The 72089-nt window shown below is 34.6% G+C and overlaps 3 protein-coding genes across 4 annotated transcripts; 1 reads left to right on the top strand and 2 right to left on the bottom strand.

Annotated features, from left to right (window-relative positions):
- The first annotated feature begins 14083 nt into the window (after positions 1 to 14083).
- On the top strand, positions 14084 to 55291 carry Ctl2 (Choline transporter-like 2). Of its 2 annotated transcripts, none has more exons than XM_090174376.1 (22): positions 14084 to 14236; positions 16975 to 17023; positions 17881 to 17954; positions 18032 to 18110; positions 18601 to 18682; positions 21907 to 22020; positions 22224 to 22284; positions 30419 to 30530; positions 31238 to 31321; positions 33919 to 34031; positions 35303 to 35431; positions 36656 to 36755; positions 36814 to 36906; positions 38032 to 38110; positions 39702 to 39934; positions 40449 to 40577; positions 41489 to 41558; positions 42331 to 42404; positions 42538 to 42608; positions 43312 to 43406; positions 51638 to 51722; positions 54161 to 55291. In XM_090174376.1, exons 1-22 carry the CDS (start codon positions 14197 to 14199, stop codon positions 54265 to 54267), a joined length of 2073 nt encoding a protein of 690 aa, XP_090030502.1. In that variant the 5' UTR covers positions 14084 to 14196; the 3' UTR covers positions 54268 to 55291. The 2 variants fall into 2 exon arrangements, with proteins under 2 accessions (XP_090030502.1, XP_090030503.1); XM_090174377.1 differs by lacking the exon at positions 14084 to 14236 and adding an exon at positions 15639 to 15726.
- Positions 55292 to 60700: 5409 nt separating this feature from the next.
- On the bottom strand, positions 60701 to 69354 carry LOC149945544 (splicing factor C9orf78). The gene is made up of 10 exons (XM_090174499.1): positions 69132 to 69354; positions 63902 to 63961; positions 63243 to 63297; positions 63123 to 63187; positions 62982 to 63065; positions 62249 to 62320; positions 61526 to 61654; positions 61322 to 61455; positions 61131 to 61256; positions 60701 to 60908 (listed from the first exon to the last, which is right to left on the bottom strand). Exons 1-10 carry the CDS (start codon positions 69344 to 69346, stop codon positions 60805 to 60807), a joined length of 1044 nt encoding a protein of 347 aa, XP_090030625.1. The 5' UTR covers positions 69347 to 69354; the 3' UTR covers positions 60701 to 60804.
- Positions 66522 to 69271, bottom strand: ari-2 (E3 ubiquitin-protein ligase ari-2). The gene is made up of 2 exons (XM_090174498.1): positions 69132 to 69271; positions 66522 to 68373 (listed from the first exon to the last, which is right to left on the bottom strand). The coding sequence occupies exon 2, from the start codon at positions 68260 to 68262 to the stop codon at positions 66814 to 66816; it is 1449 nt and encodes a 482-aa protein (XP_090030624.1). The 5' UTR covers positions 68263 to 68373; positions 69132 to 69271; the 3' UTR covers positions 66522 to 66813.
- Positions 69355 to 72089: the final 2735 nt, after the last annotated feature.

Raw genomic sequence — 72089 nt, 5'->3', positions numbered from 1 at the left:
ATACCCATTACCTACAAACAGGCCGCGGCTATAACGTCTTTCGAGGAAGTCAATATCAAGCTGGTCGTAGATTTGGGTCAATTTTTAAAAGTTTAGCAAGATTCGTAACGCCTCTTTTTCGACCCGTAGCTAAATCACTCGGTATCCAAGGGTTGGTTATGGGCATAGATGGGCACTTTCAGCTCAATCACGGTCCATGACCAGTATTATTTCAGAAAATATAGGATAGCGAGATACAATTTCATAGGTTGAGGAAACTTCGCCCCTAAATATATTGCAATGAGTGAGTGAGATTTGAAAAATTACTAATATTATTGCGTTACCACTTCGTACCGTGATATTACAACGGAGCTCGACGAATGAACGAAAATTTACAAAACCGTGTTATCAAATCCAAACAATAATAAATAAACATATTATCTTGTTAAAAATTACTGATATTAATTTATTTGAAAGGAGTTATGAACGGCGTTCACGTCGTGAATATTTCAATTAATATTGAAGCCCTCAGATACCGTAGTTATCTACGATAATAGTATTTTTTGCAACGATTCAAACGTTGAAAATATTTTTTTTTAACGACGACTTTATTCTTTGAAAAATTCATACGAACCGAGTTTTGAGTTAGTTTTAAAAAATACCCACATTATTTGCTCAGAAATATCGTTTACAAATATTATCTGGACTTTATCATTTATCAGTTTATAAACGTTTTTTTCCTCCACAAAAAAATAAGACGGAAGAGAATGAACATTACACGTATGAACTTACAAATAGCGGTCACATTAGAGTAGATCTTAACAACGTCAGACGAAGATGACCGCACTGACGCCGATAGTTTAGGTTCAGGGAACAATTTAAAATCAGCAGACGTGCAAAATATCGATTTAGTTATGTGCCCTTCTTTTACGGAAAAATTTAACTCCGGGAATTTCGGCAAGCGTAAGCTAAATATGTTTTACGTCTACGATGGTTTAGTGCCAATTACTGGTACCAATGTCCCTGGTCCAAATAAAGTTCTTACTTGTAAGTGGGGTGGCGGAGTGGTTAGCACTTTCGCCTCGCAGCAAGAGGAGCCGGGTTCGATCCCAGCTTGTGGCACTGGCTGAAAACTCGGAACAACTCCTTCTGCGTTGAGTTTGCAAGTTCTCTCCCCACTGGTTTAAGGGGTTTTCCCCCGAGTTCTTCGGTTTCCCCTTCCATAAAAAACTTGTCTAGGTTAACGGTAATAGTTAGTGTAGGGAGCTGTTGGCTCGATCTCGTGGCATGCAGGGCTTGCCACCACCCTCCTACGCATTGTAACCCGGCCACCTAAATTAAGGGCTTCAAAAGTCACATGATGACTTAGGCCTAAGGTGGTGCCTTGGGTATTAGCCTAGCTGATTATTAAATTATAAAATTATGCAACGAAAGGAAAAGGAGACGGAGCGCCAAACCATTTTAACAAAGCAAGATATTGTAGAAAACGACTTATCAGCTTATTATTGATTAAAATGTAGCTTGGGTTTGATTATACTGTAGTCATTATTAAATGTAATAAATTGTTTTTCGAAATCAAGCTTTAATTTCAGTACAATCCCAAAATAAGTAACATAATATCTATAAGTATGACACCTAATGAACAAGTTCAGTCGCTGTGTTTCGAAATGAAATACCAGGTGCTGCGTGGTCCCTTGGAACAGTTCTCGTTTTTCACGCAATGCTCTTCTAGTAGTTCCTCCTAGTTTTTTGCTCGCCCTATTGTCAAAGGTCGATTCACACTATGAGGATTTCGCTTTTTCGAACGCTTTTCTCGCTTAGGCGCGTCTCGTTCATACTTGAAACATTTGCGCACTTCTCGTATATGAACGCAACGCGCGATAGACGGGAAAAGCGCAAGAAGGATAGAAGACGCAAAAGCCTCATAGTGTGGATCGACTTTTACACTACACGCGCGTTGCGGGAAAATATAGACTGGCTGGTCAAAGGGGTAGTGCAGCACACGGAATCCATCAACAAGCACTTTAAAAATACTGGTCGAATCTCGTTACGTTACGTGGCCAGAAACCGACAGCGGCGAAATAAAATATGTTGTGATTCCACATTTCCCCTTATTGGCGACGGAAATCACAGTGGCGCTCTTAGCGGTGGTGGAAGAAACTACTAGAGTTAGCAGACGCTTCACCCTTATAGGGGTAGGCGTCGCGAATAGACGCGTGCTCTTGATTATCTCAAAGATATCCCCAACAGGGCCCAATTCCGAAAGGCCCTTGCTGCGTACCTGAACCTGTACGACTAGCTCCTCCTTGTCTCGACGTGATGGGTTTATAACAATTTGTTGGGTGATTAGCTTATTTACCTTATTTTGGAACAACCAGTAGCTAAATTAAAAATTAAAGGCAATTAAAAGTGACTGACTGTCTGACCGCGACAGAAAAACCTAAATTGAAACTTTTTTTTTTGAGATACACAAACATCGGTGTCGACCCGAGGCCTTAGACACCAGCACACACACAATAACTGATTAATCAGGGTGAGATATGTGTAACGGCCACGGGGGGATATGTGGGGACAGGGGTGGGGACACCCGTGGCGGAAGTATCCCGACCACCCGTTGGGGGATTGGTAGTCGTCCTCACACGGCCTTCCACAAACTCTGCCTCCCGGACGCCTGGGATTACAGGAGTGAGCCACTACTCCCGGCCCTAAATTGAAACTAAACAACTTAACAGAGATATACTATTAGTTCTTCTGTTCATAGTTTACGCTACCGTGATTCACGCCAGATATCGATGGATGGAAAAAAGCGAAAAAGAGCTCGCCCTTTAGACTTGAACTTCGTTGTTCTTGACTATGGGTAGTTTATTTTGTTAAAACGTGACCACAATAAGCTCGATAGTTTTTGAACATTTGTAAATGACCCGTTCGTCATTCCATGAAAACATATTTCTGGATTTAGTTTTTATCAAGCAGGATCACATTCAGAAAAAAATATCTCTTGAAACTCAGATATCCTCGTTATCGAATAAACATTAAGCTTACACATTCCCTCTCGGTAAAATATTGAATTATTAAAAAAGAAACTACAAATTCACAATCGCCCCAAAAAGACCGAATATTATCTCGGAGCTCAGATCGTTATACTAATCAAAATGTTTAGCTCAACGTGACCTATTCACTCTAATAAAAAAATATTAAAATTTTATCGAGAAAAAACCTCAGTGAGCAATATGTACCTAGGTTTTTTAAGTGAACTAGAACACGAATGACGATTCACTCATTGTTTTTTGTGTCGAAACCAAAAAAGAACGACTCTTTCCGCGAGATTACCATGTTGGTCGATCATACTTTTGTTCACGCTGGTAGTGCTAAAACGACCCCACTCATAAATGAAATTGCAGGGATTACTGGATCGGGTTACGCCATGATATGAATGCGTGATCGCAGGCACTATTTGGTCAAGCTCTGTAGCGAAACTGGTATTAACAACTCTCGAAATGCCCATCTATGGTTATGGGGAAAAGAATAATGGACGATGTTGTTGCGGGTCAAAATTTTAAGGAGTCGTTAAAAAAAATAGTAAAATTGCTGGAACAAATATTTTAAATAGTCTCGGTGATACCATATTAAATACACAGAAAGGCTCTGGAGTTCGGAGAGGACACAAGCGCAAATCAAAATTACGCAATAAAACAAAAAAAAACGACCCAGAACCAAATCCGATTTTCTAGACTAAAGCATTATGCCTCAATTTGAATCAATGGTTTCGGAGTTGGAGCTTTTTAACGAACCCTTGGTTAATGGAAATATTGAGGGGAATAAATTTGTAGATTATTTTCCTATAGCTCCCTTGTCGAATGCTACACAGATTGATTTTTCTATCCCCGGGGGAGATTATTATATTGACATGTCGAACTTGATGCCTAAAATTCGAATTCGTGTTAAAAAGAAGAATTAGGAATAATAGTTATCTTTTTTATTAATGATTTGGATCGACAAGAAGTTAAAATAGTTACAACTTTAGAGTAAGGAATACTAATTTTAAAAAATAATTACAATAATTAAGATAAATATTTGTATTTAGTTGCAAATTATCTCCTCCAAATCCCAATTTAAACGATCGTCGGCGAATTTTACAACTACGACTCAAGGTATACAATATTTTTTTTTATTATTTTTTTTTTTAAAAATTAAATTTATTTTTTTAAAATAGGACTCAAATCTCATAAAGTTTTAATTTTGTGAATTAGTGCTTAGACATTTTTTATTTAAAAACTTTATTTGTGTTTTTTTATTTTTTTATTGTTTATTTTGTAAAGGTTAAACAATTTAAAAAAATGTTTTATATTTTTTATTTAAAATGTTTTCTTTTTAAAGAGTTTAAGTGTTGTTTAAACATGTTTTCAAAAATAACTAGCTTTATTAATTTAATTCAGGCGGTGGAGGTTCTTTTTAATACTTCATAATCTACTTTTTCTTTTTTAACTAGCTTTATTAATTTAATGTTTTGATTGGTGCAAAGACCTTTTTTTCTATATTAAACATCCTTTGTTTTCATCTTTTTTATACAATACATTTTCAAGAAATTGTATTATTCTTATCTTTTTGACATGCATCTAATTTTTTGGTTAAATTAATTGGTTGATATAAATATCTTTTTTGTTTTTATTAGTATTAGATTTTTTATATTTTCTTTTATTATTATTATTATTATTATTATTATTATTATTATTATTTAAAAAACGTCGTGAAAACTTATTGTTTAAAACTGATATAAACGAAGTTCCTCTGGCATACCATCTATTGCTCATTTCAAACTACCCATTGGTCATTTATTATTCTTATTTTTTTGATTTTCTTTCATATCTTCTATATACTTTTTTCTATACTAATATCGTGTTTAAACTATAGTGTTTTATTTTCTTATATATATTGATTTTAGTAATTGTTGAGTATATTAACTGAAATTTTATAAGTACATTTTGTACTAGATCGTTTAAAAATTGAATATAATTGTTTTTTATTAAATTAAAAAAAACTTGTTTAAGAAGGATAGGGATAATTAGTTAACCTTAGTTGTATTACAGAATTAATAATTATTCCCAAAGGCAATATTTTTAAATTTTAAAATATAGGTCAGGCTTAAACTATAAAATCTCAATGTAAAGGATTTTTACCAGGAGAAATCTAGAATCAAGCCTGTAGTTTCTTTGCCCCGATCGTTAAAATTTCTCTCTCTTCGAGTAGTGAGAAGGTACAATCTTTTTAAAAACCAACTATTTGTACAGAATTCGAAGAACGCTGTTTAAAAACTGTATTTCTAGAATCTAAAACAGTAATCGAACCATATGGTTCAATTGAGTTTAAATGCCCTTTTTTAAATATTCATTTAAGTTAAACCCCTTATATTTTGTCGCAGCCTACGAATTGCGAGTTGAACAATCCCAAAACTTTTGTTTTTTTTCTGTGCACGATAAAACTTTCAAATGTAATAGACTAGGAATTGTGTACGATAACTTATTATTCCATTGTAGGGTAATGTTATTCGGTTGGTTTAGCTACGAAATTCTTCAATTATCTAGCAAATATATGCAGATATTTTGTAATACTAGTCAAATTTCGTGGTGGAATCACAAGAATTTAAAACAGTTTGAGTCTGAACTTCACGTGTTAGATCAAATTCAACATGTTGGCACTGTACAACATAACGTTAGATCTGTTTTAATTAATTCAGACATTCTCGAACTGTATATTTCAGAGGCAATTAACAACAAAAATAGTGTTTTTGTTCGTGCAATGGTAGAGCAGGTGACTTTCTCCATTCTGTATCGGGTCTCCGTTTGGCCTTTCTCGAGGTGTACTACCGATTATTTCAGACGTATGTACTCTGCTCCGCGCCTTTGGCATTCGATAACTTTACCGAGTCCAATAGTTTTGTTTTTGGTTTGTTTATTTCTCTCCCCATCACTGTTTGTATATACTTTAAATTTGTTGTTTAATTCTGTATGATGCACATGGTGTGAAGGCCTCCGCTGCCATATACACCAATAAAGTCTTTCTTATTTTTGAAAAAAAAAAATAGCTTGAGCTGTGTTACTAGTGACGCCTCTAGCCGCGGGTCCAAATTTTAACCCAGCTTTTACAGTGCTACAAAGGTGTTAACAGGTTTTTCCTTGGAACACTCCTGTCTAGTAAGCGAAGCGTATATATAGTCTTTGGGTTAGGGGGAAGTAAAAAGATATGTAGCTCATTCGTCTCGTAGAGGTTCAGTTCAGTTTATACTTAACAAGTTGGCAAGCCAAAATATACTTCTCCTCGGAAGAATGGTCCCTAGTGGTATTAATTTCTCGACACGACCCCCAAAGACATCTCCGCAATTCAGAGTTATTTACGAAAAACGTATTCTCGGTTCAAACCCTGCCCGGTATAAAATTTTAATTTTAATTTAAATAATTGAGACGAAACAATCGAGTTTAATTTATTCAGAATATTATAAATTAAGTAGTTACAACAGCGAGTTAGACTTACTAAAACAATGCACAATCGAATTTAACCCTATTTACAGAACAAGTTTATCAGTTAAATATAATACGAAGCAAATTTTAATGAAATAAATATCTACAGAGGGTATTTGTATTTTTCTCGCGTACGAAATACTTGCCGCATCTTTAACGCTCATTTTATTTCAACACTCGCCGCTGATGAAGATACCGTAGAATAGCGATATTCGACATCTGGTAATGGACGATTCGTAGACTTCCAGTTGACGTTGTTTCACATAACGCATGAAAAGGACCAATTTCCATTATCATATAATGACTGCATTAGGAATCGTAGATATTGAAATATCCACACCAATAACAAATGTATTAACAAGAAGCTAAAAACTTACCATTCACAAAGCACAGAAAGTCACTTGACTAAACGACAGATCGTATATCAATAAATGACCGTAGACGGAATAGTTAGGGCTCTTTATAAATAAAACAAACGAACCCAATTGATGAACTGCATTAAACATCTTAATCAGCCGAGAAAACGTTTAAAATAAATTACGAAGTAATGACGACCCAGTTAAAAACCCAGACCACTATGTAAACAACTCGATATTTTCTTCATAAATGAACTATTACCCTTGAAAACTAATACGCTTAACCCACATTAGATAAAAAAAAGACTGAAAAAACGAAATAAATTACAAAAAACAAGATTTGACCTTTAAATTTTCATACGTAAACTATTTAGACTTTAACAAGTTCACAAAAATTAATAACTAATAGAAAAATATACTGAACCCCAAACAATAAGGTTTCAAAACCAAAATGACCAATAGAAAAATTTTGTGGCAACCTAATCGGTCAGGCTTCCAAGCCAAAATAACCAATTGTAAAAATATAATAACGCAATCAAACAACAAATAATTTCAGATTCAAATACTTGGAAATCAAGCACTTTTAAGTAAAAAAAAACAACTTTCCACTTATAACAAAATAATTCAAATATCAATGATTAAACAGTTAGGAAAAGTCATGGTATAAATATTTGAGGTTTTTTATACAGCGTAACAGGAATCAATGCCTTGGCGGCAGAATATCAAAGTCCCAAAACCGGGGTCCCGATTTATTTCCCGACAGATAAAACAAAAGATAATTAAAATAAAACAAGAAATAGGTTTTCCTCTGACGCTATCGCGCGATTCTTACAGAATTAGAGAAAATAAATTTGGTCGTCCGGTAACACTGCCCTTTTGCCTTTGAAACGAACGAAAAAATAGTTCTCTCGGTACCCCGGCCTTATCGAGAAACCCGTATGACGTCATCCTCTTCGCTTTTGCCGCTCGCCGTTCGCCGTTCGGATTTGCAACTTCGAAACGCGTCTGAGAATGGAGAATACATGGAATTTCGAAAGTTGCGTGTGACGAATTGCGAAGCCTTATACGAGGCGCCCATTGCTCTCCGTAACGTCTACGTCCTGCCTTCCACAGGCCTTATCTCCTTAAGTAGACTCGTGTATTTACCTCGCCTGATATTGAAAAAACCAAAAAATAATTAAAAAAAAACCCGCGTGCACCGGTCTCTATTAATAACCTAGGCATTGGTCTATGAACTTTTGTATTTTTACTAAAGTAACGGGGCAATCAATGGCTCAACGGTAAGATGTCCGTTAACTAACCGTAAGACCCGGGTTCGATTCCCGGGCACGGCAGAATATTACTTTAGTAATAAAATAAAATACATAATTTTACGTTTAACATGAAATCTCGTTCTATTTAAATATAAATCAATATTTATTACTCTATTAATTAGTAATATATACGCATCCGATAAAACTGAAGGTCTCATTTTCGATGAAGCGTAGTAAGTCTCGGTGGTTCCGTGGTAGAACATTCGCCTGTAATTCAGGAGAATTCATGTTCTAATCCCGCCCGATGCTATCGCAAATTGAAACTAAGACGATTACCGTAAACAATTGGTGGAAACCCAGCCATTGGAAGTTGAGAGGTGGTGTAACACTCAGCACTCAAAAGTCAATTAGAAGAAGTAGGAGCTAGGACCCACGTAGAAAACGCACACACACTCAACACCCATAACCGCAATAGCACAAACTCAACATTTCCCCACTACACATAAACCTTACAATAACGAAATTTACAATATAACTGAGTTGAAACTGTCGTGACGGTGAGCGTTAGTGAAAAAAACAAAACCAAACCCGACGCAACCGAAAATTTATCCGTTAACGCTCACCGTCACACGGTGGTTTTGCCAACCTTTAAATTCCGAGAAGCTGCGTGATTACACTTTGCTACACAAATTCCACCCACACACACACACCCACACACACACACAGACACGGGGATTGTATAACCCCTCCAGGGTACAAAGTACCCTCGGAGAGGTAAAAAGCGCGTATACCACTTGAAATTGTATTCATAAATGACCCTTAACGGTTCAAAAGTACCGATAGACAAAAAACTAACTAAGTGGACCACCCACGGGTTCTACCCTTTAACTCTCTTATCTCTGCATGTTGACTGCGCTAAAACTAGATTTGACCTTTAAAATTTCATACGTAAAAAATAAATTAATAAAAATTCAACAGTTATTGGATTCTATTATTATTATTATTATTATTATTATAAAAACAATTCCCGTGATCCATCTGCTCGCTGAATTGAATCGTTTCCTCTTAGGCCTAGTTCTGATTTCACCCGCTAGGACCAATGGCGTTTGAATCAAACTTATTTTCGAAGAGAACTATCCGGAACTATCCCTGTGAGTTATTGTTAATCCATGTTTACCGTAACGCTCAGCACTTGGTCCGTCCCAAACGTCGATGATTCTTCACGTACAATCACAATTCGCAAAAGAAAATTATAATACACCCAATGATAAAAAGATGGCGCTTTTGGAAAAACCTTTTCCCTAATAGTCTTAGTTGATAATTCAAAATAACGGTAAAAAACGCCGCCGTTCAGTTAAGATTTTCGTTGGCCATTTTCGGTATGGAGATACAGGGTGGAAGGCAGGCAAGGCTGCGTGAGTGTCAAAGTTGGCCATGGTTTGTCTGACGGAGCAACGCCACCAGTGGGTTACTGAGGTAACTATAAAACGCGTCTGTGGAGACTTGGACGATTTTGAAAGGAAATCAGCGCCGGATTCGATAACGTATCGAACTCGCTCTTTTAGGTGAAGACCATTTTCTTATTCCCAAACAACTTCAGTAAGTTAAGTTCTTGGTAGTTCTGAAATATATTTTCTGGTTGGTTATTGTCCGTTGTCAGTTTCCAAGGACTTGGAGAAAACCAGCAACGACACCGATTCTTAGGTGTTAAAAACCTCATTATCGTTATATTTATTAAATTAATGGAGAAAAATGTAAACCTGGGGATAATGAAACATTTACATACTTCATATTTCCATCCAGCATTCCAAATTAAACGTTTTTACCAGGGTTGGCTTAACTCATGGTTTAAACCAAGTGGTTGTTTAATAGTTTTTTCCATTTGATTGCTCGAGATTCGCTCCGAATCTGTCTCTGATGTCATAGATCTCACCCCAATCGACTAGAGTAAAAACGCAAATGGAACATAACATTAACATATTCTCGCGCTTTGTTGTTCTTCATCTGCTAGTATAATTTTCGTGTCTTGGTCTGCCATTTTGCCAACAAAACTAAAAGGAACACGCAAAAATTTGCTCCGATCTCGATCTCGATCCGTTGATCTGTCGAAATCGGCAAATCGGTTTTAGGCGATCTCGGAGCACCCGAGAGCGGGAAATGGAACACGCGAAACTTGATCGGAGCAGATCCGAGCACGCAAATGGAACATAAAACGTTGATCAGATCGATCTAGAGCGCTCGAGAGCAGTCAAATGGAAAACGCTATAATTAAGTTTTACCATCGCCACCTACCGTCTCTCGGAGAAAACAGCTAAGCACCGTACTGATGTAACCCATTGCTAGGCTTAAGTTACATTTCAATGGATATTAAAACACGTGATATTGATATGGTGCCTGTCTTTACACAATTTAAAAAAGCGCACTCACGATCTTTCACGTAATTCTTAGAGCGCTCGCTTAAATCCCAGAATTATATACAGCGTTTACATAGGGAGTATCCTAATATTGTACCCACCATTCTCTAGTGTAATTTATCGTTGGAGTAGATGGGGCTGTGCGTCAGCTTCGTTTTAACTAGATTTCCATAAGGAAAATGCCTCCCAATTTTCAGGTCAATTCCGGTAACTTCGGTTCATTTACTTCTGGTTTTGGGTGATCTCGGAGAATCCGAGAGCGGGAAATGGAACATAAAATGTTGAACAGAGCAGTCAAATGGAAAACGCTTTTAAAAATCTACGGTATTTTTAACTTTGGTACGATTATTCCCAATTATTTGTACATTTTCTTACCAAAACACTTCTAAAACTAAATCGCCTTCTTGGTCAAAATATTTGTACATAATCGAAACTGAAAAACTAAAACATCGTTTCTGGCGAAACTTTTGTAACATTCAAAATCGAAACTAAATCTTAAGTTGTTACAACTACACATTTTAAAACGATTCTGATGTTCTATAGTTGAATATTGGCTAATAATAATCGACTAGGCACAGAGAAAGCATCTGAACTTATGTTTTTGTTTAAAGTCTTAATTTTCTTAAACAAATATTTTAATGAGAGTCAAAGAAGTGTAATTATAGTCACAGAATATAAAAAGTTAATTTTTAGTCTGTGCAATTCGGCATATAATTTTGGTACTTTAAATTTTTAAATCAAATGAAATTTAAAAAAATAAAGAGCAGTATGGTATGTACAGTTAAAAAGAATTTACACAAGCGAAAAAATTGTTTAAAATTTGTAAAAACCGGGTTTAAACCAGAACAAGAATACACACAATCCTTCTAATGTGTAAAGTTTGTTTGAGCTATTCACAGCAACCTGCAACGCCGGTAGCACAACCAATATATATCCACGGTCACACATAACTGTATTTATACTTATTTGTTACGTCTAGTCATACTTTGAAAGCATCGAAGATTCCTTCGATCAGTGTCACTCTTATTTTTTACTTCTGCCGATCACACTTATTTGTTACTACTAGTCAGCCGTTGAGTGTCACACTTATTTTTTCTGGTTATACGACAAAGGCTAGTTTGATCAGTGTCACTCTTATTTGTTACTTCTGATAACAATCATCACAGTTATTTGTTGCGTTTGTGTCAGACTTATTACTTCTGGTCATACGCCGAAGACTAGGCCGATCAGTGTCATACTTAATTGTTACTTTTGGTCATACGTTGAAAGCGTGGCGCATTCTGAACGGCCTTGAAAAACGCTAGAGGGAAACTGGCGCGTAGACCTCTATAAACAAGATGATTTACAATGTTGGAAATTGCGGGGGTCCGTATACGCCGAGGGGTAAGACACTCTGCGAACTCGGTGTACACTGCCGTACCTTTGACAGTGCTAAATGCACGAACTCGGTGTATAGATTATCTGAGACTGTCTTACCCCTCGGTATACGCTGCCCAAAAAACCTTACTTAGAATTAAAATTAAGGAACGTATTTGCAACTCTAGGTTATATGTAAACCACGGCTATTCAAAAATATAACTTTCAGGAAAATCGGACTTAAATTAAGGAACTGTATGTAGATTTTTAGGCGAAAATATAAAACCACGAAAATTGGGGTCCCGTAAATTACCCTGAAAACTATACTTAAATTTAATATTTACTGATATTACCGAAGTTGTAGGTCCGCTGAATCCTAACCTATCCAATAATATATTTTTAACGTTATCGAACTTACTTTTAAATAAAATATCTAATACATAAAGCGATACCACCGAAAATAGTAAATTGGGCAAATGCCCACATTCTAGGTCTCTGTATGAAAACTTTATGAAAGGCTATCAATTTCGATGTATGTACATTCGAACGAGCTATCATTGACTCTTCTAGCCCTAACCGTTGAAGAGATATGCGCGACACATCGGCATCGGCTACACTGTACGTGAGACTAATACCCACAAATCCTCAGGATTGTGTGTTAAAACCAGTTATTTTGTTATTTAAAAAAAAAAGTTTTTTTCCAACCCTGGTTTTGGCTTTACAAAAAGTGAAAATATTACCGAGAATAAGCCTCAACCACTACCTACGTACGTAATCGAAATTAATTACATAGGTAGTGCCTCATCCGTCGAATGAAACGCCTGCTAGAGCTAGTTCCGATTTACTATATTGCTCGGAGCGTTGTACACTGTAGTTCGCTATCTGGGCGTAAAAACTATAAGAAGGTGAGAGAGAAAATTGCCGTCTCTCAAAAATGTCAGTAATGCCCACTCCTCCTATTTACTCCTGGTATGAACCTTTGATGGATAAAAGACTGCTGGGACCATAGATATAAGAAATAAATATAAAGGTCTAGATAAATTTCGGGGCGTCTAAGCCTAACATAAAATACGGAATTGACACCTAGCAGACACCGAGGAAGGCACTTGACCAAGAGCGCGAGCTCTCTTAGCATTTTAGTACTAAGTGCTTGACCTTTCCGCAGGCTGTAGTCTTTAGACACCATCTGTTGGTGACTTTTAGTATAATTTTTAAGCAGGAATGGCTCTCGCGACGATAGCACGAGCTTTCTTACCGATAGATAGCGCTTTATAAGGATAGCCTGCAGAAATTACGTATTTCTGCTAGCTGTCACCTCCGTATTCACTCCCTTTGAAATATTTTATCTAGACCTTTATATACGTTTCCTATATCTATGGCTGGGACGAAGACGGTAACCCCATCTGGGGAGATTCGATTCCAAAATTCGAAAACTTGTGAACATAAATAAAAAGCAGATGGACTTTCGATATAAAGTACTCCCCCTTGTGGAATTGATTTTAAATATCTGCCCTTCCAAAATTAATCGGTACCTAAATACATTCTTAGTACTTATCTGACATTAAAAGAAACTTGTTTCTTTTCCCGGGGTATATGAAATTTATGGCTATGACTAGTTAGATTTAGGCTAAGGTTAGATTAGGCTACTATATGAATACTGTTTTATTTTTGAAAGTTTAGGTTTACAAATTACTTTGGTTTACTCATAGAAATCTCATAGGTAACTAGAATGCTGCCGCCTACGGCCGAGCTTGACGCCAGTTCGCCTTGAACCTTCAGCCAATGAGAGGCCGTAGAGTGGTTCCGCTAAGGAGGATAATAATCCTCCTTGGTTCCGTTACTATAGCGGGAGATAGGAGACGTCATTCTCTCCGGTGACATTAAATTCTTGGCAGAACCGCTCTTTGAGCTCTGATTGGCTGAGATCTGGCTTCGTCTGCCACGGCATTTGGGTCATTTGCCAGTTACACGGCAGCATTCTAGTTACCTATGAGATTTCTATGGGTTTACTAGGCGATTTTTTACAAATGGAAAGTAGGAACTGTTGTTACATTAAAGGGCCGAACTGGCATTTGATGTTACCCGCTTATTTCCGAGCCTGGTTGAAACACCGTGTAAGCAGACGATTTTTAAATGTTCAAATTCCTTACTATCCTTAGTCTGATTTATTTGGTAGCGGGCTTCTCAAGGACTACAACTTATTGTTTAAGTTTGAATGAATTGCATAAATAATAACGTCTGAAGTTATAAATGCACATTTTCTTTTCCTAACCAAAGGGAAATGATTTAACGAAATACTTTTTTTCACATACAAATTGCTTAAATGACCAGTGTTGCAGACGAATTTGTTGATAACAAATATGGTAGGAAGAGACCCTTTAATGAATGATTTTGTTGTTTAACAAATTAGTATGCTCTGACTCACTCCTGTTATTTGTAAATTGAGAGAGGATATTGCCCATAGTTCTTAGTCATTGCGTAGAAAGTACTTTGAAAGCATTCCCTAGGCATATCCTCTAGATGGGTTAGTTTTTAAAATTTCTATAGAAAAACGTTTATCTTTAATTATATGATTTGAGCCTCTAAATTGCTGCTCAATGTCTCATGAGTGGGCAGTATCAAGTCCTCTTTTATGGAGAGAGCCAGGACCCCTGAGAGTTAGTTACCAGACATAAAATAGTTCTTGTAGATATCTACCAAAGTATAGGGTATAATGTACATTTGAAAAATCTTAATTTTGAAATAAAGGGTATCATGAACAAAATATTTTTTTTGGAGGATTAACTATTAAACACAAACTGATACCATATTTATAATTTAATTAAAGAGTAAACTCATATTTTCAAGGTATTTTTATTTTAATTAAGAAACTGTTTTTCCTGTGGCCCATTATTTTTACACCGCCAAATGAAGTTTCATAGAACCCTTAAAATATATTACAGGGTATCAGTTATCTTTAAATAAAACTAAAATAGGGATTTTGTGACAAAATCTAATAAGGACCCATTGTTATACATGGAATATTTTAAATCAAAACAAAAGTTATTGATCATTGTATGGAAAAATGCTCTACTTTTTAATTGGGATACTTTTAAAAATTTGTTTTTTCGAATTGATTTTTTTTAAAAATTCATAAGTAGAACAGGCACTAAATTTGTCAGTAAATTTTTTGTCTCACGTACTGTTTCTCCTGTATTTATTCTCTATTTTATATACCTTCTATTTCTGATTACCATTTTTATCTTGAAAATTCAATATTACTTAAATGAAATTTTGTTACTTCACTTTCCTGTATTTATTCTCTATTTTATATACCTTCTATTTCTGATTACCATTTTTATCTTGAAAATTCAATATTACTTAAATTAAATTTTGTTACTTCACTTCCATATTATTTGTAATACCACTAGATAACTTATGACCAGTAGAGACCTGTTGATGTAATTTGCCAGTAGAACACTCAATTTTAAATTCATCAAATCTCTTTTAGTTCCGAGATTGTCTATTGCGTATAAGATTGAAATAATACTTCTAAAAAAATTTTATGTTATCGCATTTCTCAATTCTTATTCCTTGTATAAAAGCTACTGGATTTGTTTAAGGTACCAGTATAGCTAGCCTTATAATGTTTTGCCGACATTTAGATAAGAACTGATGAGATTAAGCTCCAATGATTTTATCTTTTATCTTTATTATACTTGTCTCTATTATTGTAATAATTCTATGTAAGATTAGTCATTCTTTTTCTGTTCATTTATTGAACAGCAATTGTTATAGGTTGTTTTTTTACCATGCCAATATCGACTTTTCTAATAAATAATGAAATCTAAAGAGTCTAAATTACAAGGTGGAGGTATTTATTTTATTTTGTTTCTGGTCATACACTTTTTAAGTATATTTTTTTCGTTTAACTTAGTTTTTTTCACTGTAAAATTGTTTCTCTAAAATACAGGAGGTTACGGTTTTCTCTATTTCTACTATTAACTGTAGCATCATGGACTAATTAATGTATACACAGGGACGGTCCGCACAACGCCACTCTCTCATAAAATCGGCAACTAAGTCTTCTTAATGCTGTTCCCTCTTTTCCTCCCCCCTTAAGCAAAGTTAGCCGAGTCAAAACGTCATCAAACGGAAAAACGATGCTGCCCTCTATCTGCTTGGAGTCTATCGATGTTGGCGTCTGCTTATGATTTGAAAAACAAACTGTTTTTTTCGTTCATTTGAATAAGGTGTATGATTTAAGAGCTTTAATTTATTTAAGTAGTTTTACAAATTAATTATGAGGAAAAAGCTGTGTGTTTACCCTTCGTGTAAAAGTGATTCGAAGTATTGTCATAAAGATTTCTTTATACCTTTCCTGTCCAAAAAAATCTTTGATTTACCATTATCGGAATCACTTAAATCCACTTTTTTAATTTTCTTTTTGTCTGGAGAAATTGAGAATAAGGTCTCGAATGTATGGGCCGAAAAATTAATATCAATCAATTTAATTGTTGATATAAATGAATTCATTAACCAAACGCACGTGGAGCTTACAACATCGCCGGCAAGGCGACTGCTTTTTTTTGTACCCTTAAACCTTTCCTCCCGTTTCCATCCCCCTTGACTCAGTTTGTCGTTAGTTCGCACAATCGCCGCTCGAGGGCACATTTAGCAATCGCTAGCCGCTAAATTTCCTATGCGGACCGTCCCTGTGTATACATTAATTAGTCCATGGTAGCATATAGTTCCATATTTATTGTGGATCTACAAATTAAATATCTTCCCACCAAGTTTTAACAAATTCTAGTAGTGATTAAGGCCAATTACGTAAAATCAAGTTGCAGCAAAATGGCGAATTATAAAATCAGAAGTTGAATAAAATGTGTTTTCACTAGTATTTCTGCCATCAATGCCATTTTGCTGATAACAATAAACTACTAGCTAGTCCTTGTTAGCTGAAATATAGTTTTTAATTTCAAATCCTGTTAATGTAAATATGAAAAAAAAAAAAACCCCCACTTGTTAGTACTTGCTTGTTTGTACATAGAAATAAATGCAATATTTAATTATTTTGCTTACAGTTTAAAAGTTAATGCATAAATTTGTGTATTTTTAGGTGAACCATTTCAATTTGATCCGGAATTCAAGGGACCAATTAAAAACAGGTAACTATAAAATTAAGGGTGTGCGAGTAGTGAATTTTCAAAACCTATTCAAATAGTATTCCCAACTCTAAAATCGAAAAACTGTTATTATTCGTATCCCAAATTAAATTATTCGAAAATTCAGTTTTTCAAAACAATTTTTTTTCGAATTGATGAATATTTGTTATGAACAAAAAATTGGATTATAAAAGATTATGTGTTGGACTATTTGGTTTAAAAGGCCTAGAAAGTAAATATTTCTGAAATCTTACGGGAGGGGAAAAGAGTAGCAAAATTTACTAAACACAAAACACAATAAAAACTTGTAATTGAACAATTTAAAATTGTGGTACATTGTCAAATGCGTGAAGTATAATTATTGTTACTATTATTTTGGCATATCAAGATCTATAACTATTAAATTAATTAATAATTAATTAATCAATTAATTTGAAGTGTTAATATCGTAATATTTCAATTATAGTTAGGCTGTACAGTTTAAAAGTTACGTATACAAATTATATTATTTTGACGGATTTTAATACATTTAAATATCTAGGTATCAATTTGCCAGTTTCAATAGTGTAAAGCTATTTTGTAATACCACAAGTAGAGCCATCTTTAATAATTTCGACGGGCTCTTTAATTTTATAGCAATTGGACATGATGGTACTTTTGCGCTAGACTAATTTTAAGAACTCACTGAATTTTATACTCCCTCAGAATTTTTATTAATTTTGCTGGTAGCGAGAAAAATCATGTTCATTTCTAACTCAATGTAGAACAAACAAAACTAACCTTACAATTTGTCCACATTGCCCATAATATTTGGCTTTCAGAAAGTAAATTTTGAAATTTACCTAACCTTCTCTTTTCAGATCATGTACAGATATATTATGCTTGTTTTTATTTGTGGCATTTTTAGCTGGATGGGCAGTTGTGGCTTTTTTTGGTGAGATTATTTTTCTGTAGATTGCATACTGCTATAGATATATATAATAAGAAAAAATATTTCTTTTATTTATATAGCTTTTCGAGAGGGAAATCCGGAACTATTGATCCATCCAACCGATAGCAAAGGACATATCTGTGGAAAGGGAAATTTCACGTAAGAAATTTTCAGTGTTAGTACTTTAATAGTAGTTTTTTTGTGGTATTAGGCTTAATATCAGGTAATTGTATGTGAATGATGGTTCATTCGAGGTGGTTTATTTTGTTTATTGCTTTTTAATGACAACTATAGTATTTCCAGAACTTTTGTGAAATAATTGAAACAGATTTATTGAAATTAGCATAGTATGGTTACATCCCTCCCTTTCTAATCTCAAATATTGTGGTAGGTACTTGTGGGTATTTTCACAACTCAATCAGCTAGGTGGTGATAGCTTTGGATTTAGTCTTGTTGTATACAGGGCACTCACTAGAACTGTATAATACCTATTAAATAAATAAAAGCACCCTCAGCTTAAAATATTTTTATACTTCTGTTCATATTTTTGGTGATGGCCCTGTGCACAATAAAAGTGGTCTGAATTACTTCTATAGTATCCTATACAATTAATTCATGTCCTTTTCTGAAAATAAAACAATGATTACAGGAACAAACCATATCTATTTTTCTTTGATTTGACCAAGTGCTTTAACGCCAAAACAGTTATAACAGGGTGCTCAACTCCACAGGTAAATATATTTTTTCTAACGTACTTTTCCGAACCACATCTTTTAATTAGGTTTTTGAAATATTATGACAATAATTTTGTGTTTTCTCAAGTTATCATAAATCTACTTCATTTTAAGATTTTAATTTACCATTTTCCCAATTACTAACTTTGGCTAAACTAATACAAATTAATTACATCGAAAGACTTGAATTCAATTTTGAATGCAATAAGAACGGATCAATTCTTAGGTTGTGATGTAAGCCCAATTTTTACACGCGCTTTACATTTCGAGGTGAAATCTGTTTGAAAAGAGTGGTTTAAATTTGCCAATATCATTCTGTAGCTTGTTTCCTTTCAGTATATACTCCATATCATCATTACTTGCTAGTATGAATATAGCTTTCATTTATAATAATTTTAGTTTACTTTAAATTATTATTTTTCACATTCAGCATAACTGCAATCAAAGGTTTTCTTTATGATAGGAGTGTTTTTTAATTATGAGAGCTTCATCGATTCCTCATCCACCAATTTTGGGAAAGCCATACTTGTCTATGTTCAGACGATTTGGTATAATTCTTTCTAATCAAGCTTTGCCATCTAGCATTGTGACCTAGAGAACATTGTGACTCTGCCGCTGAAATTGTATTTTTAGCGACTTTCATTGCCAAAATATATGTATAAGTAAATTATCTTCCATATTGTAAAATGGCGACGACGCGAACTTGAATGCTAAAGACTTAACATAAAAGTATAAATTTTTGCACTTTTTTTGTCATTGGTATCTCTAGGAGGATTAATTAGCTAATTAATATATCAACTGGCTTTATTTATTTTGGTCTTGACCAACTTGTTTTGGAAATTTCGAAAAATTAAATTTCAAATATCTTCCCTCCTGTTAGTTAAATTTTCTTCCACAATATCTCGAAGGAAATATAATTTTTAATTATATTTGTCAATGGAACAGAATGCTTTAATTTTTGTGGGTTTTGAATAATATTTGTCAATGGACCAGAATATTTTAATTTTTGTGGGTTTTGAATAAAATTCAAAATTTCTCAAAAGAAAAGTGGGTTGCTCAATTTCAAATCCGTGTAAATTAAAAAATGGCTACAGATATCTAATAATATTATTTTAAACGAAACATAGTGCAAAACTGTAGCTTTCTATTGATGTATAGAACGAATCATTCCAACAATTAGAACAGAAGTTATAGGCAATAAAGTAAATCGCATGTCGACCATTTTAAATGGCTGCCATCTTAGAACGCAAGCAGCATTCAGCTTGGGACTTTGAGTTTTTTACGGTAATTTCTATTTATATGCCAAAATCCAGCTTTTACCTAAAATTCCCTGTATAAAACTAATTGCACGGGCCTATTTGGCCAATTTGGTATAATAACTAATAAGGATGCAACGGATAACCGGAACCGAGAAGAACCGAGTAAATTCTAGGAACCGGAACCGATAATATAAAAATTTGATAACCTTATCCGCAACCGGAACTGATAATATAAAAATTTGATAACCGTATCCGAAACTGGAACCGATATTTGTAAAAAAAATGATAACCGGAACCGGAACCGAGTTTTTCATTGTTTTAAACGGTGTTTAAACGGTTCTATAACTTCATTTACCAACATTTAGTGCATGTTGAAATTTAGTAATTAAACTTCCTAATTTACTGTTAGTTTTTCATATAATCTCATCTTTATCCTATCTCAGATAACTCTTATGTGGTACAGTGGGTTTCTACGTAACTGTCAACTGACACACCTTTACGTATTCTCAATTGGAAATGGGCTCGTCCTCCAAATGTTTGCTTTCAAAACTGGCATAATCCGGAAATCCGCGATAGTTTTAGTTTTATTTTCTTCAGTCGGACAACTTGACACAATTGCACAAATGGAGCAAAGGCCACAACAAATATACGTCGTCTACTGCTATACTAGTGTGACTTCTGAGCAATTATTTAGTTGGGCAATGGGCAAGCATAATTCAACGGTGGGGTGGTGGAGTGGTTAGCACTTTCGCCTCGCAGCAAGAGGAGCCGGGTTCGATCCCAACTTGTGGCACTGGGTGAAAACTCGGAACAACTCCTTCTGCGTTGAGTTTGCAAGTTCTCTCCCCACTGGTTTAAGGGGTTTTCCCCGAGTTCTTCGGTTTCCCCTTCCATAAAAACTTGTCTAGGTTAACGGTAATAGTTAGTGTAGTGAGCTGTTGGCTCGATCTTGTGGCATGCAGGGCTTGCCACCACCCTCCTACGCATTGTAACCCGGCCACCTGAATTAAGGGCTTCAAAAGTCGCATGATGACTTAGGCCTAAGGTGGTGCCTTGGGTATTAGCCTAGCTGATTATTATTATTATTATTATTATTATTATTAATTTTTGATCCCCTACGCAACCGACTTAGAGGAGAAACAGCGGAGAAGCCAGTGGCGTAAATAACGCCCTGGCAGCGCCCCCCCCCCCTCCATCTTGAAACGATGAAACCGTGCGAATTTTCAAACAGAAGATTTCATCTTTACCCCACTTTATTGAATAAAAAAATAACGCGCTTACATGAGTTCCCTACGAGAGAATAGTAATATAAAATAATTTTTTTAATTATTTTACATTAAGTCATCTAGATCGTGATTCTGGTTGGACTTGGGAGTCTGAACTCCAGATCTGCAAGTTCTACCAGAACCTTTGTTTTTAATGCTCCAGACGCTGATTGCCGTGATTTATCTTAATCGTTTCACTTAGGGTTTAAATCCATTTTAAGTGTTTTATATATTTAACACGCAAGTACGTGTTAAATCTAATTGTAGAAGGCGATAGATACAAACATGTTAGCCCTAACTCTAGAGGGACCCCAAAAACAGTTTCGCGGGAGGACCCCGGACCCATTGAGAAAGCTACAATTTTTTAAATATAATTTATCAAAAACCAATTTTATATTCTAAATAAATAAATGTGGTCTATTTTATTTCTCTTTAACTTAATTTGAATTGCCTGTGTATTTAACTTTCATATTACTAAACACACTGGAACCGTATAGGAACCGGAACCGAATGGTTCTAAATTTTGAGAACCGAAACCGGAACCGATAAATTAAAATTTTAAGAACCGGGAACCGTAACTGGAACTGATAAAGCCGAAATTTACGAACCGGAACCGGATCCGGAACCGAGATAGTCCGAAAAAAGTGGAATCGTTGCATCCCTAAAAACTAATGATGACCCATTAATTTGTTTTTAGGTTTGTGTCGAAAAATGTCCAAGTAAAACGTTTTCTATTTATACCTCTTTAATCAGCGACTCAGAGTTAAAAAATGAACTGATATGCAAGGACAACATTAATCTTTCTATTAAAGTAAGTGTAACTATACCATTTTTGAGGATTATCAATGATTGTAATGCATCCTATATGCCTACTGTAAATCTTTGTCTAGAAAGGGAAATTGAAGTACTTGGAGGAAAACCCTTTTAACAGACTTTAAATCTTTTCCTATTTTGCAATTTGATCAGTGTATTATTATTTTATTTTATAAGAAGACCATTTTTTTTCTATTGTAGACTGCAAAAGAGTTGGTGAAGGATGAAGACTGTGCTGCATATTATTTGAACAGTACTGTAGGTAAGTCATTTTGGAAAGTGATGATATTTTTTGTAGTAACTTTTTGTGTACAAATGTTTTTATGATTCGGTTTAGTGCATTTTCTAAAATAATTTATTTCAAACCGTGGAATGTAAAGTTATATATATTTTCTGTCAAGTTGCATAGGTCCATGGTTTTGTACCAAGAATCCATTGATGTAGCTCTAGCCCGTTGTGAGGACCCAAATTTTTTTTAAATTTGGTTCAAGTCTGCCATCATTTGATAGACATGGTTTTAAATTTCTATAGCAGAAGCTGGTGTGTAGAGATTAAATGGCAGAAAGGGAAACCAGCTCCAGTATTTTAAATTAAGTTTGCTTTTACACATATAACAGTGGCGTAGCCAGAAATTCTTCAAGGGAGGGGTTTAAACTATGTTAAATACCTAAAGGGGGTCGAGAAGGGGTTGAAATTATAGTACATGTTTATTCAAAAATTTTAGATATGGTTCATAGATTTTACTAGAAATGTCTTAAATTTTAATACATCAATTTTTCTAATGCTAACTTGTTAGCCTAAATCTTAATAAAACCCAAAAAAACCCAATAAAACCCAATGGGTCTGGGTTTTTAAAAAACCCTGACTGACATATAATATTCACAAATTTTTTATTGTAACAAAGCTTTCATATCAGGAACTTAAATGGTTTAATGTTTGTTAGTTTCTGCTGAGGCATATTAAAAGTTAAAATTTTTATGAAATTTTGGCAATATCTAGGACTTACTGTGTCCTGATAAAGCCTGAATTTTAAAATTAAATTTGTTGGCTGTGATATATATGAGAAAAAAATTTATAACATGCAACCTATGAACGTGTTGAAAATCATAAGTCAATGCGCATTAAATATATTCTTAATTTTAGCTAGATTTTATGTAAGAGCTTTTTAAATTAAAACTTTCAATATTCACACTGGTGCTCCGCACGGCTCAGGCTCTGGCTCCAGGTTATATCGGCTCCGGCTCCGGCTCCTTTGTAATAAAATCAGCTTCAGATCCGGCTCCAGTTATAAAGGAGCTGGATCCGATTTATTTTTTGATAGTTTTTCTTAGGTTTTATTATTAAAAAATTATTATTAAACATTTACTTTATCTCTTTAGAGTAGTGATCGAGTGGCATCGCCAGACCCTATTTGGGGGAGCTATGGCACCCTTAAATTCCAAATTGGCCCCTCCAAAATGTTATGAAACCAACCCCAAAAGTAGGACGTATCTCCCCCAACTCATCTTCAAAAGCTGGCAAAATAATGTATAACCTACTAAGATATTACTTTTTTTTCTACCTGCACGCTGAAAAATGCTAAAACTATATTCACGGTTCATATGTACAATCAGTAAGTTGAATAAAAACGAAATAGCTAGGTTCACATATATTTTCACGTGATTCAATTTCGCGGAAATACCCTTACCAAAAAATAAGTGGGCTAAATCCACTTAGGACAACTTGTATTTCAACTTGGTTTTCAGTTTGTATTTGGGACAAATATCAACTTATTTCCAACTAAACCCATGAATATATCTAGCTATGAATATCCAACCCTACGATATAGCCCTTCTATCATGTCGATTTGATTTGGGTGGCAACTTTCGAGACCGGTGAGGCGTTTTCAGCCAATCAGGAGACTGAAGGAAATGACGGCATGCTCCTCACTCGGTCGGAGCAGATGTGATTGATCACGTGACTAGATAAGCCCAACCCAAATTTGAGCGGGAGGTTAGAGAGGCTATTGCTATTGTATATTCATAGCTAGATATATTCATGCTAAACCAGAATCAACATTTACATTTAACTACTTAAAAGCAACTTAAATCCTACTAGGGAAACATCTAAAAACCAACTTAAAAATATTATGTAATTTCCTTACTAAAAACCAACTAATTATAAACTTAGCAAAAGCAGTATTTTCCTACCAACTGAATAACAACTTATTACCCCTTTAATAGTAACTTGAAATATGCTGACAACTTGAGCCTACTTAATATCAACTAATAATGTGTATACAAACTAAATACAAACTGAAATCCAACTTATTTTTTGGTAAGGGTGGAAAGCTAAACCTTAATATAATATTTTGTAAAAGTGTCTGCTTATAGAAACAGATGGCGCCAACACGATTGGATAAAGTTGAATATTACAATATTTTGCTACTAAAACCAAACATTCAGCTTCCCCCACTAATTAAAATCAGTTTCCACTACTAAACCAAAGAAAAACCCATTACTACTTCTTATTTTGAACGTCTAGCAGGTGCGATGGGAAGCCCGTATTAGGGGAATACAGTTTTCCATTCCAGGATACCCTTACCAAAAAATAAGTTGGCTAAAAACCACTTAGGACAACTTGTATTTCAACTTGGTTTTCAGTTTGTATTTGGGACAAATGCCTACTTAAAAATAACTTAAATCCTCTTTTTTAATCAACTTATTTCCAACTAAATCAGAATCAACATTTACATTTAACTACTTAAAAGCAACTTAAATCCTACTAGGGAAACATCTTAACCAACTTAAAAATATTATGTAATTTCCTGACTACTAAAAACCAACTAATTATAAACTTAGCAAAAGCAGTATTTTCCTACCAACTGAATAACAACTTATTACCCCTTTAATAGTAACTTGAAATATGCTGACAACTTGAGCCTACTTAATACCAACTCAATATCAACTAATAATGTGTATACAAACTAAATACAAACTGAAATCCAACTAATTTTTTGGTAAGGGTAACCATCCACCATTGGCAACCCTATCTCTCTCACATGCGCAGTTTAAGGGAAGAGTAGCGACACGGATGAATTACTGTAGGACACTTCTCGGCCGCTTTTCATTTCCTGATTACGTTCCGTAGCAACTAGAGATGGGATTAATTCACGATTCTCTCATAAGGCGGCACTGGCTTTGACTTAAGGGGCAAATAAAATGTCACATGACCACCGAATCTCCACGTGTCTTTAAAACGAGCCATCGTGCAATTTATAAAGCTCTATTGGCGATTTGAAAAGCAGTAATTAATTAAATAAACACTTTATACCTTTATTAAAAACCATGAAATAAAATGTTTGAATATTTCTCAAGAGCAGACACTATTTTATTTATAATAGTTCCAAAATTTGCCAATAGACGGCATTAGTGTTTCGCAAGTGATACCTTCTCTTGCCCCCGAAAAGTCTGTTCGTACCCCAAAACACGTGTTTCCCCCCCAATGAGATATATCTGCCTCGATACAGAAGTTAAACTTTGGAGATAGTGTGGTAGAAGGCAGCCCAACAGCAGCGGAACAGTATTTGCTGAGTAGTAAATGAACTTAATCAAATCGTGTTGGCGCTGTCTATCGTGTTTTTGCCCTTACCAAAAAAATAAGTTGCGGCTAAAAACCACTTAGGACAACTTGTTTTTCAACTTGGTTTTCAGTTTGTATTTGGGACAAATGCCTACTTAAAAATAACTTAAATCCTCTTTATTAATCAACTTATTTCCAACTAAACCAGAATCAACATTTACACTTAACTACTTAAAAGCAACTTAAATCCTACTAGGGAAGCATCTAAAAACCAACTTAAAAATATTATGTAATTTCCTGACTACTAAAAACCAACTAATTATAAACTTAGCAAAAGCAGTATTTTCCTACCAACTGAATAACAACTTATTACCCCTTTAATAGTAACTTGAAATATGCTGACAACTTGAGCCTACTTAATACCAACTCAATATCAACTAATAATGTGTATACAAACTAAATACAAACTGAAATCCAACTTATTTTTTGGTAAGGGTGGAAAGCTAAACCTTAATATAATATTTTGTAAAAGTGTCTGCTTATAGAAACAGATGGCGCCAACACGATTGGATAAAGTTGAATATTACAATATTTTGCTACTAAAACCAAACATTCAGCTTCCCCCACTAATTAAAATCAGTTTCCACTACTAAACCAAAGAAAAACCCATTACTACTTCTTATTTTGAACGTCTATCAGGTGCGATGGGAAGCCCGTATTAGGGGAATACAGTTTTCCATTCCAGGATACCCTTACCAAAAAATAAGTTGGCTAAAAACCACTTAGGACAACTTGTATTTCAACTTGGTTTTCAGTTTGTATTTGGGACAAATGCCTACTTAAAAATAACTTAAATCCTCTTTTTTAATCAACTTATTTCCAACTAAACCAGAATCAACATTTACATTTAACTACTTAAAAGCAACTTAAATCCTACTAGGGAAACATCTAAAAACCAACTTAAAAATATTATGTAATTTCCTGACTACTAAAAACCAACTAATTATAAACTTAGCAAAAGCAGTATTTTCCTACCAACTGAATAACAACTTATTACCCCTTTAATAGTAACTTGAAATATGCTGAAAACTTGAGCCTACTTATTACCAACTCAATATCAACTAATAATGTGTATACAAACTAAATACAAACTGAAATCCAACTTATTTTTTGGTAAGGGTAAGGCCTCAGCGGGTCATTCATATTCCTAGTTAATATTGTGATTTGCAATGTCAAGGGGAGCTCAGTAGTGAGTTTGGGTATAATTTTAGATATAATGAGATTTGGTTCATTACAGTACAAAGGGAATGATAAATTTTAAATCTTTGCCAAATGTTTTTCTAGATAATCTTAATTTATCTAAATTTTTCCCAAAATTGCACAATTTTGAGTTGTGATGACCTGCTGTGCAACTTTGGAATATTTTCTACTAAATCATCCAGTAATGTTGACCAATGTTCTTAAAAGTGGAGCACTGCCAGTTTCACTAATTTGATTGTTCTGCACTGTATATTACAATAAAATATTGCTTTTAGCAGGGTTGACTGATTTAAATCAATTTGATTTAAGGCAAGTGATTTTCAATGATTTAAATCACACAAAGTATTTCAATGCAGGAATATTAAAAAATGGCAAAAAATTGTTTCTTAAAAAAGTTTAAATTCATAAAAAATCTGAGCCTACTACTAATAATAATAATAAAAGCTTTTTATTGATTTCATTTAATTCAAGGTTAGCTATCTGATAAAAATAAAAAACCGTTAATTATACAGGAAAAGAGCCATTAATTGTATAAAAATCTGGTTTAAATTTAAAAAAGTGCCAACCCTGCTTTTAGTTCATTCTGAATTGGGTTGATCTTTACAGACTAATTTAGTAGTAAATATATTTTTTGTTTATTACTATGAAAATATGTTCTTTATTTTAAAATATCCCTTACCAAAAAATAAGTTGGATTTCAGTTTGTATTTAGTTCGTATACACATTATTAGTTGATATTGAGTTGGTAATAAGTAGGCTCAAGTTGTCAGCATATTTCAAGTTACTATTAAAGGGTAATAAGTTGTTATTCAGTTGGTAGGAAAATACTGCTTTTGCTAAGTTTATAATTAGTTGGTTTTTAGTAGTCAGGAAATTACATAATATTTTTAAGTTGGTTTTTAGATGTTTCCCTAGTAGGATTTAAGTTTCTTTTAAGTAGTTAAATGTAAATGTTGATTCTGGTTTAGTTGGAAATAAGTTGATTATTTAAGAGGATTTAAGTTATTTTTAAGTAGGCATTTGTCCCAAATACAAACTGAAAACCAAGTTGAAAACCAAGTTGTCCTAAGTGGTTTTTAGCCAACTTATTTTTTGGTAAGGGATTACATCGTTTTTTACCCCTATTCTAATTTAGTGTACGCTAATGGGAAGAGGTTTGTAAGTTTTTTATTTGAAGTTAATTGTAACAGTAGCTATTAATTGTAATATTTGTATTTTTTCTTGTAATTAATTTTGTTTTGAGTTTTGGTAGCACCAGTATGTTTTATTTTGTATGATGTTAACAAAGTAAGCATGGTTTTTAATCATAACCAACGTATTCCATCGTGCGAATTGTTTACATTATTTTGGGAAAAAGCTCAATTCTTATAAGAAAAACCGTGGTATGAAGCCAACTGTGTGTTATTCATTCTGGTTAAGAAGGGATATGAATTTGAGAGATTGGTTAGTTCAGTTCCAAGGGTACAGTTTTGGTAGCACCAGTATGTTTTTAAAAATTTGGAGCGTAATAGTATGTTTCCTTTTCAATCTATATATATATAGCAGTCTATAATATTTTCCAATGGTTAGTCATTATCTGTCTAAAGAAAAATGCATTGACTAATTAGATTCCCTTACCAAAAAATAAGTTGGCTAAAAACCACTTAGGACAACTTGTATTTCAACTTGGTTTTCAGTTTGTATTTGGGACAAATGCCTACTTAAAAATAACTTAAATCCTCTTTATTAATCAACTTATTTCCAACTAAACCAGAATCAACATTTACATTTAACTACTTAAAAGCAACTTAAATCCTACTAGGGAAACATCTAAAAACCAACTTAAAAATATGTAATTTCCTGACTACTAAAAACCAACTAATATATAAACTTAACAAAAGCAGTATTTTCCTACCAACTGAATAACAACTTTTTACCCCTTTAATAGTAACTTGAAATATGCTGACAACTTGAGCCTACTTAATACCAACTCAATATCAACTAATAATGTGTATACAAACTAAATACAAACTGAAATCCAACTTATTTTTTGGTAAGGGTTATGATACAGTGAGACTAACTGCACCCTACAGAGTGGAATAGAAATATTGCATGCAAATATATCCTGCTTGGTCCATCAATTTGTCACTAAATTAAGTATTTATTAATATTATATATTATATTATATTATATATTATATTATATATTATATAATTATATATTATATTATATATTATATTATATATTATATTATATATTATATTATATATTATATTATATATATTAATATTATATAATACATGTATTAATACATATAATTTAATATTAATTAATATTAAATTATATTTTGATTGAGAAAAAGTGAGAGCCGGGAATATAATAGTAAACCCCAGAGGTACTGCCAGGCAAAAGTCTTATCAGTTGCTTGCTGGATACATATTTGGTTTGAAATGCACTGAAAATTGATGGGCTGATGGTGTACAAGCCTATTTTAAAGAATAATTAACCATGCACTCATAAAAGGGTTACTTTCAAACCCTTTGAACATCTCATTTAAGTCAATATTAAGCTTATAATTTAGTTCATGTCACATCAGAGTGAACAACTTGTAAACTGATTATCTTTTACAATTATCATCATGAATTGCCTTAAAGAAACAATCGTTTTTTAAAATACGCGAGACTCGCTTTGTTAGGATACTTGAAGATGTCATTGTATGCCTCCAATCTTCACCTTAGTGACCTTACTAGGTTGTAATACTTTAGAATTGAACTTATTTCGACAATGTGAGCCCATTAAGGTTTCTTTAAACCTCTTGGAGGTAGAAATCCGCTAAATTGATAACTTAATGGATTTCTGATTTAAAAGTAATGAATATTATGCTCTGTTTCATATGCCAGTAAACAGTGTACAGATTCTTTGGAAGTAGTTAATGTTTTTGTTTTTGTGGTTTTGTTCTTCATTTTTTTATGCTGTGCCTGTTTTATTTAATTTGTTTGAAAAATTGTAACAATTGTGTAAATAATTACTGGTTGTTTAATTTACTATCTGAAGTAGATTTTAAATTATTATTTTACTAGGCATTAAATGCAATTTATTCTCATAAGTGTAAGTAAGCTAGTACCTAGACCTGTTGTTCCCTTACCAAAAAATAAGTTGGATTTCAGTTTGTATACACATTATTAGTTGATTTTGAGTTGGTATTAAGTAGGCTCAAGTTGTCAGCATATTTCAAGTGACTATTAAAGGGTTAATAAGTTGTTATTCAGTTGGTAGGAAAATACTAATTTTGCTAAGTTTATAATTAGTTGGTTTTTAGTAGTCAGGAAATTACATAATATTTTTAAGTTGGTTAAGATGTTTCCCTAGTATGATTTAAGTTGCTTTTAAGTAGTTAAATGTAAATGTTGATTCTGGTTTAGTTGGAAATAAGTTGATTAATAAAGAGGATTTAAGTTATTTTTAAGTAGGCATTTGTCCCAAATACAAACTGAAAACCAGGTTGAAATACAAATTGTCCTAAGTGGTTTTTAGCCAACTTATTTTTTGGTAAGGGTTATGTCACAACTATAAACAATTTGCTACTTTTTTGACAGTTGCTGGAAGGTGTTTGCCAATTGGAAGCGCTTTAAGTGTTTTAAATAAGGTGGTGCCTCAAGACAAAGATGGAAATAATATCACTGTAGTTGGAATAAAAAATGGTGGAAAGTAAGCATTTCTTATTTTATTCCACGTTTTATCCCAACTTGTAGGTTAAAACATGTAACCACTTCTCCTGTGTTGAAGTTTCAAGTTCGTTCTTTATTAGTTAAATGGTTTTCAATCAATTTGACAGGCTCTTTGGTTTCAACCCTCGTGAAAAACAAAATTGTGAGTGTAGGAAGCAGTTCTTGGGTGATATGAAGATCATGCCACCACCTTTCTATGCAATATAATCTGGCCACCTGGAATAATGGCATTTAAAAGTTGCTAACTGGTGGGGCCTTGGGTATTATCCTAGCTGGTTATTATTGTTACGTAAAAGTATGAAATATTTAGCTTAGGCTCTCACTGGAATATCCAATAGTGAAATGGTTTCATTCCTTTTACACTTGTTAATACATGGTACCTTTTCTGATAGACAAGGTTGAACTGCCTCCTCTATTTTTACATGGCTGCCCAAAAAATAACGAGACTTGCCCTGGTGGCTGAAAAAACAAAAAAGTTATTGATTGAAGCTTATAAGATATGAATGCTTGTCTGTCCATAAGGGAAATATCGATAACATCATATGTATATATAAATCCTGATCATACCAACTACACACCTGTATATACTGGTGTGTAGTTATGATCAGGATTTAGTGATTACCAGATTGATTTAAAATATAGTATTAAAAATTTGTGTATGTTTCTCATTTCTATATTTATTTTCAGGGGTTTGGCAAACCTCATGAATGCTAGAGAAATTGGTGTCAGAATATTTCAAGATTTAAGAGCCTCTTGGTGGATGATACTTTTGTAAGTTAATACACAATCTTATCACACCTTAGGTACTAAACAAACTAACCCACATGAGTCACAACAGGCCTGTAGCCAGAGGGTTGGGGGGGGGGGGGGCGTGGTTGACGATATTTTTATTAATCTTTCATGCACCTGAAGTTTCTCATCTTAAATGCTTAATGTATTTCAATTTACGTTCATTTTTATTTCCTTATCTTAAGAAGTGTCAATCCCTGAATCTTGACAAATATTTTTTTGAAATGTTTTGTTTGCATCGTGGGTCCTATAACTTTTTATTATTCAATTTAATTTTATATTTAATGAACCATCTGAAGTTCTAAGTTTCTTAAATCTGGCCAAAACAATTCTTATTACACTAGTGAGGTGAATTGGATGAATTTAGAGCAGATTGGGAGACATTTCAGGAGGTCTGGCAAAGAGTTCTAAACAAAGAATGGACACACGTGGATTCAGAGCTCAAAACTTCATAGCATTTGAGATTGGAGATAGTGCTTTATAATCTTTGTGAATAACAAAGTTTGTAGTCACAAGGCAGTACAAGAGCTGACCAATAATAAAGTTTGTAGTCACAAGCTGATCAGTTAACATTTTAAATTAAGCACGCGATGCTGGCTAAACAAACTACTTTCCTTTGGATCATTTTAATCTGGTGCTTTTTGGCCTCCGTATGTGGCGACCAGAAGCAATTTTCCAAGATAGGCGTCAGTTTGGTTTGGACTGCGAAAGCCTTAATGCAGGTACCGATCTAGAAAGTCAAGCACTCTATGCACCTGGAAAACTATTCTGCTGAGGTGAAAACCCAACAAATGTTGAAGTAACAATAAAACCAAGGTATTTGAACTCTGTGGTGTATTTATCCCGCCCTTTGATCGTTTATGTGTAAAAAGAATGTTGGACCAAGGCGATTAAGACTGAGGACCTTTTATTAAAATTGAGTTTGAGCTTGCAGCTGGAGCTCCAGGACAAAGTTTATTCCCAGTCAGATGAAAGCAAATCAATGTCGTTTGAGTAAATAGAGAGTCTAAAGACATCCCCAGAGCTAATGTCGTTATCCTAGATTGTAAAGAGCAAAAGCAGCTGGGGTAATACACCAGAAGAAACAGGATACCATACAGATTCAACTATGGGACAAACCATGTCAAATTCTCGTACTTAAAGATGGTAGGCTTCCAGCAAAAAATAATCACCGTGAACTCTGTAGCTACGTAGTTTAGTAAGAAGAAGTTGGTCGGGAGATAGTATCCAACGCCTGAAATCAAGAAAGAGAATGTTCACTTCAGCATTTCCAAGACCAGCACTCTTAAAATCAACATGCAAAAGTTGTGACTCCATGATATAGCCTCACTGAAACCCCTTTTGAGTTTTCAGATGGGTGGTGACAGTGGAAGCTACCACATAATCTGACAGGTTATAGAGATTTTCATATACTCATTCAACCAACCTTTGGCAATGGTGTTGCGATGGTTTGCTTCCAGTCCATGGGAAGCTCAGCAGTGAAGAGAAAAAGTGAAATCAGGTCTGCGACAGATTTAGTACAGCATTTCAGAATGGCCTTATGGGCCAAAATATTTGCTCAATTGGAGCAATTTAAAGTCAGTTTTCTGTTTCAATCTCCGCCATCGGAGTACAAACCAAAGTAAGAAGAGGGTTGCGACAGAGATTTGACACCTTAAGTGTATGCGTTTGAAAGTCTCATCCAAGAGCTTGGCATTTTTGGTGGGAGACAAAAGAATATGCTTCAACCACTTTACAAAGATAACTGTTTAGACTGGAAATATCATTTGAAAAACTAAATTGCTTCCCTAACGAATATTATAATGACGAAATAAGCGAGTGCAGTAGTGCATTGGAGGGTTCACGGAATATTTATCTTAACGTTCCTGTACCTGATACAGTACCTCTTTTTCCTAGATGGTTTAAAAACTGGTACCCTGAAAGGTTCTGCCAGCGCCCCTCCCCCTATAATATCGAAAAAGGAGAAGCTACGCCTACTCTCCCTGGAATAAAGCAAGCAAGCACCTTATTTATTACCAATACATCAATGTGCAATGTGATAAAACCAACAAAGAAACATTGGTTCAAAACAAAGTGTGAAGGTTTTTACTACCTGCCCCTCCTAAGAAACGGTTTATAATTTAAAGCTAATAGGGTGTTAAATATCATTCAAGAATTATTTATGACAGTGGAGTTTTAATTGCTTATCTTTTTTAGATAGTCATTTGAACAACAGTTTCAAATTGAGATTGACAATTTCAATGTTTACATTGAAATAGAAATATGTATTCTTATCAAATTGGTAGTTATGTTTGTTCAAATTGTCTTATTTTTCAAATTTTCATAGTTGTATTTGTACAATGCCAATTAAGCAAAAATACAACTTCTGTTGAATTGGCATAGTTATATTTGTTGAATTGTCTTAGTTCAATTTTTTCTTAACTAGCAGTTATATTTTATTGACTATTTTCAGTATTGGTACATTCATGTCACACTATAGTTAACCCTAGTTCTCATAAACGTAAACAAATAGTTACCGCCACAGATAAATGAAAACTAAGATATCAATAGCATTTTACTAATTTTTTTTCTATTTGAAGGTTTTTACTCGTTTCCATGGTTATATCATTTGTTTGGATCATTCTTATGAGATGGATTGCTGGGCCAATGGTTTGTCTGAGCATATTAGTGGTGGTTTTCGTGCTTGGATTTGGTACATAATTCCATTTCATTATCCCACATATATTTGATTAGAAACAAGGGCAACGCGAGTTGCGCTGCAGTTATAAATCGTATGGATAAAAACTTCATCTGTGCATGCGCCCCGTTACCAAAAAATAAGTGGTCTAAGAACTATTTAAGTTGGTTTTAAGTTGGTATTTGAGACAAATACCAACTAAAAACCTACTTAAAAACCACTTAGCACCAACTTAAAACTTACTTAAAATGTTACTTAATAAAGACCACTTAAAGCCAACTTAAAACTTACTTAAAATGTTACTTAATAAAGACCACTTAAAGCCAACTTAAAACTTACTTAAAATGTTACTTAATAAAGACCACTTAAAGCCAACTTAAAACTTACTTAAAAAATAATATGTAATTTTCTGACGACTAAAAACCAACTAAATACCAACTTAAAGAAAAAGGCATTTTCCCACCAACTTATTACCAACTTAACTAGTTTACTGAAATATGCTGACCACTTAAAACCAACTTAATATCAACTTAAATGTGAATACCAACTAAAAACCAACTTATTTTTTGGTAAGGGCCTATACCCCTTTCATTGATCCCTTATATATATCCCGAATCTTAGTCCATCCTGACATTTCTGCTCCTCCGTCAGAGGTGCATGCACAGACAGTTTTTATCTAAAAGATTTGGACCAATTATCTGTTCCCTGCTACATCGCAACTTGTGTTGCTCTTGAGCTTATATCATGCTGATTAAATGGATTTATTGTAATTGTTGGTCTAAAACAAATTACAGCTCTTGGTTTAATGTTTTTCCATAATTGGTACTAATGTTAAATGTTTTCCATGATCAAAAAATATAAATAATAGTTAATTTAATGACTTATTATTACAGTGCTTCCAATGACAGTATGATTTTATCATTTTAATTTACTCAAGCTCAAAATTCATCTTGCTGAGTTGATTTTGAAAAAAAAGTCGATTATAATAAAATTTTACTCAGAAGTCATTTTATAGTGATAAACTGATTACTTAATAGCACACAACCCTAGTTAAAACAGGTCAATTTAATTTGAACAGTTCATAATAGTTTGGATCCTATTCATGCATGCCAAAGATATAATTAAACTGATTCATAAATTGTTTAAATTTAGGACTTAGGAAAAGTATCAATTTTCTTACACCAATTGATCTTCATCAGTGTTCAATAGAAAGCGCTACTTAGCATAATGGTTCCTTTTTCCTATTTTTTCTTATAAATTGCCTTACACGTATTGAAATATTTCAGCGTCAGCCTATTGTTTATACACATACTGGTACCTGGAAACTGATAATAAAGCCATTGATGATTTTACGAACGATTTTATAAGGAACCTCAATACCCATTCTTCAGCTAAAAATACTTGGCTTGTAGTTGGTGAGTTTTAAGCCTTTATTAAAAAATTACTCAAACATTTTGGTATTTGAGAAATATAGAATCTTAGAAGTCAGAATCCCTTACCAAAAAATTAGTTGGCTAAAAACCACTTAGGACAACTTGTATTTCAACTTGGTTTTCAGTTTGTATTTGGGACAAATGCCTACTTAAAAATAACTTAAATCCTCTTTATTAATCAACTTATTTCCAACTAAACCAGAATCAACATTTACATTTAACTACTTGAAAGCAACTTAAATCCTACTAGGGAAACATCTTAAAACCAACTTAAAAATATAATGTAATTTCCTGACTACTAAAAACCAACTAATTATAAACTTAGCAAAAGCAGTATTTTCCTACCAACTGAATAACAACTTATTACCCCTTTAACAGTAACTTGAAATATGCTGACAACTTGAGCCTACTTAATACCAACTCAATATCAACTAATAATGTGTATACAAACTAAATACAAACTGAAATCCAACTTATTTTTTGGTAAGGGAATTTACATTGTCTGTAAGTGAAGATAATATTCAGTAAAACCACTTTACTAGAAGAACATTTTTATTTAAAAACCCTGCTATGTGTATTTCGCAACATTTAAGTGAAACTATGTAATTGGAAACAGTCTCAAATTACTAATAATTAAAGGAAAATATTGTCACAAAGTTACATATGCAGATTGAAGTGTTAATAGTATGCTTATTAGTAATACGAATCTCACCTGAATGATTTCATTGTTTATTGAAATAACAATGAAATTCAGCCATTCTGTGCATAGTTGGTATCCATGATCAAAGATTATATGACTCTATAAGTTTAGTAAAGTAAACAGTTATGAGTCGAATGAACGAAATTTATATGACTTAGGGAGTTCACTTTCGTTTCATGGCTGTTGGTTTTTATCCTGTCTTCTTGGACTTCATAAAGAAAGTGGTTATTTGGCTATGTTCGAGATAGAAGCTTAGTTTAAAATCCTCATTTTACTCTCATCAAAATCAGCGCTACCTAGCTTTCCCTTAGTTCATGCAGTGAGTTGTGTAGAAGTATTGTTTATTGAAAGAGAAACGCATGGTGCACTTGTCAAACGTAGTTCCTCTTTACTTTAGTACTTTTACATTAGATGGTAGAGGTAATTAAATTATGGAATATTAGAATGCAGTACCATATTACATAAATTTTGTTCCCAGTTTATCTGAAATAATTTTTATATTTTAGGAATTATTTTTGGAGTGATATGGTTGATATTGGTCCTTATGTTTATATTTCTGCGTAAAAGAATTGTTTTAGCAATTGCTCTAATCAAAGAAGCTAGCAAGTAAGTGGTGTGTTTTTATTTTTTTATTTTGTGTATTTATTTACATGGATTTTTTTAGAGCTGTTGGATGTATGATGTCCTCACTTTTCTTTCCACTCTTTCCGTATCTGCTCCAGTTTGTAGTGTTGGTGTTCTGGGGAGCAATAGCATTGTATCCTTTCTTTGTTATAATCTATTTTTAATCAGCTAGGCTAGGCTAATACCCATGGCACCACCCTAGCTCATCAAGCATTTTTTGAAGCCTTAATTCAGGTGGCCGGGTTACAATGCATAGGAGGGTGGTGGCCAGCCCTTCAAGCCATGCGAGCCAACAGCTCCCTACACTAACAATTACTGTTTAGTATTGCAACAGTTTTACCAAAAGGCCACCCTTTTCACATAAGTCCAAGAAGGAAGTCTAAAATATGGCAAAAAGTTGCTAATATACTGTCCAATAGTAGATAATTAAGGAATATTGTATTTAAAAAGCTAAAAGCAAGTATAGTTTAATTGCAATTTTGAAATATTTATTTTGTAGTAGTAACATTATACTTTAATTTGCCATACTATAACAAAAATTAACAATATTTCAAATTAGAATGCACTCTGAATATCAGTCTCCCTGATATTATAATTCTTGAAAAATATATTGTCCACTATTTGCCACATTGCTCCAGTAAATACTATATCTTTATTGGAAAAATAATCCAGGTGGCAAATAATATGGAAAATAAATGGATTTTTTCACATCCGAACATAAGCAATAATTAAGACCCAAAAGTGTGTCAGAGCAGTATTCTTTCCTCTAAGTGCTTGTTGTAAATTAAAAAGATACTATCAGTGGATTAACTAGGAACCCCGCCCCCCCCCTGCGAAAAACAACTCTGGGCCCTTTTAAATAGCACTGATTTTAATCATAAACGTTTTGGAGCCCCTAGTTCTCGGCGCGGGGTCTGCGGGGGCGCTATTTACGACACTGGATACTATTGGAGTGGAGGTAAAAAATACTTCTCTATGCGAGGCTAAAAAGAGTAGGGAGATTTTGTAAATCACACCAAGTCCTATTACCTATAGACTATAGAGAACATTGACAGTGCATTGCAAATTTAAATTAATTACTTTAAATTATAGATTTATACTATACCCCTCATAATTAATATTTTGGTACTTGTTTTTTTAGTTATCGCATATTTTTCTAACGAATAATGTTGAAGGACAATGGACTTTGTTAGTTCCGTGTTTAAATTTATGTATGCATTTTTTTGTTATGTTATTTTTAGTCTTAATATATTATTAGATATCTAGCATCTGCTGGGCGACCTCAATTTGAAGTTGAATATAAGGTTCCAACTGAAAAAGTAGCTTGCAATCCAGATGTAAGTAAAAAAATTCTAAATAATCCCAGTATCATAAATATATTAATATCCATCATGATCATTTTAATTGTATTAATTAAATTTCTAAACTATTCAAGTATCGTTGGTAGCTTTCCAATGTTTTATTAGACATATGAAAGTGAAAATTGTTGACGCTTACAATAAACACCAAAAGTTTTTAACTTGGTTAATAAGCAAAGAAAATTGCTTGTAATTTTTAAAATAATCCCTTACCAAAAAATAAGTTGGCTAAAAACCACTTACGACAACTTGTATTTCAACTTGGTTTTCAGTTTGTATTTGGGACAAATGCCTACTAAAAAATAACTTAAATCGTCTTTATTAATCAACTTATTTCCAACCAAACCAGAATCAACATTTACATTTAACTACTTGAAAGCCACTTCAATCCTTATTACCAAGTTAATATCAACTAATAATGTGTATACAAACTAAATACAAACTGAAATCCAACTTATTTTTTGGTAAGGGAATACAAGTACCAATACAAAATTTTTCAACAATTTTATGAAATTTGCAACTACGCTTCAACAAAAAAATGAACTCTTGCTCACATCTACCTAATGCAGTTGGTTATTTATTTTAAAAATAACAATATTCATGGCATATTTACCAAATTATTAAGAGAAGCCCTGGTTCAATCCATGCTTGTGGAGCTAGGTGAAAACATTGACTTTTAATTGAAAAATCAGAAATATTTGTTTAGAAGTGGTGCAAATATAATAAATTACATAACTGAACTTAAACCGCAGTAGAAGTGTTGAGAATAAACTTTAAAAGCTATTTCAAAATATGTATTGCAGCATGCCTGGCCCCTTTTAAAGTGATGTAAGGAATATTGGCACTAGTTAGTGTAGAGCGCAGTTGATTTGTACGGCATGATGGGCTTTCTACCCCTTACCAAAAAATAAGTTGGATTTCAGTTTATATTTAGTTTGTATACACATTATTAGTTGATATTAACTTGGTATTAAGTAGGCTCAAGTTGTCAGCATATTTCAAGTTACTAGTTGAAGGGTTAATAAGTTGTTATTCAGTTGGTAGGAAAATACTTCTTTTTCTAAGTTTGTAATTAGTTGGTTTTTAGTAGTCAGGAAGTTTCATATTATTTTTAAGTTGGTTTTAATTAGTCAGGAAGTTACATATAATTTTTAAGTTGCTTTTAAGTAGTTAAATGTAAATGTTGATTCTGGTTTAGTTGGAAATAAGTTGATTAATAAAGACGATTTAAGTTATTTTTTAGTAGGCATTTGTCCCAAATACAAACTGAAAACCAAGTTGAAATACAAGTTGTTGTAAGTGGTTTTTAGCCAACTTATATTTTGGTAAGGGACCACTCCTTCACAAAATACCCTGGTATTAGTATTAAGATAAAGCTGATACAAATCAATTAAGAGGGAATACTAGCTAAAGTGTGCTTTTAAGCTCATTTAAACCTTATAAAACAATTAAACGTCAAACTTAATATGGGTTTTTCAAACAATTTATTGAAGCACCAAACTTATAACTTTGACAGAAAACGCCATTTGCATTAAAAACTTCTGTTAACTGCAATGACTTTTTTCGACAGGACTATCCTGACAGCCCTGACTCAAAGTGTTTATTCAAAGAATACAAAACAGATCAAAATTTAGCAGGAGCTCAAATATACAATCTTTTGGGATTTTTTTGGGCAATGTTCTTTGTTGTTGGAATTGGACAAATAACACTTGCAGGTGCCTTTGCATCGTATTATTGGGCTTTCAATAAAAATAAAGATATTCCATCATTTGCTTTGGCTTCAAGCATGGGTCGGTGTTTCAGGTAAATAAATTTCATTAAAATTATTTTAAATCATGAGTGGAGGAATATTTTACTAATGTAATTGCCCACTAGTGTTTGGTTGCGTCTAGACTTAAAATTAAGATTGTTTAATGAAACTAATACTAACCCCCATACGAACTAACCCAACACTTATTGTAATTTAATTTTGATAAAATAATGGTTTTGTATAAATCTATACTTGAAATTTAGTAAATCCCATTTTTGTTTTAAGTTAACACTTTCAATCCATTTAAACAATTTTCAAGACAAAAAAAAATTTAAACTTTGGCCATTTGTTGGCTTTTAAAAAAAAGGTTTTTGGAGAGCTTATGGGATTCCGCCCCAGGGTTTTGAGTTTCATTGTGTCCACAACTTTCCAAATATTCTTACACCCTTATTTTTAATTATGATTAATGTGTATATTTTTTGGATTGACCTTGTTTTTATATCAAATGTAATCAAGCCATGAATCCTCTAAGTATTATTCCTGTATTTAATCATTTATCATTTTTAGGTATCATTTGGGTTCTATCGCATTTGGATCTCTTCTAATTGCAATTGTGAGGATGATACGTGTTGCTTTAGACTATGTTGATGAAAAATGCAAGAAGTACAATAATACTTTTACAAAAATTATAATGATGTAAGTTTTTAACATTAATTGAAACTTATAAATATATTTTTAAGCATCATGGAAACAGTTTTTACACCCTTTTTTTGACAAATTAATGTCTTGAACATGTCCACCACTTTTGGCATATTTGTTTCTTGAAGTATTACGAGTGATGTCTCAGAGTACATCAACTGGTAAATAACAATTTCGATGATAGAGGAAAATGCTTTCTTAGTCCCTGACATTGAGTGTTAGAAGCCCCAGTTATTGAGTTAGGATTGACTTCAGTACAATTAATAATCTTGTTGAAAGTGCCATTTATAAAAAGATAATTAAATTATCTGTGAAGAGATAGTATTCCCTGTATTTAATATGGGTTTAGTCCAAAAAATTAAGCATTTGCCCTCGTATAGCGACAATTTATCGTGTGTAAATTTTATCTATGGTGACCCTTACCAAAAAATAAGTTGGCTAAAAACCACTTACGACAACTTGTATTTCAACTTGGTTTTCAGTTTGTATTTGGGACAAATGCCTACTAAAAATAACTTAAATCGTCTTTATTAATCAACTTATTTCCAACTAAACCAGAATCAACTTTAACATTTAACTACTTAAAACCAACTTAAAAGTAATATGCAACTTCCTGACTACTAAAAACCAACTAATTACAAACTTAGCAAAAGAAGTATTTTCCTACCAACTGAATAACAACTTATTAACCCTTCAACTAGTAACTTGAAATATGCTGACAACTTGAGCTTACTTAATACCAAGTTAATATCAACTAATAATGTGTATACAAACTAAATACAAACTGAAATCCAACTTATTTTTTGGTAAGGGGAGTCTACCAATGGTAACGTGGAATGACCCTAAACTGGTTTTTATTATATGTGTATCAATGAACTTAATAAATTTATGTAAACAATTTTTTTTAGGTGTTGTAAATGTTGTTTTTGGTGTTTGGAGAAATTTATCAGATTCATAAGCAAAAATGCTTACATTATGGTAAATATTTAATATATTATATTGGACAAAATTTAAAAGTAATATTAAGAATAAATATATTTTTACATGACCTTGTTGAGTCAGCTAGACCACAGGCATCATGATAAAAAATTTCCCCAGCACAATTGTGAGAATTAAGTTTTAAAAATCATCTCTCAACATATTCTTAATATGCATCTTTTAATAGAATTATGTTAATACTGAAAATGTATTTACATTTTTTGATTAACCTTCAGTATCTCCCTTCAATCTCATTGACCTTAATGTATTCTTCATTGTAAAGAAGCCACCAGCATTCTGTGGTGACCCTGACTCTTATAACATTTAATATCTGTTATTTTGTGTTGACTCTTAATTTATCATAGTTTGGCAAAAAAAAGAGTAATTTAAAATTTTGAAAGTATTTTAATTTTTAATTAGCCTTGGCTAATTGTAAAGAAGTTGATGTAGGATATTTCTCAGGCATCTTCACCTTAGAGTTTCAATTTACAGACAGAAACACCTAATCTACTAGCAAATCCTACTGACTTACTATGCTATCTGGTCTACTCCTAATTTCTGCCTTATATTCTTTTATTAAAAAAAAATTTGCACTGTAACTGTTCTGGCATTAATTGGTAACCACCGGGTAACACCAACTTTAACAATGCCTCAGTTCTTGCATAAAAGTTAATAGCAGTTAAAAACGGTAATGGCCGAATTAGCAATCGTAATCTAATTTAACACCCTGGATTTCAAAATATTTTATTGATATTGGGTAATTTTTTTCCAGATTGCAGTATACGGCAAGGGTTTTTGTACATCAGCCAAAGAATCTTTCATGCTACTTATGAGGAATGTTGTTAGGTGAGTTCAAAAAAACCTTCGCTTGTACTTTGTTATTAGGTACAATGCATGGTATATAAATTAAGAGTGTAATATAGTTTTACTAGGATTTGGGGAACTAATATCTAATATTTTTTATTTTAAATTTAAATAGGGTTGTAGTCCTTGATAAAGTGACTGATTACCTGTTGTTCATAGGAAAATTAGTAGTTGTGGCAATCATTGGTAAGTTTTGTTGAGTGTAATATTTCACCCCAGCTATGAGGAATGCAAGTAGGAAAGACGTGCGTGTTATAATGTTGCTTAAGGTGGTAGAATTAAAGACCACTACAGAATTACAAAAATATAAATTTTGTTGATCCATCATAAAATGGCCTACTCCTTTAATATGACCCTTGTAGAAATCAGACAAGAGCTATTTTGTCATTTTTAGGATATCCCTTTAGAAATTAAACCTAGATTATTAAATTTCAGATTTAAATAATTCTTCTAAATATTTTAAAAGTTTTTCTTTAGATAAAAGTGACAAGATACTTCATGACTAAAAGTTGTTTACTTATTAAAATTTATTTAAAATTTAACTTCAGCGAGCTTTCGGACCGTGGTTCCTTTTCAGGCTTGTCTAAATAATTTTTTGTAGAATATCTTGGTTCAAAATACAAGGACTTGTTCAAAACGATTTATATTCATTAAAAGATCCATTTACAGACTTATGTAAAATGCTTTAGTAATAAAATACACTATTAAATAAGAAAAAGTTTGATTATAAAAACTACATGACTAGCAGGTCCAGAACCAAAAACGTAACTAAAACTAAAAGTTCTGAAACAATAGATCTGTAGCAGACGACGAGATAAATGATGAGCACAGTACATAAGCAATAGAATTATTTGAGATTATATTTCTAACATTTTTTAATATTTTTTAGCTGTGGCCTCTTTCTTCTTCTTCAGTGGAAAAATTAAGTACTCAAATCTTGATAAATATTCACCGCAGCTGAACTATTATTTTCTACCCATAATCGTGAGTTTCACTTTATGAATAAGTTTTTTATAGTATATAAAAAAATTGTTTTAGAAACAATGGAAGTTTATAGTATATATCTTTCAAGAGAATGTCCATCTTCACCAAATATATTTAATATATGTATCTTAATAGGCAAACTCTAGGCAGTTTCCAATGAGCGCTAATTTACATTAAACTGGGAGCTAGCATACTGAAATTTACTTTTTGTAATTATTCCACCTAACAACGTGAAATGTAAGAATTCCAAATTTATAAAAAAATACGTTTTTCATGTGATGATTCTAGAAATCATTGACTGTTAAGGTAAGTGTTTCAAACGAATAACATAAACTGTATAGTGTGGATGCTTCTTTTGTAAGAGTATTATATATATACTTATGGCAATAGTTATAATCATTTTGTTAAAAAGAGTTACTATTATTGCGTTTTTCTCACTCACATAAGTGAGGTTTATTATTCTTCTGTCACCCTCAATATTTGCTGTTTCTAAATGAAATCAACATTCAAACTTGGTTGTATTTAACTTTAACATTCAGTTAAATTCCATGATAAAAGTTGAAATTTTAGTTTTGTGATTATGAATGTATAATATCATGGTTGCTGATTCTAAAAGAGGTAGTTCCAGATATTATTTGCGTGCTAGAAGTGGTTATGTTGTAACAGTTTGATTCAACCTAATCGTATCCAATTAAGGATGCAACACGATTAGGCTAAACTGTAACAATTTGGGATTCGGGCCAGGCAAAGTTTTATGTGTAAATTAATGATACGAATTGAATGAGAAAAAAAAGGTCTTGACTTGACATTGAATCTATACATTACATAAACAAAAGGAAACACTTACAAAATACGATAACCCTCCTCGGGTGGCCATGGCTATTATTCCTTTTATTTAGAATTTTGAAAATCAAAATTATTGAAGCCCGGATGATAAAAGAAATAAGGAACCTGTCAGCTTGACAGCTCCGGAATCAGACCAGCCAGGACGCGGAGCTTCGTACGCAGCGCCCTTTTGTTGGCCACGAAGCGCCGCGGATCGTCCTGGCGGTCAAAAATCCGAACTAAGGATTTTTTTTTTAAAAATACGTGGCCATCTGGTGACCTGATCGGTTACATCCGCCCATCTTTTAAAAATTAAGACTATGCAAAGGGGGAAGCCGAAGAGGGTTATGAACAATCTAGGTTTATACACTGAAAGAATAATAGACAAAAAAGAGATAAATAAAAACAGATTTTCTTAAGAAATGTTCGACGCCCGATGTTGACGTTTGGGGCAATTCTTCACCACATGTCCCAGCTTCCAACAACGTCGGCAGCGACATTTCGACAAGTCCTTTGGTATTGTGCCAGGTGTGGTGTCGGGTGTGGAGATTGGTTGTGGTTCGGTGAACTCCTCACGGCCACCTTCGGAGAGTGGTGCAATGAAAGAGCTGGCCATAAAAGTCGAGGGCCTGCTGGCCTCGCCGTTGCCGATGTCGTTGGCGGATTTAATATTTTGGATGTGACTGGAAGTTGGCACTTGCAACAAATAACTGCGCAGAGATTCGTCGTTGTCCGATGAATCGAAGGAACTGTTGAGGAGGCCAGATGCGACCAAGGAGCTACACATTTCCATCAAGTCGGAGTCGTCGTCCGCGAGGGTCAGGATGTCGGTCGTGGGAGACTGGCTTGGCGTGCTCCTTGCTTCCTTCATCGCGTTGGCTTCGGGCTCTGCGTTTTTCGAAGGGCACAGCCGCTTAACGGAGGATTTTAGCGATTCGACGACGGAAGGACGGGTGGCGTTTTTTGGCACACGGGAGGGCTGCGGAAGTGGTTGGTCACGACCTACGGCAGAATACACTGACACCATATTGGTTGCATTACTGCGCGGAGGTGATGACGGGGGAGGGGGGGGGGGTGGAGATGCCCATGCTTGGGACGTGTCGTCCTCCTCAAATGACGCGGACACTTCTTTGATAGTGATTAAACCGATGTGGCTCGGGATCCACTGGACCGTCGGCTGATGATGGGCATCCGATGCCAGGGTGTTACATCGTCGTAAGCCGCCGTTGACTTCAATGCAGGCGCTACATGGACAGAATTGTAAGCGTAGGAGGCGTAGGTTGACATCGTGTATAACGATTATGTTTTGCATTTCTAAACGAATTTCATGAAATTCGACGACCAATGGGGATATGACGCCCAACACTAGATGGTTCGGTACGTCGGGGCTAATAGCGAAGAGCAATTCCAACTCTTCTTCGGTGGCGTCGGTGAACGGGTATGTAAACCCCAATGAGATTGCCAGTGTAGAGGTTATTAAATCGAGGGGTAAAGAGAGATTGACACTAATAGGGATCACTTCTTTGATAATGTCCCCTTGAACCTTGTGCCGGAAAGCGAAAAACTCGTGGGTTTCGCTGGGTCCCTAAAAAGAAGAAAACGAAATTTATTATTTATGAACACTTTCGGCCGCTCGTCTCACCCTTTCCCATGGGGTCGGGATATAGTGGTTCGCTCGAAAGAGAAGTTGTCCGGCGTCAGAGCCGTAATTGCATTAGCTTGCAGATAACGCCGAACGTCCGGGTTTGACCGAAGCGAACAGCGAGGATGCAACGGTGGGTAGTAATAAATGTCGAGGTCAGGGCCCTTCGGACGGACCGTCGCTCGTTGGCAGACCTCGCGGATCCAACCGAAACTAAACGGTAGCTGTAGGGGTCATCCACCGAGGGGTCGGGATCAACTACCGTCTCGGTTCTGAACCGTCCGAGATAGCGTCGGTCCCTTTTTCGATAGGTTGATCCTCCTGTGTCCCCGGTGCCTCCGGTTGGACTCGATCATCGTTTGTTTCTGAAATGGACAGAGGGGGGTTGCTGTCGTCTGCTTCAGGTGCAACTTCGTCATCTGTGGCCGGAAGTGAGGGATCCGGCAGATCGTCGGTGTCGCCTCTTGACGTCGATGGTCTCACTTCTTCGGTTGATTCCTCGGGTGCTTCGTCCGCCACAAGGAGGTCGCTGTTATTCCAGTACAGCTTGAGTTGACTTATGTGTTTCATCCCATGGGTTTCACCAGTGATTGCATCTTCGAGGTCGTACACCAGAGGAGTTCGTTGGCGAATGATACGAAATGGGCCACCCCATTTTGGAATCAACTTCGCGCTATGATAGGTCGCGCCTTGAGAGAGGTCGTGGGTCTGGATCCAAACCAGAGAACCCACCGGAAGTTCCAGTTCCTCTCGACGTCTGTCATAGTACTTTCTCTGGTGTTCCTGCGCTCGAAGCATGGTAATTTTTGCTCTGTCCAGTTCTTCCCGGAGGGTTTGTAGGGCCTGGTCACGCTCAGCGGATTCCGGAAGGTCGATGTCAAGCTCATCGTCCAGTTGCCAGGGCAACCGCGGCTCACGTCCCATGTTGAGGTAGAATGGTAATCGGTTGGTCGAGTCCTGGGGAGCCGAGTTAATTGCAAATTGCAAGCGACTGATCCCAATGACGGTGCTCGTTACCAACATACATCGATACCATCTCCCCAATTACACGGTTGAGACGCTCCACGATGCTGCTTTGAGGATGGTAACCACTTGTCATCTTGCAGTGAACCTTCATTAGGTGGCAAGTGTTCTTCCATAGGGTTGATATGAACTGCCGTCCTTGATCGCTGAAGATGTGACGAGGAGAACCGCAGCGAAGAATGAAACGCTTAAGGGCTTCGCAACAGATGTCGGCCGTGATTCGTTTGACCGGAACCAACTCAACGTATTTGGTGAAGTAATCTACAAACACGATGAGAAATCGGTTGCGCTTGACACTAAGCGTAATGGGTCCCATAATGTCGACCCCGACCATGTCAAACGGCGCAACCGGCTCCGTGGACGTCATCAGACCAGAGGTCTTTCTGTTACGACTCTTGTATTGTTGACATACAAGACAGCCCTTGACGTAAGCCTGCACGTCTTTGACTAAGGATGGCCAATAGTAACGAAAACGAACCTTCGCGATCGTCTTGTCGCGTCCACGATGGGCCGACGTAGGGTGGTCATGTAGTAGGCGGATGGCTTCGCGACGGAATCTTTCAGGAAGATATATTTTTCGAGGCAGCGTCCGCCAAGCCTTTCTATAAACCGCTCCATCGTGGATCTCGAAATGGTAATCCACCCTTATGTCTTCGATACGATCGAGGATACGTCTGATTTCGACGTCTTCTCTCTGCGCCATTCGAATATCGTTTAACGTGAAGACATTATACATGGAGTGGGGAGCTGGCGGAAGAATGACACTGTCTACGTCCGTACTACCGGAACGAAGTTCCATAGTGCCCAAAGTAACAGGAGCTCTTGAAAGCGCATCCGCTACTACATTTTCGACCCCCTTCTTATAAATGATCGAAAAACTGAAGGTCTGGAGATACATGGCCCATCGTACAAGACGAGCGTTAGGGTCCTTGACATTGTATAGCCAAGTCAGGGACTTGTGGTCTGTGATTACTGTGAACAATAACCCTTCAAGGTAAGGGGTAAATTTCTTAACAGCCCACAGGATGGCTAGACATTCTTTTTCCGTTGTCGAGTATTTTTTTCAGCAGTACTGAGAAGGCGGCTAGCATAGGCTAAGGGTTTTTCAACTCCATCTTGGATCTGAGAGAACATCGCGCCAAGTCACAAATCACTTGAATCCGTGGTTAAAATGAACGGCAAGTTGGACTTGTAGGTCGTTAAAGGACCCGCACGATAAATCGCATCTCTCAGCGCCTCGAAGGATTGTTGCTGTTCCGGCCCCCAAAGGAATGGAACCCCCCTTCGTTTCAACCTATGTAGTTAGGTATAAAATAAGAATGCCACCCAGTGAGACCTAGAAATCGTTGCACCTCCTTAAGGTTACGCGGAGTGGGAAATTTGGAGATCGCCTTAAATTTAGAGCGATCTATGTGAATACCGGTCTCATTCACCATATGTCCGAGAATTGTCGCTTCTGGTTGCGCGAAGTGACATTTCTCCGCTTTTAGGGTTAACCCGGCATGTTTCAATTGCGAGAGGGCATATTCTAACGATTCTAAATGCGACTCCCAGGTTTCGGAGACGATCATTATATCATCCAGATATACGCAAATGTCGAAGTAGGCTCCATCGCGGAACAACTCATCAACTAGACGCTGAAACGTTGATGGAGCCTGGCTCAAACCAAAACTCATGACGTCAAACTGGTATTTGCCAGAATCAGTCACGAAAGCAGTTTTGCTTGCGCTATCCGGATGCATCTCGATCTGCCAATACCCGGAGCGTAGGTCGAGCGCTGTTATGTATTTTGAATTTTTTAAATTGCGCAACATATCATCGATATGTGAGAGCGGATACGGGTCTTTTTGCGTAATTTTATTAAGACGTCGGTAGTCCACACTAAACCGAACCTTGTCTCCTTTCTGGTACACCAGAACTACCGGTGACGCCCATGGACTAATCGAAGGTCTTATGATGCCTTCCTTGAACATGTCTCTCACATGTTCTTCTATAATTCGCTTCTTCTCGTTGCTGACCCTATACGGTCGACAACTAACTGGAAGAGCGTCACTCGTCCTAATTTCGTGGTAGACAAGGTTGGTCCTACCCTCTTTTTCGGTAAAAACTTCAGGATAGCGAACGAGCAAATTCTGAAGCTCGTTTCGCTTTCGAGGACTGAGGGACGTAGAACCAGTGGCGTAAATAGCGCCCCCGCAGACCCCGCGGCGCGGGGGGGGGCGAGAACTAGGGGCCCCCAAACGTTTATGATTAAAATCGGTGCTATTTAAATGGGCTCCGAGTCGTTTTTCGCGGGGGGGCCCCGGAGTTCCTAGTTACGCCACTGCGTAGAACTAACCGCGTTTTCTATGGTTTCGAAAATAAGTGGGGAAGGTCGTTTTTTATCAGATTCTTCCGCGAACGGAACGGCTAGATTTCCAAATCGACAAGTTAAAGTCTGGAAATCTAACACAGCCGTCGTCCGTTGCTGAAAATCCCGACTCAGGATGAAGTCGCATAACAGCGTGGGCACGATATGAAATTCGTTTTCGAATTCCCTTCCGGAAATTGAGAACTTCAAAATCGTAGAACCTTTCGAAAAGGCATAACGACCGTCGCCAAGCATTATGCATTCGAGCTCATCCTGAGTAGGGATAATAGCCGTTCCCGAAACATGTTCTTGGATCTTACGCCACTGCTCGAGGCTGACGAAAGAAGCGTCGGCCCTGGAATCGAGACGAGCGGCGAAATTTCCGTCAACAAAATCGACGGCTATCGCGACCTGCGGACCCACCGTTTTTCTCCGTAATAAGGCTAGTTGCTTCGGGGAGAGCGGGCGTCGTACGCGCCAGGAGCGCGGCCTCCCCGTTCGCGTTCCCCGTTGGAGTTTGACCCACCTCTATTCGGACATTCCCGCGGAATATGTCCAAATTGCCTACATCGGTAGCATTGAACGTTGGGGCTGCCGCTAGGCCTACCCTGCGAAAATACGTTCGCGTTTCTATTTATATTCGCGTCGTTACTCAGCCTTGAATTACCGGCGCCCACGTTCTGATGGTTATATCCCCGCGCTGCAAGGGCCGGTCGTGGCGGTGATGGCGGGTTTCGTGGGCGCGTTTGATTATTAGGCCTAACATTAGCGTTTCGAGGCCTATCTTGACGAGGTTGTAAATTAGGGACGCTCGTTTCTATGGCTGTCAACGCTGACTCTACGGTCAGACATTTAGCTTGTAATATGTTTAAATGCGTGATTTCCGTCAACGCTATTTGAAGACGAATTTGGGGTTTTACATTGCGTTTCAACAACGCGATCAGGGATGATTCTGTTTGCGGAACTGATAGTCTTTGATTTAGACGTATTATTCGATTAAAAAAATCCGTTACACACTCATCATTCCCTTGGACCGACTGCATTATAGTCATTAACGTGTCCTCTTCTTGAGCAGGAGGAAAAAAGTATGCCCTGAACGATTGTCGAAAGTAATCCCACGTTACGTTATATTGGGCAGTTAGGGGGGTGATAGTTTGTCGAAACCAAGAAAGGGCTCCGTCCTTCAACATGAGAGGGAGCATATTTAAAACAGCATCGTCGGTAAGATTTCGGTAGGTTCGATATTCATTGAGAGATAAAAGAAATTCGGCGGCATTTTCGTCCGCGCCGCCGGAGAATCGTAGGTCACGCGGCGGGCCTTGGTGGTGCGTCAATGCGGCCGCAAGCGCCCCGATAAACTCTTGGACGGACATTATTCAAAATTCGTAGTTTGTACAAAAATAAAACTTTAATTAAACGCTTGGCTCCAGTTCGGGTGCCAGTGTAACCGTTTCGCCTTCCGAAATCGTATCCCATTAAGAATGTAACACGATTAGGGTAAGCGGTTACAAGTTAGGGTTCGGGCTAAGCCAGTCTTATAAGTGAAAATCACCACACGAGTTGATTCGATCAAAAAACTTGTTTAATATTTAGAAAAATAATTACACTTACAATAACATCGGAACTACCTCGTTCAGCCATAATATATCTCGGGGAAATCTTTATAATACAAAGATTAAAAACATATCAACTAGGGGATACAAAACGTTGACCCGAAATCCTCACGGGCAAGTTGGGCAACTATCTCCGGGCGAGACAAGGAGAAAGAGACAAAGAATACGCGTGGCGCAGGACATTTATACTGCCCACGCTAGACTGCTATCCCTCTAGCGGCTGATAGCGAAAATGTTAATAAAAAATAGGAGGGTTCACTGTAACGGACACGGACGCCATGTCAACTGTACTTGGTATTCCTTATTGAATCATAAATTAATAATAAAATAACATTAATAATCAGCTAGGCTAATACCCATGGCACCACCTTATGCCCAAGTCAGCTAGTAACTTTTAATGCCTTTTAGAGGTGCCTGGGTGGTGTCCTGAAAATGAATTGGAAAGAAGTTGTTAAGGAATTGGTTTTTCTTGAAACTTGTGTATTAATGCATAAACTTATTGTGATGGTTATAAAAAGGCAATGAGGCGAATGAATTTCAATTTGGTTCAAAACTTTATGTTAATTCAGTGCTGTGCTACTAGCACCAGCCCATTTCTATGGGAATCATTTGGGCCATAATTCTTCCTTAGACATTCCAAGTGCATACATATAGTTTTGAGGTTCCATAAATTTGTTATTATTATGATTAAATTATTATTATTTAAATTAAATCCATAGATTTGTATAAAACAATTTTTCATTAATTTCCAATTTTATTAAATACGTGTACCTTACAGATAGTAATAATTGGGTCATATTTGATCGCCTCTGGATTCTTCAGTGTCTACAACATGGCTGTTGATACGTTGTTTTTAAGTTTTTGTGAGTAAATTTCTTTAGCTCTGCATGAGCGTAGTGTTTGTTTATAGTAATTTGTCTTGCAGTGAAATGTTGACCCTTACCAAAAAAATAAGTTATCGAGGAACTTGGTTTTAAGTTTGTATTTGAGACAAACACAAACTAAATATTAACTAAGACCATGCTTAAAAACAACTTTACGACAACTAGATTAAGTAAAAACCAACTAATTACCAACTTAAAACAAGTATTTTCCTGCCAACTTAATAAACAATTATTGAACTATAAATTAAGTTGGCAAGAAAATAATTTTTTTTAAAGTTTGTAATTAGTTGGTTTTTAGTAGTCAAGTTGTGTTTAAATGTTTTTTAATCAAAGAGTAATGTAAGACAACTTAATTTTGCCCATCCTGTTAGCATAATTATCATTAATATAATTCACCTCATCTTAATTCATATGATCTCCATAACATTGTTCATACAAATGTGGGAATATTCACTGACGTAGCTTGAGTTGGTTGTGATTCCCTGCCTCTTACGACTCCTTTTGTTGTATAAGTAGCCAAACTATTTGCAAATACATAATTGTAGTAAAATGATGTCAAATGGCTACACCACCATCTAAGAGCTCTTATACTGGGATCAACCTAGTGCCCATGGATGGTACATAAAGTGGTTCTTCTGAAGTAAATTAGTTCTAATATCGAGTCGAGCCAGAGAAGTGGTTACCTTACCTTCAGTTTTGGTCATGGCCAAGCTATTTTTTCTGTCCCTAATTGGGAATTGCTTACGTAGAAGCAAGTCTGTTAACCCAAAAACTAATTAACTTTAGTGTAATTAATATAAGGTGATGCTTGGGTAATTTGCCAGAAAAGTTACTATGTATGTATTTGATACAGTCTAGCTTGACTAAAGAATTTGAATGTCTTTTTCATGCAAATCTGTTTATTAGGGGTGTGCAAATTTTTTTTTGGGGTTTCTTGGACAATTGGACCAACGTGAGTCCAGAAAATTTAGCTTGCTCAACGAGTCCCAGAATATTATACTTGCTCAATGAGTTCTGGGAAGTTCCTACTTGAGTCCTGTAGTTCTGAATATATAAAAAAAAATTGAGTTTGCACACCTCTACTTTTTAGAAAACTAGGGTGAAGTTAACTACAGCAACCTCATCTTGTTTTATAATTATATCAGGCGGAGACGATAGAGTTTGTCACGTAGATAGCGTGGGTATTTTTTTTATTGGCGCAAATGATTATTTAATTTTTTATTTTAATTTAAAAATTTTGAAATTTTTTTGTTTTTTCAGGTTTTTGTTATTATTTTCGTTGTGTGTTCGCAGACACCACGTGTTTTTCAGCCCTAATAATTTCCACGTGGTATTCCGGTAGTTTGTTAAAAAAATACTTTCCACGTGGTATTCCGGTTACATAAATTACAAGTTTTTTAATTTTTTATTTAATTTTATTATTTTTCCTTTTTTGGGCCTTTCCACGATTTTTGTTATTATTTTCGACGTGTGTTCGCAGACACTTGCAGTTTCGGTAGCCGTGTTGTTCACTACGAATAATTTCAATGTAATATTGCGCTACGTTCTGGTTGTTATTTGCGTTGTTGATTAGCATAATCTCAACGTGACATTTCTAGCTGTGCTGCCTTTTTTTGGCCGCAACCGCTTATTTTATTTTTTTATTTTCCCTTTTTTGGGCCTTTTCACGATTTGTTCATTTTTCGGCATCTTAAAGACTTTTTTAAATATTTGAGTTCAGTTTAATCCAACAATTACTATAATTATTCCAGTCGCGTACCCCACTTTGCCCTTGGCCGTGTGATATACGGGCAAATTTTTCACACGCCCGACAATACTTGGAAGGGTATGCCTAGGTACTGTCCTCTAGGTTGCGTTATAGAAGGCCCATCGCTTTTTTTAATACGGGGCTGGGGCGGCGCTGTGCGCGCCCAGCACGAGAGCGTAGCGAACGTTCGGCGCCGTAAGGCACCAATACTTTTACCTTGTACTATCACGAAAAACTGTTCTTTAGCAATTTTTTCAAACAGCCTGGTGTCGGCGAACACACAACACAAATAATAACCAAAACAAAATTTTAAAATACACAAAGAAGTTCAATTAATTAAATTAATAAATAAATAAATAAAATAACCATTTGCGGACAAAATAAAAAAATACCCACGCTATCTACGTGATAAGGTCTATCACACGACAAAATAATAACAACAAAAAACGTGAAAATAACAAAATGTTAAAATTATTAAATTAAAATAAAAAAATAAATAATCATTTGCGGACCAAATAAAAAATACCCACTCTATCTACGTGACAAACTATCGTATCTGCCTAAAAAATTATAAAACAAGATGAAGTTGCTATAGTTAACTTTTGCCCAAAACTATTCTGGTCATTCTAACTTACACAGTCATTAAATGCAAAATGTTAATTATTTGCAGTGGAGGATTGTGAAAGAAACGACGGTTCACCAGAAAGACCTTATTACATGTCTAAAGATCTCATGAAGATTTTAGGAAAGAAAAATAAATTTAGAGACACTGAGTAGATTGTGAATAGTGTTGTTTTTAAGAAAAATTTACCTTTGATAACTGCACAAATTTTAACTTGCATTTTAAAATCAATAAATTCTAGCTGAACAAAATTTTGTAATTACAAAATGTCTTCGTGATATTTGGGCTGTGATTTCTTCCTTCGAGTATTATCATATTGTGATTACCAAGCCAATGTCAAATAGATGTCTTACAAAATTAAATATGCTATAAATGCTTAATTCATATCACAGGTCATAATATGAAAAATAAAATATTACTTAAACAATTTCTATAAAAATATTTTGCTAGGTTTATAAATATACATTCCATTTAAAACTTTTATTGATCTGTGAAGGGAATTACATACACCAAAAATATTTTTCCATTTGTACCAAAGTTTATAAACAGCGAAACCAATGAATTAATTTGTTCTTAATGAACTACTTTAGAAATTTAAAAGTTTTTTAAAATGATCAATTATTCTTGAAGTTACCTTCCAGATTTTTTGGAATTCCATAAGCAAATAAAGTATTAGTTAGAGGACACAACAATTTTAAAGAGGGTGTTTATTGAAACCTATTTGGTAAAATTAAACAACTTCAGAGACAAATTTGTGACTCTACATTATTGTAATAGAGTGCCTTACATATTCTAGAAAAATCAGTTTATTTCGTAGATATATCTTTTTACAAAAAGCATTAAATTATTCAGTTTAGCTTAAAACAAATTATTGTATCAAAATAATTAAATTTAAAAGCTTAAATTAAAGAATATTTTATTCAGTTATGTATAAAAAGTTTTAGTAAAAATATACTTGTTACTATTACTTCACTGAAGTTTTATTTAAATAGAATGCTACCTTCAAGCAAAAGTCAAGCAAGGCGATACTGTATGACTTTTAAAAGAAATATGGAATAAGAATATGTACTTGTTTTTTTACACTAACTAAATTTCACTTTTTTTATCAATTGAAAAATTCAGACCTCTTCCATACATTGTGATAACAGATCCAAACTAATCATTATTTGGCAGACCTATTTCCAGAGACTAATGTTTGAAACTAGTGAAATTAAAATGGTTCTGTGGCCCTTTATTGTACTTTCTGAAAGCGGGTTTTTGTATACACCTTTATTAAAAGGTGGGTAAAAATTCCGATCCACCTAGCGAAATTTGAATTTATATGGGGACGAATTTCCTGTCTTGTGTAGTTTTCGTGTTTTCGGTTTTATATCGTCTGCATTTCAGAGGTGTAACGAAATAGCAGTTTCTTATTGGTCTTTCATATAAATTCAAAATTTGCTGGGTGGGTCGACAATTTTACCCACCTTTTAATATAGGCATATTGGTAGTTTTAGACTTGCTTGACTCTTGGTTATAAACAATCTCATTTTGACTCGGTATACACCACATTAAAAAAAACCTTTTGAATACCTCTTTCGAAAGTATTTCAATTATATCACCATAAATCTTTTTGACTTTTTTAGAAAACCTGCTGAAGTTCATAAACACCAAACTAGACTTTTATTCTGAACATCTAAAAACATCCTTACGTAATAAGAGTTCTAAATGAAAAGCGAATTAAAACAAATAGACCATTTTAAACAATTCAGGGAAGATGTGACAAAATATATTATTAGCATGGACATATAATTGTATTGAGACTATATTTCAGAGTTTAAATTCCTTATTTTATTTTTATTTTATTTTTTAAATTAATACTCGGGACCTCTTTGTAAATCAGATTTTTTTCTGAAAGAGACATCCAATAAAGCCTTTTATTATTATTATTATTATTATTAAATAAAACAAATTTTGTTTGTCTCCATAATTATTTGCCGCTGATAAACAACATTATTTGATTTTCAATGTTAAATTAATTTAGTAGTGTTTTACTTAAATTTATCATAAAAGTGTATTGATCATTAAAGCATGATGTTACGAATTTAAAGAATTACTATAAATAAGCAATAAACCTTTACCATGAGTAGTATAAAAAATACGTATGGCAATGAACAATTAGTTTGTCATAGAGTAATTTCAGTCGAAAACCCATTACTCTCTACTATTATACAATATCAGTTTAGGTAGGGATAAAAAAGCAAAAACACACTTAGATTTTGAATTAAAAAAAATAATTTGTTTTTTGAAAGTATTAATTTTTAAGGGCCAATTTTAATAATTAACTTATTTTGACACAAAGTGTAATTTTTAATATTGACTGATCTGTTAAAAATGCTGGCAGCGTACATTTCTCTGGAATCATTACCTGGCAGTTCCAAATAGTGGTGGATACAGAAAAAACTCAATTAGGGGCTAAAAGACATCTTGAGCTATGGGTGTAATAACAAGTAATCAAGTCACATGGCGGGGCGCGCCCTCCCCTTTCCATGAACTTATGCTTTTACCAAAACTATAAAAGTATTAGTAAAATTAATTCAACTATACCTAAAATGTTACTTTACCACACACACACTTTACCTTAGATTTGTTTCCAGGTGGAAATCTTAACACCAGTCTATTTAGTATTCTGTCTATTTGTAAATTTACCGAAGTCTACGAACTAAATTCTGAAATATAATTAAAGTATGGGAATATGGATAAAGATTAAAGTTATGGGAATTTATTCTGTATGTAAATGTGTTTTAATGGATATTATTAATAATAATAATAAAAGCCGTCCAAAGACTTTCAAAAACCCGAAATCATACATTGTTGGATTATTTTGGCAATGCATATTATTAATGGTGTAATTATTTAACTAGAATAAGATTTTATCTTGGTGTGATGTACACAGTGCCAATTTATGGCAAAGGCTTATGGCCTGGGGCTTCTACTTAAGAGGAATTTCAATTGGTTTTTAAAAGGGCATTAAATGTTTCATTAATGCTGCTACTGCGTACAAAAATGGTTGTAAGCATTACTAAGTAAACTGCTTTGTTTTAAATGAAAATAACAGAAAATTGTAAAGAATTTTGAATACAAATAAAGTAAACTAAAGATTAATTTCACGTATCATATAGGATTTATTTATTTATACTTAAGGAGAATGACCATATTGAGACGACCTGTAGGTGTCATGGTCTAGTTTTACAATGGTACAAAATAGGAAAGAAAAACATCACCGGCATGTGCTTGAATTAATTGTCTGGAGAAAGTTTTAACAAACTAATGAGATACTAGGCTGATTTAATTTTTTTGGGGGAAGAAGCTTACTTTTTGAAAACAAAGGGGTTTAGAGCTAAAAATCATTAAAAAATAGTCAGAAGTACCTTACAATGTTCTAGTGCAACAGGCAAACTCCCTATACCAGAATTATACTTAATAAAAAACCACTAGATGGTGCCAGTGGCCCTATCTTTAAAAAAAAAAGGCCTAGATAAGCGTAGTAAAGATAAGAGGAGCTAGGCCTAAATTATATTTTCTTGGTTTATTTTAATGAAGCTAGGGATAGAATAGTGTTAACTGCATTTGTTATTTTGCTTAATCGTAGAGAATAACTCGTTTTAAAAGTTTATAAAAGCTTAATGTTCAGAAAAATACATTGTTCACATGTAGCGAATGTAGCCATTTGACAACTTGAGAGAGAGAGACTCCTCTCGTGGGAGGAAAAAGTAACTGTTAAAATTGAGGGTAGCTTATGCTTTGTGTTAGTGTCTGTCTGTCTATGGGGAAATTACCGACAACAATAGCAAGTATTCATAATAAAGGTCTAGTTAATATAACCTTATTCCTTCACTAAAGTCTGAAAGACTTGTTGAATTAGCATACCTTTAATATTATTCACAAGGGTCCAAAAACTCCCTTAGGACAAGCCAGTCTTTAAAAATGTTCAGCTCGGCACTGAGGCCGTAACCAAGGCTTGGTTTGATCTAGGCGTACAATAGTTATTGGTCTATGTACCTAGAGTAGATCTAAATTATATAGTCTTTGAAAAATAGACATTGAGTAAGGTTGTCTGACAACTCTGTTGATCATTTGCCTCAAGATTTGGTTGTGATAACTTAAAACCTTTTGTAATGAATCAATCAGTATTAACTCTAATTAAATTATAATATTGATATTTTATTGGCGTGTTAATTCATCCTGTGTATCATATTAGCCAAAAAATATACGGAAAAAGACATGACCACAAACATTCATGGGATCCTTCATTTAACTGAATCGTCTTGTTTCCAGTTTGAAAATTTAAATGGACTTCTGACTAAAATGTGTCATGGTACACAAAATTTGTATGGGCATGCTGCATCTTTTGTTAATATACCCATATGGTTGGATGGACTAGTTCCTGACTCCAAAACAACTCTTTTGCAAAGAAATGAAAGAAAAGGGAAAAAGGTGCAAGTTCACAAATTAAATTATGGAAACTGTTGTGAAGGAGACATAATGTCGTCATAGGGGGTAGAACTTTGAACATCGTTTTTTAGTGACGTCATACTTCACCCTTATAAATATGGCGCTCATCTAGAGGAAAAGATTAGTTGCCGTCGATGCCTTGTTGTAGATAGTTTTTCGTAAATTGTAACTCTGTATATAATGTAACATATTTTAATAACGTTCACTATCTTAATAAATTAAGTTCAATTGGGTCTTCTATCGATTAAATAAAACTAAGCACAAATGCGAAATATAACAGATGTTGGGTTGGCGAAATTTCTGCAAGAAACACCGTTTCATATTCTTCAAGCTCTACGTATCCATATCAATGTACTAAACAGTTGCTCAATATAATTTACAGATTAAAAGTTAGACATAATTTATCAGTGCGAGATCTATATTCGTACTAAAAAGCACAACACAAAATATGTAAAGTATATTTTGCAAAACGATGTTTTATACGGAAATATTAAATGTTTTGTTAAACATACAGATTATCAAAATCAAGACAAATTCTACGCTATCATTGATATATATAATGTATCGACACCCTTTCAAAGCAGACCTAAAGAAAAATACACTTAATTACATTAAAAAATAGAAGTGATCGGCATTCAAACAATTAATATTAAACATGGAATTTTAACTCCTTGCTTTTTTTTATTGGTTTTGAAAAAAAATTAGATGAAATTTGTTATAAAGCCAGCAAATTTAGTAGGCATCAAGCTAGATTGTTAATTGTGTTATGATACATCTGTGTATGTGGTTTTCTAATTTATCTATGTATAATTTATAATGTGTAATAATACACATTTAACTATTGCAGGCAGTTAATTCTTGATAGCTTAAAATATAATGACAATCTTAATTACAATTAAAACTGTTGAAACCAGGTTAATATATTACACCATCTAAATACTAGGCAAAAACTATGTATAAATATTTTACCACTTTCAAACCAGGTAAAATCCATTTAAAAACTAATAACTAAAATATAAAATAAATTTCACTACTTAAAAACCATGCAAATAATAATAAAAATAATAAAAGCTTTTTATTCAGAGATATCCTTTTCAGTGTGGTACACCAATACCAGGTAACAAAATTTGAATAAATCTTGACTAGGTTAAAACTATATAAACACTAAGTACAGAAATGGCCAAAATAATCTACTAGGTTAGAACCAGATAATTACCATTGAAAAACCATCTTTACTAGCCTAAAACCCGCTTATTTTTTGGTAAGGGATATATAGCCTCCAAAAGCATCTCGCTTACATAAGGATTAATGGATTTTCCACATACTTCAACAATATTAGATTCTTAGAAGAAATATTAGTTTTTAATTGACATGATATAACCCCCAATTATGCAAGCATATCTTGTCACAGCTGAAAATTTCTTAAATTGAAAACTATCTGTTACACTCACATATGGAAATGTTTGTCAATTTGAATGAAATTTTATACATATTTAGAACTATTCAGGAATGAAGCCACCAATCTTTAAAATTATAATACTAACCCCTACGCATTTATAACTATGCCAAAAAAATTTATGAACCACTTATTATAAATAAACAACGCAACTAGTTTCAAAACTTTTCAGTTCCATCATCAGGTATAATTCAAGTGATGAGAGGGGAGACAAATAAACTCCGTAGGGAAAGGGGTAAAAATTCAAAATATATAATTAACAAAAACGTTAATAGTTGTAAGACCCATAGATGGTGCTAAGCCATAAGGGAGTTAATTGAACAGATGTTCAAAAACAAGTTTTTAATGAAGACGATGGTCCCGGTAGCTATGTTGCTTCAATTTGGAATGTTTAAAATTATATTTATCTGTTATTTAATTTTGTTGATTGTAAATTTTCTTTTCACTTTCCCAACCCTGGAATTAAGCCGGATGATGGAACCAAATGATTTTGAAACTAGACGTTTTCATAAAATATTGTTTATCACTACGCGACAGTGGTTCATAATTTATCTAGTCATAAAATGAAAACTAGACAAATGACCATTTAACTACATAAACTCAGTATAAAAAGTCACCACTAACAAATGTTTTAAAAAACTGTTTTAATTGCCAAGAATTGAAATATACCAAAATACACTAATATTTAACAAAATATTATAAAATGCACCCATAAATAAAATTACAATGCCTTTCAATATAATTAATAACGTCGGAACTGCTTTTTAAATTTTTCAAAATGAAAATCATCTGTTGCTTTTTCTTCATCGGATCTTTTATTACCTCCAAAGTTTGAAGACTTAGATCCTAAATGAGAACATTTAAGTTATGAGTTGAAGAAATTAATTTAGGACCATGTTTAACTGGACTAAAATAGGTAAGGTTTGAAAAACTTATCTGGGGTAAGACACATTTTACAAAATCATAATCCCAAAATTTCAACATCAATTTGTAGTAAACCAATTGATTCGTGGATATTTTTAAACAATATTTCACATCTTTCTCACACATATATTTGATAACACTAACCTGAAAAATTACCCAATAACAAAGAGGGTTCTGTTTCTCCGATAACAACCACTGGTTTGGGTTTGTGTTCTTTAACTTGTGGTTTCTTGAATTGTCTCGCATTATTTACTGTTCCTTCAATGTTGACTAGAAATGACAAACAAAATTATATATTTAATGAAAACTTTATAAGCTTCTAACAGGCTACTCACATCGATTATGTTGTACAAAGTTAACAGCCATGTTAGTTGGAACAAATGACGTCCCGCTTTCTTTCTTTGTCATTCTTTCCCGTAACATCTTTTGTTTTGCATCTTCAGTGGCTTCTATATTTCGTATGCGCTCTCTAATTTACAGGATTCAAATTAAGTTAAGTACTACTAATCAATAATTCCATTTAAAGCTACATCACTTACTCAATTCCAAGATCCACTTCCGGAATTCCGGATAACATTTGATTTGATAACATTTCTTCAGATTTTGTAGATGAAGAGCGACGCAAATGCTCTGGAACTTGGAATAATACATCTTCTGTCTTCTCCATACTAAATAAAACAACTCACTATTACCAAATTCACGTATTCAAGTTCTAGCAAATTAAAAAAATCATGAACAACATAAAGTATAAATTATTTAGTCAATCAAAATTAATTTATGCTTGTTTGAATTCTGATTTTGGAAAAAATTATGATTTACCAGAATACACTTATCATTGTACAAAACATTGAAACTACAAATAATAATTATCAGCTTAATAGTTAGTGGATATTTAAATAATTTATTTCATTCCCTTATTGTGCCAGGGGAAATTTAGAGCATGATGCCTACAGACAGTAAGTTTTTCTGGTGGTGCGAGATCTCATTGCCAGGTCAGGCGTTTTGGTCTTACGGTCAAAAGTTATTGGTCCCGTCGTCCCGATCCTGTTTCGGCGCCCCCACCTATGACGGCGACCGGTGTGGTTGCACCATTCGCACCGCCCTAGGGCCAGCGCTGGTTTCCACATAATCATTATCCCAAAAAATACATATGCCCTAGCCAATACAAATTATTTCAGTAATAACTAACTGGTACCAAAACGATAAAATTAAACAATTTAAACTTTCCAATTTCAATCCGAACAGCTATCAAAAAAATGTACCTTTCTCCATCTTCAGCTTCTTTTTTCACAACTCCTTTCTTTTTCGCAAGCTCTTCTTCAATGTATTTCATCCTACAAAAATGAATTTTTATTAGATTTTGACTACCATAATTTCAGGTTCATATTTTACTGAAATTTGAAAAACTGTTAAGTGTGCCTCAACTTTTTGGGACTGCAACGGGGAAATGTACTGTAGACAAATTATGACAAGAGGAATTGAAATTCAGATAACATTTGTGGCAATAAAAATTACGAAAGGGTTTAATATATTTATATAAAACCACCATACCCAATCTATTTTACTTTCCGTTTTAAATTATTATTTAACATTGTTTAAATCAGTTTTTACATGACTGGAAAAAGTTTATCCACATTTAAAGTTTAATATTACAGTAGCGTATGACGCTTCACTGAACAATTTTGTCTTTAGAAATAAGCCAATAATAATTGGTTTTTCCACATGATTAAATTGGGGAAATTTTGCAATGCAGTGTTAGGATTTTTAATACAATGTTAGACAAGTTTAAACTCAGATGTAACATGCCGCAGGACATTTTTATGCTTATTTTTGAGGACTGTGGGTGGTATTCAAAATTGGCCAGTGGTTCACTGGAGTCTTTCTCCCAATCAGCTTTGAGAACAATGAATACCTGAGTGGAGGCAGCTGAAGTTCTACCAATACACCTCTGGGTGTGGCCTATCGACCCGAAAAAGAAAATAATTGAAGACTTACATGTCGGCATCTTCATCTCTACGATTAGTTTCAGCTGAAAATGTGTTGCCTAAGGTAACCGCATCCAACTCTTCCATCCCAGTCCTAAAATGAAATGAGAATGTTTTTATGTACTATAATTATTATAAAAAAAAATAGTACTTATTCTTGGTTTTCAGGTTTTTCATGTCGACAATTCCTCCTGTTTTGAGCTTAAAAGGATCATTCTGAAAAATAATTGTAAGCATCAGGAAAAGATTAACTTCCTCAAATGCTACTTACACTAACAAGTTCTTCAACTGTGCTCATTTTCTTTCCAACTGCCAGTCCCAGAACACTAAATAAGAAAATTTTCCACGATATTAAAAATAATAGTGGCACAACTAACAATGTATTATAACAGACAACCAAATGAAATATTTTTATAAATAGAAATGGTTTCATAATTAAAAACTCGGAACCACTCCCTTCTGCGTAGAGTTCTTTCCCCTTTCCATAAAAATTTATATAGGTTAATCGTAATAGTTAGTGTAGGGAGCTGTTGGCTCACGTGGCATGAAGGGCTTGCTACCACCCTCCTACTCATTGTAACCCGACCACCTGTTTAAGGCATTAAAAGTCGATAGATGACTTGGGCCTAGATGAATATAATTTTTTTTTTATTTCGAATGATGTAGAATTAATGTAAACCAAAAAATATGTGGTCAGGTCATTTTAGAAATCACGCGCTCTCAGTAAAAATTTAACTTATGTGAAAAATAATTATGACTTTACTGCTGATTATATTATTATTATTATTATTATTATTATTATACTTAAAGAAAAATACAGCTATTGGTAAAGTCAAATTTTCAGTGCTAAATAATCTTCTAGGTTTGTTTAATAATATTACGGAAGTCACTTGAGGTAGCACAAATATATATTAAATAAAACTTAATTACCTAACACCATTTGGCTTCTTTCGCAAGCTCTGAAGATCTTTCGTATCATCCAGGACTGACCTACAATGTAAAATAATGTTGAAAACATTTGAATGACCATAAATTGTCAAAAAGAACATTTTTCATAGAGACCATAAGCAGAAACTGCTAACTAATTTGTTAGCTTTCTAAAACAGGTATTCTGCTAAGGTCTCTTCAAAAATGATCCCCGTATTATAAAAAGGGTTTTTCAAATTGCACTTACCATAAAATTTTGCTAAGTGATATTATGGTTTACAGTGCTATGAACTCAAATATCAAATTCATTTGGGATCAAATTAGACAACCTTAAAGAAACCTGATTTAAAAAGCATACATTTTGGAACTGGTGCAAATATAATGTTTTGATTTTTCAAGTAAAAAAATTGGGTTCTCAGAATTCCACTTGCAGACTAGTTTAGCTCATATTGGAGATCAACAACACCGTGTATAAATTCTGGCTAAACATGGTAAATGACCATTGACAATATAAAAAAGATCAAAAACTAGAATTACATTAATCTTTTAGACCACATTGAAAGTATCTTCAACACTAATTTATATTTAATATTTTTATCAATTATGTAATCTGGGAAAATTTAACTAAACAATTCTCTACATCAATAAAAGTTCAGGAACATCAGAACTGTGTCTAGTTGAAGGGAGTTACAGAGTATAAAATTTGAGGTTCTAGAATTTTGGAGAAGAGTAACCCTATATGTTATCATTTTACGCTATAGTGGCGAAAAATTTGTGTCAGGGTAAAACAGTTTTCCCAAAATGTCACAAGTGCTAAAAGGGATGCCAGCAGGAAGGCGCTTGTGTCCAAATTTTGCAAAAAAACTCCTACAAGCCTTTCATCCTGATAAAAACAATCAAGTACAGCTATATTGAGCTTCTTACTTTACACTCCCTTTAATCAGTGTGACGCTACGTAAATAAATTTAATGTATTTTAAGTTAAATAATACAGTATTGATTTCAGGGTTGTCACAGTTTTTTAACAATCAAATTCATTGACTTTTCCAGGTTTTCCCTGACCATCTCCGGAAATTTTCCCCAACTCATTTTGTGACGAGTTTTTTTTTAACCTATATTTTAGAAAAAGTTTCCTATTTGCTACCAAAATTAAATTCCGTGTTTTTTAGACCAATTTTTAAAATTCCCTGACTTTTCCCTAATTTTTAGACCCAATTTCAAATCCTATGACTTTTCCAGGAATTCCAGTTTTCAAGGCAACCCTGGTTATACAGTACCAAAAAAATTCCATCAAAGTAAAATTAGTTGAATAGACCTTCATATCAAATTAGTTTAGCATAAGAAACATTATAATAACCAGGATGGCAATTAACAAAAAATTATAACGGTACTGATTTTCGAAGTTATTTAGTTCGTCACAGAGCCCCCAAATGTCTAAATATGTCTAAGGCAAAATATACTACTACTTTAAGTCAGAACTGGGAAAGAGTATCGCAAAAGGTTCAGCAACAGTGGCGGCTTGACCGATAGGCGCACTCTAGGGGCCTCAAAAATTGTACAACAATAATAAATTCCAAAACCACTTTTACTTGGAAGGGCCTTATGAGAAAATTGTGCTTAGGGCCTCAAAGAAACATAATCCGCCACAGTTAAGCAAGATATGATATTTAGCATTAAAACAACTTATTACAATAACTATTTATTGTTATAATGTTACTTATGAAACATGGCTAATCATAAAAAGAGAATAACTGTTTATAAAAAAAAGTTTCTTAATTCCACTTAGTTCAAAATATTAATATATGAGGTAGATTTTTACTCAGACTATGCTGAACATTGTGATACACCACACTAGGGGGCTTTTCAGCTTCAAGTTCCAATAAAAACTTACCACTGAGCATGTGTCAGACCATTATCAAATAGAAAAGGTCTAGCAGCAAATTAAGCGTTGTGTAGTGCCATCATCATCATAGTCAGAGTAAAAATCTTCATTAAAATTCCCTAATATCAGGTAGATACAGCCAAGACCAATGAGATAATGGCGACAGTACAAATTACCGAGTCTTAAAATCCTGGGAGGGCAAGTTTGGACCCTTTTCCTTTGTTTTCCCATTTCACTGCAGTACTAACAGCTATCTTAGGGTACAGAATTAGTTTTACCCCATCAGATTATAAACTTCACACTGAAATGTGGTTCAGTGAAATAAAAAATATAGAATTGTTGAAAAAAATACTAACCACGGCATTCTAGTTTAAAGGCATTATAAGTCACTAGATGACTTGGGTGGTGCCGCGGGTATTAGCCTAGCTGATTATTTTTCTTACATTCATGTCATTTGATCAATATCCAACACTCGGAGCAGAATGAGAGGAGCAAAAAAGAATGTTTAAAAATGAATGTTGCCCTGAAACTGTTTCAACAAGAATGCACTTATTTTTATTAACGGAGAATGCCTGGGTTAAGGTGATATTTTATGTTGTTCCCAATCTCCCTCATGCTCTAAGAGTAAGCACCTTCCCTGTAAGAAATTCAGCCATGATGCAGATCAACTCAGCGTAATCATTCTCCCTACATATAAACAAATACATTCTTAGTGTCAATATGTCAATAAATACAACGAATATGGTAAGTTCATTTTATTGTACATATCAATTTAAAAACTTCCCACATTCTGAAATCAGCCAGCCATACTCACTAGTATAATGGCACAACAAAAGTATTTTTAAACAAAATCTGAAAAAAATACTAACTGCAGAATATAATTTTAGTACTAACGGTACCGTCTTAAATTATAAACATGGTATACCGTGTACTGATTCTAATTTTAATGAAATAAAGCAAGTCAAAAAAAACTAAATATGTCAAACATAATAATATAAGGTAAAAATTGTGAAAAATTTTATAAGCTAGTTTTTTCATGTGGTGGAAAGGAAATCTTTTAGAAGTGTAGTTCGTCTTTTTTCAGCTATATCCATTTGATTTTCAAGTTCTCCCCGATCGGTGGTTTCTGCTCTTTCTACTTTCCACGATAAATTTTCAATTTCTGCCTCAAGCTGAGCCTGCTGATATTCGAAAAGCTCTTTGCGAGGCCCAGGTTCCAGGTAATAGGCGTAAGGGTAAGTGTACTGCAAGGTATAACGACATTTAGCCAAAAGCGAAGCAGCGTCTAAAAGATATTGCCAATCAATCCAAGTTCCCTCGTTGCTCATTACTTTCGAGTGAATTCTGGTTTTAATTTTTTCTAAAGTTTGTTCTTCTAGTTTAAGGCTTTTGGCATGATTTTCCCAGCGCTCAAAATAAAAAAGGTACTTCTTTAAAGCTTCTCGTGCTTGGGCATGTGCTGATTCACTAGCTATATTAGGATTTTCCTTGTAACGACTGCATTCATAGTATTCGCTACCGTGAGTTTTCCAGTCACCCAAACACATCCAACAAAAATCAAATTTGCAATTATAACACTGCATATGATTGCATCCCCCATTTTTTTCTATACAAATGTGGCATTTAGGGCAGTCTTTGGTATGGGCTGAGATGTAATTGGCCGTTTCTGAATCATCAGCACATTTGGTTCTCCATTTCTTAATAGTTTCACATCCAGTAGGAGCATGATAATCAGAACCACACTTGCAACAAAATGACGTTTTGCAATACTTGCATATTACTCTCTTGCCTTGTTTCACTTTCGCCCTAATTATAATCGAACAATTAGGACCAGGACAAAACCTGAGCTCTGGATGACTTCGAATATAGTCACTAAAAGCAAAGTGCTGGTAGCGTTCCCTAAGGGACGGTTTAGTAAGAACCGTAAGCACAACATCCTCCGACGCCAAAACGTTGCATCCTTGAGCCATGCATTCAATAGACGTAGATACACCTTGCAGAATTTGAACTTCGAAATGCATCAGCCAACATTCCCTACAGAACTGATGATTACAACTTAATCGATGAAAGGTATCATATGAGTAACATTGAAGGCAAATGGGACATTGTATGGATTTGACCCCTTGGTTGAAGTTCGGATTATCATAATATTTCAAGGGCATCATTTTGGCATCGATCATCACTTTACTGGAATCTAAAGCATATTTTTGTTTAACTTCTACAACTGCCCAGTTGTGTGTGTGAAGTAGTACTTTGGCCAAGGAAGGAACTACATTGATACTAGCACACAAAGCTTCGACGCTTTCGTTGAGCAAACGTTCCACTTCTTCTATACTCAAACATTCATACTCAAAGTATTCTGGATCGGAACTTTTCGGGTCCGAATGTTCAATTTCATTGTCATCACCGTTATTGTAATAATCGTCAAAGTTTTCTTCCTCACTACAATCTTCAAAATCAACATCTGAATTTCCACCTGACATTTCTAAATCTAAAGTTAGTTCTTAATGGAACGAGCATAGATGAACAAAAAATTAACTTGGATGAAAAGGTACTTCACACTGGCTCTCATTCTCTACATATATTTGTGGATCCTAAAAATGGAAAACACTCCAATAAAGATTAATATCTAAAATGCATTGATTTCAAAATACGTTAGACAATTCAAAGACTTAATAGCAAGATAAAAACAACCAAATGTTAAGTAAGGAGTTCGTGGAAAAGCCCATGAGTTGAGCAAAAGCATTTCCCATTTTAAAAGTGGATTTAATTTTAACATTAAAGCCAAATGATAAAAATTTACTGCTAAAGATCACTTGAATTAATTAACCTGAAATGCCCAACTTAGGTAATATTGAAAAAGTGTAGAGCCCATGAGCTAAGATTTTAGCCCAACTTTGTTGATGAACAGTTTCAGAATTTTAAATATGTAGGATGCTCTTGAAATTTTAATTTTGAAGGGGGATGGGAGGTGGATTCAAGGTTGCATTAAACCAATAGATAAATTTCTACAGATTGCAGTGTTTTTCTATCAAATTGCAAAAAGGAAATATTTTACCACCTATAATCGGCATTCACTAATGAGTAAACACATATGTAATGACAGGTAAGCTGATATTCATTTAGAGTGTGCATTATAAGAAAAATTTATTTGACTAACTGGTACTAACTACCAGCCAACCAAAATTGTAATTAACATGATTTTCAATAAAATCAAACGATAAGGTACTAGATAAATTAGAAAAAAAGGAAATTAACTAGTTAAAATCTTAATGGTCTCTATGAACAAAGGCTTAACCAAGAGTGTAAACAAGCAAACATCTTAAGTGCTAAATTGAAAAATACTAATTACCTAAAGGTATCATTTTCTTCCTCTTCACTATCAGATGATAATTTCCTTTTGCGAAATTCTTTCCTTTCAGGCTTTCTTACTCGTTTTATTGAATTTTCATCTAAATTAGCAGAAGCCATACTTCCACCATTCCCACTGTACAACAACAAAAAGAGGCAAGAATCGGTAGGAGCCAGGAACCAACACAGCACAATTCTTTTGTCTTTGCCGAGCATTTTATGGTGTTGACCATTGAGTTGGGAATATTAATCTAGAGGTCCAATCAAAACGTCGGATTTCAGTATTTCGCGAAACAAGTTTTTAAAAAATATGAATACTGCCGTCTGCTCCCAAATGACGAGCCAACTTTATCATTCTACCCGTGGTGCCGTCTATCTCTCAATGGTTCGTTCAAATAAGACGCGTTTTCCGGCAAATTTTTTTTTCAAAAATATTGGATGGCGCCACGGGTCTTATGATAATGTTTCCTCGTCATTTTAGAGGAGACGACACAATCGTAATTTTCAAAAACTTGTTTCGCGGGGAGCAGATTTGATTGGATCTCTAGAATAATATTCCCAACTCAATGGTGTTGACAATAGTTTTATTTTGGAAAAAAAAACGGTAAGGAGTCTCCCACATATCCGTAGAAAATAATGTAAAAATAAAAAAACCAAAAGTATGAATGTATTCCCATGTATTCATTTAAACCTTGGTTAAATAGAATATATTCATGCCAAAAGAAAACAAAAATATCTCGGAATATAATGAACAAATAGGACCGACAAAGTTAATAGGTTTTAAAAGTCAAAATAACTTAAAACGCTAATAACTAATGTAAAAATTGCAAGGGCCGACTTCAGGTGTCAAATTTAGAGGATATTCGCGACCGAAACGAGTCTAGGTGGCGTAACGGCGTGCAACCTTTTTAAGGCAATTCTCTGAATCGTGATGATTGATTGTTCACAGAAATATTCCTAGCCCTTGCTCAAAGATATTAATTCACCAAGGCGGGGGAAGATGGTGAATTAAATCCGAGAGAGGGGGTTACATACAGGGGAAGGAAAATTAAATAAAAAAAGAGTGGAGATTCGAATTCAGAATGGAAACCCTTTGTCGTTAATCAATCACAAAATCTTTATTGAACACTCAATTTTATAAAATAACACTAAAATACAAAAAATTAACCAAATTGCGGGGGGAACTGAGGGGATAATCTTACTTTGCTTCTAGTAATGGTTAGGCCATCTCTACTATGGTTCTTTTAGCTTTTTCCAACATAAGAGGGGGAATTAAAATTGTAAAATATACACTCTTTGACCTTAAATTATTTTAATGAAACTATCGCTTACTATTTTCTATGGGATCGGTTCCAGTATGCCTACTCTCAGGCATCTTGGACTCAAAGGAAGTAGGGAGCAGAAACAAATATACACTTACACTAAATAATAAACACTACAATTAAACTACTACAATTAGAGATTCGACATTTACACAATGGCAATGTTAACTCAAAATAAATCTAAACAAAAATGGCTACAACGAGGGTACAATGCGAACTAAAAATATAGTCCGAACTGCATAAATACACGAAGCGGAATGAACTCTCAATCTCGAGGGGACCTGCTTTAAATCTTTTTCTCGAACAATAGCGTGTGGTTAAACTTTCTGTCTAAGACTTTTTCTCTTCGTTTCACTGACTATTTCTTATTTCGACCCTGGGTACTCTACAAGGGGGGGGGGGATTATGATAAATTTTCTACTCATCACTTGATTCTCTTCGTGGCTGCTCTTCGATTTACGGGATTCCGGATTACGCAAGACACACGCCCACGCGTTTTCTTGGAGGGGCTCGACGGGGACTTCTTGTTTCGCGGTGACAGTTCCAAGCTGTCCGTACTTCTCGCTTACGGCACGGATGCCCGAATTACGGTCAAGGGCGTATCCAGGATTTTATTTCAGGGGGGGTTTTGAGGGAAAATTTCAAGAGGGGGGGGGTGCTGACGGACGTTTCACTGATATTCATTAGGCACCCCCCCCCCCGGTCATCAGCATTTCGGAGCGGGGGGTTGAACCCCCAAACCCCCCCTTAAATACGCCCTTGATTACGGTAACTAACGAGCCGGATTACGGTACGGATGTCCGGATGACGACGACGAATTTCTTACAAGCGGCGTAGGTACTTCGGGTTTCAGTCTAAAACATCTGGTTAGGCGTGGGAATCGGTCTCGGTCATCTGGGTTTCTTCTCTCGGTACGGCTAGATATTGGGTGATCAACAGGTGATTTGAGGTTGTTGTGGGCATTACACTTCTCAGATTCATGGCTGCTCGGGGCATGCTCTTCCGGTCGGAATGCCCTGGATGTAGGTCATCTAGGTAAAGAGTGATGGTTGTTTCGATCATGAGGGTGGCAACGAGGGTTAATTAATATTTAAGCGCGACTTAATATTTTATATTTATCTCACCCGAGAAACAGAGTTCCCCGGGTAATGAAGTCGGACTTCCTTCCTTCCTGATACAAGTTGAGTTCTCTCCAGAATCTGAATTATCTCGAGTTCTGTCTCTTTGGGGCTCTGTCTCTTGGTTTTGTTCGGGGGAATTTAGGGCGGAGTTGAAAACAAAAAGTAATTGGTGACCTCCCATTTTATTTGGGTCATTGGTGCACCCAAGACTTGTGTCCTGTCATGGGATGTATGACGTTGTCCGACCCGCGAAAGGTTCTTTGGGGTTGGTTCTGCGTGATTGCGGGGGTCTCAGTGTTTGTGGGGGAAAAGGTGCCAGGAAATCACGACGTTATATTTATTTTGTTGTCAAGCGAAAATGTCCAGGCACACTTTTGACCTATGACCTGGCCTTGGAAAACGTGCGCTTTTTGTTATATTCGGGTTACCTGATAGTGACAAAGGTTCCATGGGATCGCTGTGAGTTGAGGGAATATTACTGGTTTAGTTCGGCAAAGTTTCTGAGAAAATTCGGAA

This window comes from Leiobunum rupestre, chromosome 5 (assembly GCF_980474605.1).
Source record: "Leiobunum rupestre chromosome 5, qqLeiRupe1.1.hap1, whole genome shotgun sequence".
NCBI classification, from domain to species: domain Eukaryota; kingdom Metazoa; phylum Arthropoda; class Arachnida; order Opiliones; family Sclerosomatidae; genus Leiobunum; species Leiobunum rupestre.
The sequence above is the reverse complement of the archived record's forward strand: the minus strand, read 5'-3'. Positions and strand labels throughout refer to the sequence as shown.

What these genes read in the sequence shown, in the direction of transcription:
- Ctl2 (XM_090174376.1), top strand. Translation starts at nt 14,197, where the DNA reads ATGACCAGTGTTGCAGACGAATTTGTTGATAACAAATATG. An exon ending in GCAAAAATGCTTACATTATG is followed by an intron (nt 41,559 to 42,330) that starts GTAAATATTTAA and finishes ATTTTTTTCCAG; the next exon opens with ATTGCAGTATACGGCAAGGG. An exon ending in CTTATGAGGAATGTTGTTAG is followed by an intron (nt 42,405 to 42,537) that starts GTGAGTTCAAAA and finishes AAATTTAAATAG; the next exon opens with GGTTGTAGTCCTTGATAAAG.
- ari-2 (XM_090174498.1), bottom strand. Translation starts at nt 68,262, where the DNA reads ATGTCAGGTGGAAATTCAGATGTTGATTTTGAAGATTGTAGTGAGGAA.
- LOC149945544 (XM_090174499.1), bottom strand. Translation starts at nt 69,346, where the DNA reads ATGCTCGGCAAAGACAAAAGAATTGTGCTGTGTTGGTTCCTGGCTCCT. An exon ending in GAAGAAAATGATACCTTTAG is followed by an intron (nt 63,962 to 69,131) that starts GTAATTAGTATT and finishes TTTACATTGTAG; the next exon opens with GTCAGTCCTGGATGATACGA. An exon ending in GTTATTGGGTAATTTTTCAG is followed by an intron (nt 60,909 to 61,130) that starts GTTAGTGTTATC and finishes GTTCTCATTTAG; the next exon opens with GATCTAAGTCTTCAAACTTT.